This window comes from Canis aureus, chromosome 25 (assembly GCF_053574225.1).
Source record: "Canis aureus isolate CA01 chromosome 25, VMU_Caureus_v.1.0, whole genome shotgun sequence".
In the NCBI taxonomy this organism is placed as follows: domain Eukaryota; kingdom Metazoa; phylum Chordata; class Mammalia; order Carnivora; family Canidae; genus Canis; species Canis aureus.
In genome coordinates, this window is record NC_135635.1 from 2627729 (window position 1) to 2688676 (window position 60948).

At 54.2% G+C, this 60948-nt stretch overlaps 3 protein-coding genes and 1 pseudogene across 4 annotated transcripts; all 4 read left to right on the plus strand.

Annotated features, from left to right (window-relative positions):
• Positions 1–6838: 6838 nt before the first annotated feature.
• Positions 6839–8595, plus strand: LOC144297719 (keratin, type II cytoskeletal 6B-like; annotated as a pseudogene). Its single transcript, XR_013364627.1, has 4 exons — positions 6839–6889; positions 7755–7975; positions 8195–8229; positions 8343–8595. The product of XR_013364627.1 is annotated as a keratin, type II cytoskeletal 6B-like (transcript).
• Positions 8596–20072: 11477 nt separating this feature from the next.
• LOC144296774 (keratin, type II cytoskeletal 75) lies at positions 20073–30487 on the plus strand. The gene is made up of 9 exons (XM_077869952.1): positions 20073–20607; positions 21163–21377; positions 22333–22393; positions 22786–22881; positions 23727–23891; positions 25938–26063; positions 26205–26425; positions 27822–27856; positions 29799–30487. Exons 1-9 carry the CDS (start codon positions 20110–20112, stop codon positions 30035–30037), a joined length of 1656 nt encoding a protein of 551 aa, XP_077726078.1. The 5' UTR covers positions 20073–20109; the 3' UTR covers positions 30038–30487.
• Positions 30488–32215: 1728 nt separating this feature from the next.
• On the plus strand, positions 32216–46353 carry LOC144296772 (keratin, type II cytoskeletal 75-like). Its single transcript, XM_077869949.1, has 9 exons — positions 32216–32695; positions 34531–34739; positions 37802–37862; positions 38653–38748; positions 40946–41110; positions 41904–42029; positions 42510–42730; positions 43345–43379; positions 44477–46353. Exons 1-9 carry the CDS (start codon positions 32216–32218, stop codon positions 44677–44679), a joined length of 1596 nt encoding a protein of 531 aa, XP_077726075.1. The 3' UTR covers positions 44680–46353.
• A 1873-nt stretch (positions 46354–48226) lies between these two features.
• KRT82 (keratin 82) lies at positions 48227–60227 on the plus strand. The gene is made up of 9 exons (XM_077871833.1): positions 48227–48683; positions 50521–50729; positions 53048–53108; positions 53761–53856; positions 54223–54387; positions 56406–56531; positions 58024–58244; positions 58475–58506; positions 59019–60227. Exons 1-9 carry the CDS (start codon positions 48279–48281, stop codon positions 59258–59260), a joined length of 1557 nt encoding a protein of 518 aa, XP_077727959.1. The 5' UTR covers positions 48227–48278; the 3' UTR covers positions 59261–60227.
• Positions 60228–60948: the final 721 nt, after the last annotated feature.

Genomic DNA, 60948 nt, shown 5'->3' on the forward strand with positions numbered 1-60948 from the left:
CCTTTATGTGTAAGGTTAGCTTTTGTATTTGAGTTCTTTCCAGTTTTTGAATGGATGCTTGTATTGCGATGTATTTCCCCCTTAGGACTGCTTTTGCTGCATCCCAAAGATTTTGAACGGTTGTATCTTCATTCTCATTAGTTTCCATGAATCTTTTTAATTCTTCCTTAATTTCCTGGTTGACCCTTTTATCTTTTAGCAGGATGGTCCTTAACCTCCATGTGTTTGAGGTCCTTCCAAACTTCTTGTTGTGATTTAGTTCTAATTTGAAGGCATTATGGTCCGAGAATATGCAGGGGACAATCCCAATCTTTTGGTATCGGTTCAGACCCGATTTGTGACCCAATATGTGGTCTATTCTGGAGAAAGTTCCATGTGCGCTTGAGAAGAATGTGTATTCAGTTGAGTTTGGATGTAAAGTTCTGTAGATATCTGTGAAATCCATCTGGTCCAGTGTATCATTTAAAGCTCTCGTTTCTTTGGAGATGTTTTGCTTAGAAGACCTATCGAGTATAGAAAGAGCTAGATTGAAGTCACCAAGTATAAGTGTATTATTATCTAAGTATTTCTTCACTTTGGTTAATAATTGATTTATATATTTGGCAGCTCCCACATTCGGAGCATATATATTGAGGATTGTTAAGTCCTCTTGTTGAATAGATCCTTTAAGTATGATATAGTGTCCCTCTTCATCTCTCACTACAGTCTTCGGGGTAAATTTTAGTTTATCTGATATAAGGATGGCTACCCCTGCTTTCTTTTGAGGACCATTCGAATGGTAAATGGTTCTCCAACCTTTTATTTTCAGGCTGTAGGTGTCCTTCTGTCTAAAATGAGTCTCTTGTAGACAGCAAATAGATGGGTCCTGCTTTTTTATCCAGTCTGAAACCCTGCGCCTTTTGATGGGGTCATTAAGCCCGTTCACATTCAGAGTTACTACTGAGAGATATGAGTTTAGTGTCATCATGATATCTATTCAGTCTTTGTTTTTGTGGACTGTTCCACTGAACTTCTTCTTAAAGGGGAATTTTAAGAGGCCCCCTTAAAATTTCTTGCAGAGCTGGTTTGGAGGTCACATATTCTTTTAGTTGCTGCCTGTCTTGGAAGCTCTTTATCTCTCCTTCCATTTTGAATGAGAGCTTGCTGGATAAAGTATTCTTGGTTGCATGTTCTTTTCATTTAGGACCCTGAATATATCCTGCCAGCCCTTTCTGGCCTGCCAGGTCTCTGTGGAGAGGTCTGCTGTTACCCTAATACTCCTCCCCATAAAAGTCAGGGATTTCTTGTCTCTTGCTGCTTTAAGGATCTTCTCTTTATCTTTGGAATTTGCAAGCTTCACAATTAAATGTCGAGGTGTTGAACGGTTTTTGTTGATTTTAGGGGGGGATCTCTCTATTTCCTGGATCTGAATGCCTGTTTCCCTTCCCAGATTAGGAAAGTTTTCAGCTAGAATTTGTTCAAATACATATTCTGGCCCTCTGTCCCTTTCGGCGCCCTCGGGAACCCCAATTAAACGTAGGTTTTTCTTCCTCAGGCTGTCGTTTATTTCCCTTAATCTATCCTCATGGTCTTTTAATTGTTTGTCTCTTTTTTCCTCAGTTTCCCTCTTTGCTATCAACTTGTCTTCTAGGTCACTCACTCGTTCTTCCACCTCGTTAACCCTCGTCGTTAGGACTTCTAGTTTGGATTGCATCTCATTCAATTGATTTTTAATTTCTGCCTGATTAGCTCTAAATTCTGCAGTCATAAAGTCTCTTGAGTCCTTTATACTTTTTTCAAGAGCCACCAGTAGCTGTATAATAGTGCTTCTGAATTGGCTTTCTGACATTGAATTGTAATCCAGATTTTGTAACTCTGTGGGAGAGAGGACTGTTTCTGATTCTTTCTTTTGAGGTGAGGTTTTCCTTCTAGTCATTTTGCTCAGTGCAGAGTGGCCAAAAGCAAGTTGTATTGGGAAAAAGAGAAAAAGAGAGGAGAGAAAGAAGGAAAGAAAAGAGAAAGAGAAAAAAAAGGGGAAGAAAAAGAAAAAAAACGAAAAAAAAAAAAAAAGAAGAAGAAAAAGAGAAAGAAAAAGAAAGGAGAAAAAAAGGGGGTGGGGGAAGGAAACAAATCAAAAAGCAAAACAAAACAAAAACAAAAACAAACAAACAAAAAAAGAACCACCGGGGAGTATCTTCTGTTTCTGTGTACTTTAAGTCCCGTGGCTTCTCCTGGAAGTTGTCCGTCTAGCTGGTGTTCTGGGGGAGGGGCCTGTTGTGCTGATTTTCAGGTGTTAGCAGTTGGGGGAGCTGCTGTGCCCCTGCCTGGTGCAGGGCTCGGTGGGGGTTGTTTACCCCGTGAGGCCGCAGGAGGAACAGCCCCAGTGGCGGGGCAGCTCTGCAGCCCTGGATTCAGCTCCGGCAGGAACTCCGTCTGCAGGGCCTGGAGGCTCCGGGGCGGGGCCGCGGATCTGCTCAGCTGGGGCAGGAGCGTCCTCGCTGTCCTGGGCCCTCCCGGCCTCTGCCTGTCCCGGGGGAGGCGGGATCCTGGGCTGTGTCCCGGCGCCCTGTGCTCCGGAGCCTGCGCTGGTGGATTCGCGCTCCCGGGGCCGTGCAGCCCCCTCCGCGGAGCCGCCGCCCGAGCCCCTCCGAGCTGCTCCTGGAACCGCGCAGGCCCCTCCGCACGGAGCCTCTTCCTCTGCCCGAGCCCCTCCGAGCTGCTCCCGGGGCCGCGCAGCCCCCTCCGCGGAGCCGCCGCCCGAGCCCCTCCAGCTGCTCTGGGTCAGTCGTGCGCGCTGCAGCCCTTAGGGAGCTCGGCGCACTCTCCTGGGCACGCAGTTGCTCTGTTACTGTCCCGGGGAACCCGAGGGCATCCCCGCCCTCCTGGGTCCTGCTCCAACTCCCCACGAGCCCCTTTCCCCCGGAAAGGTCGGTGCAGCTCCTGCTCCTCCGGGACGGGGCTCTCCTGTCCTGGGGACACTCGCCCCGGCCTCAGCCCTGCTCCTCGCGGGGCCCCTCCCCCTTGGAGGCCTTTGTTCCTTTATTCCTTTTTCCCCCGTCTTCCTACCTTGATAGATGCGCGAACTCTTCTCACTGTAGCATTCCAGCTGGTCTCTCTTTGAATCTCAGGCCGAATTCATAGATTTTCAGGATAATTTGAAGGTTTTCTAGGTAGTTTGGTGGAGACAGGTGATTTGGGGACCCTACTCTTCCGCCATCTTGCTCCTCCCCCCCTACCTATCCAATATTTTACAAAACAGAAAAAAACAATTCAAACAACATATTTGCAATTATTGGAAAATGGTCATCTTTTGTTAGGACATTAGCAATAGATTGCTTTTAGATTTCTAGCTCTCAGTCATCACTAAAGATCAGGTTAGAGGGAATATTAGGATATTCTGATATACAATCAAAATATTCTGAACCTTTGTTTGAGACAAAGCCTAACTCCTAGCTTCAGTGAATTCAGGATAGTCTTACTGTGTTGATATCAATCATAGATCAGAGATAGGAGAATTTTCCCCTGATTAACGGAAGCCAAAAATGTTATCTGCATATTTCATAACTTTTCTAATAATAAGGATGAGGTTTCACTGTTTTTGTTTCTATTTATTTACTTACTTATTTATAAAAGATTTTTATTTATTTATTCATGAGACACACACACACACACACAGAGGCAGACACAGGCAGAGGGAGAAGCAGGCTCCAGGATCAGGCCCTGGGCTGAAGGCGGCGCTAAACCACTGAGCCCCCTGGGCTGCTGGTTTCACTGTTTTTGAAAGCCAACCCTTCCCAAACTGCAAGGTCAACTTTCAGGATGAGCCCAGCCCAGTCTTCCCTAAACAGTGGCTGCTGGAAGGTATCTCATGTTCCTTCTCCTCCTGTCAGTTCTACCCTCCAACCTCTCACCCTTTCTTCAGCCTTCTCCTCTTCAGGAACCGTGTCTAGCAAATCCACCATAAGGAGCCACCATGGGATTTCAGAGCCCCCAGACTATACAACCAACGAATGTCCTATCAGAGGGAGACTCAGGAGGGAGGGAGACCAGCTCTTCCCTGGGATGCCACTGTGGCTCCATGTTCACAACAGGCAGAAGGTAATAGAAATAATTTAAAACCACTGGGTCGCTTCTTTGGTGAAATTTCTGTTCATGTCTTTCGCCCATTTCAAGATTGGATTTTTTGTTTCTTTGCTGTTGAGTCTAATAAGTTCTTTCTAGATCTTGGATACTAGCCCTTTATCTGATATTTCATTTGCAAATACCTTCTCCCATTCTGTAGGCTGTCTTTTAGTTTTGTTGACTGTTTCTTTTCTGTGCAGAAGCTTTTTATCTTGATGAAGTCCCAATAGTTTATTCTTGCTATTGTTTCCCTTGCCTTCATAGACGTATCTTGCAAGAAATTGCTGTGGCCGAGTTCAAAAAGGGTGTTGCCTGTGTTCTCCTCTAGGATTTTGATGGATTCTTGTCTCACATTTAGATCCTTCATCCATTTTGAGTTTATCTTTGTGTATGGTGTTTCACCAAAGAAGACATAGACATGACCAACAAGTACATGAGAAAATGCTCTGCATCACTGGCCATCAGGGAAATACAAATCAAAACCACAATGAGATCCCACCTCACACCAGTGAGAATGGTGAAGATTAACAAGACAGGAAACCACAAATGTTAGAGAGGATGTGGAGAAGGGGGAACCCTCTTGCACTGTTGGTGGGAATGTGAACTGGTGCAGCCACTCTGGAAAACTGTGTGGAGGTTCCTCAAAGAGTTAAAAATAGACCTGCCCTACGACCCAGCAATTGCACTGCTGATGATTTACTCCAAAGGTACAGATGCAATGAAAGACTGAGACACCTGCATCCCAATGTTCACAGCAGCAATGTTCACAATAGCCAAAATGTGGAAGGAGCCTCCGTGCCCATCAAAAGATGAATAAAGAAGATGTGGTCTATGTATACAATGGAATATTACTCAGCCATCAGAAATGACGAATACCCACCATTTGCTTCAACATGGATGGAACTGGAGTGTATTATGCTGAGTGAAGTAAGTCAGTCGGTGAAGGACAAACATTATATAGTTTCACTCATATGGAGAATATAAGAAATAGTGAAAGGGATTATAAGGGAAAGGTGAGAAAATGAGTGGGAAATATCAGAGAGGGAGACAGAACATGAGAGACTCCTAACTCTGGGAAACGAACAAGGGGAGGTGGAAAGGGAGGTGGGCAGGGGATTGGGGTGACTGGGTGACAGGCACTGAGGGGGGCACTTGACAGGATGAGCACTGGGTGATATGCTATATGTTGGCAAATCGAACTCCAATAAAAAATATACAAAAAAAAAAAACCCACTGGGTCTCTTAAATGTCCCTCATCTCTACCAGGGAAGAATAGTCTATTTTTGATAAGCATGAAGCAAAATAAGGCAGAATGAGTTAGCATTTACCACTGAAGGGTCTATGGTGGGATACAAAGGAAAGGTCAGTCATAACCTGCTTTGAGGCTCTGGGTAGGAAGAAAAAATGAAAAAGAGAAGAAAAGAAAGATAAAATTATTTTCTGCCCATTTGAGAAAAAGAAATATTTGAGATGCATAAGTATGGATAATACATTACAAAATGAATTTATTCTAGAAACAGAGCATGACCATCCATAAAGAAACTTTTCAAAGAGATACTTGCTCTAAATGGAAATTTAGATCAGGGTATGCCTGGTGGCTCACTGGTTGAGCATCTGCCTTTGGCTCAGGGCATGATCCCAGAGTCCCAGGATCAAGTCCCACATCAGGCTCCCTGCATGGAACCTGCTTCTCCCTCTGCCTGTGTCTCTGCCTCTCTCTGTGTCTATGAATAAATAAATAAAATCTTAAAAAAAAAAGTATCTACACACCAAGTGGACCCCCCTTCCAGATCAGAGCACCAACATCATAAAGCCAAACCTGGAGCCTTTGTGTGAGCAGCACCCCAACAACTTCAGGAGTCAACTGGAATGACTCCCTGCCTTTAGTGATTGCCTGGACTCAGGGCTTAAATACATGCAGTCCTGGTGAAGGACTTCAAGAAAAAAATGAGTTAAAGAGGAGAAAGGAGCTTGTTTCTGAAGCCCACACTTCAAGCCTATGAGTGGCCAGGTCCAGTCATGAGCATGATTGCTTAGGGAAAATATCCAGTTGAAATGAAAATGGTAAATTATTGCCCAAGGAAAATAGAATGAATAAAATAGGCAATGGACTTCATCACCAAGTACATGTTAGAGGAGAAAATGACAGAGCAGTCACTTTCTAGGCTCCATGAACTAATAGTTCAATTCAAGAATCATCCATTTAATGTGAAAGTTGGGTTAAGACAGGCTCTTTCAAAATTCTTTACTCACTGATTCAAGCATCTCTCTTCAAAATCTTCTTAGATGCAAAGGAGAAGATGAGCTGATCAAGATTAGGTGTCTCAATCCCTTTGTTGAAGCCTGAAAGAGTAAAAAGCAAGAGACAAAGTATAAAAATATATATATATATATATATTCTAACGACATTGTACTTCCAAGCCTTGCCTTTAACCTCTTCCTGATTGTGAATCCCATAGATATGAAGAACATCATATTTTAATTTACTGCAAAACTAGAGGCTCAATGACCCTCCAGAGCTACTCAGTTGTACAACAGCAAATAATCTTGTACCATCTACTTCTCTTAGAGATATAACATCATTTGGTACAAATTCATTATGATTGGGAATTGAAAGTCATTGTTCATATATGAAAGCCCATACCTGCCTTTCTTTCCTTCTGAACTCCTGCAGGTCAAGGAGGGCAGACTACTTTGCTGCACAGCACAAAGAAGGAGACTACTGAATTCAAATCACATGATCCTGAGAGAGAAAAAGAGATCTGACATTAATGACACCCAAAAGCAGGTAGGTTGGAGCGGAGGGTGGGAGAGAGGAAGCGAAGAACAGCATTATCCCCTTGCTAGACCATCAGCCAGTCATCAACCATCATTTGGACACATCCTTGGGCTCTGGAAAATATAAGGGAGGAAAAAAACATGCTGTCCTTACTAGGTTCCACTGGATCTCTCAGGGGGAGTGGCTCCAATCCCAAGAACATGAAATAAGTGCATAGAAATGTCTCTCCTGGTCACAAGAGTAGAATTTGGCCTAGAAGTGTGGAGATAATATTGGTCTTAGAGGAATGATTGTATTGGGAGCTGCAAAAGAACAAATGGGAAGGAAAGGCAAGCCATAAGAGCTGAGAAAAGGTTTTTGCAAATGTGCTCATGATTCAGAAAAAAAAGGGGGTGGGAAGAGTGAAAGGAGAGAACAGGGTTTCCCAAACATGTAAGTGACTCTGAGGTGGGAGAAGGGCAGGGTTTCAATAGTCTCGTGGAAAATTCACTTCCTCATTGCACCATGTTTGTAATGTTGTGCAAATTTAGTTGTAGTCATGCTGGACACAATTGTCTGTGGTCCAGATTTGACTTTGGAGACTACACTCAAATTAATCCAATTGTCCAATTCTTCTAATGTGTAGACTGTAGGGTGCTCCATCACTGACCACCCATGTCCTATGCAGGCGGTTAATACAAAAGGCATAGGACTTTGATAACCAGCTCGGACACTTGAAAAGACTAGCAGCTAGTCAAACAGCTAGACAGGAAGATTCAGGATTCCCTCTCCACCAATTCTATGCTCTAGGACTCTTCCTCACTAGAAAGCAGCAGCGTGGTTGATCTCTGGAGGACTGAATTGCAAGTCCATTCTGCCTACGTCCCTCCTCTAGTGCTCCAACCTATAGTCATCCCGCGCTGATGCTGAGCAGCGTGGAGAGATGGCCCTCAAGGACGCCAAGAACAAGCTGGCTGAGCTGGAGGACGCCCTGCAGAAGGCCAAGCAGGACATGGCCCGGCTGCTGAAGGAGTACCAGGAGCTCATGAATGTCAAGCTGGCCCTGGACGTGGAGATCGCCACATACAGGGAGCTGCTGGAGGGCGAGGAGTGCAGGTGGGTACCTCACACAGGCCCCTCCAACATCTGGATCCCTGTGCAGGAAGGCTGGCAGGAGCCCGAGTTGAAGGCCCTCTAGTTATGGCCACAGTGGCTGCTCTCAGAGGACCATTTGGAAGGCGGCTTCCCCGTGGGCTAGCCTCACACTGACGCTTCCCACTCTGGTCCCCTGGTGGCTCTGAGGACTCATGCTCCCTGTGTTTTCCCCCTTCCTAGGCTGAGTGGAGAAGGCGTTGGACAAGTCAACATCTGTAAGTACCTTTGCTTGCCTCCCTCCCTTGCCCTTGTGCTCTTCTGGCTGGACTCAGGCTGGCAGGACGAGCTCACCGTGTCTTGTGTGTCCTTGTCTGTCTCCCGTCCACAGCTGTGGTGCAGTCCACCGTCTCTGGCGGCTATGGCGGCGCTGGTGGCTTTGGCGGTGCCAGCGGTATGGGCAGTGGCTCAGGCCTGGGTGGAGGCAGCGGCTACTCCTATGGCAGCGGCCACGCCTTGGAGCTGGCTTCAGTTCCAGCAGTGGCTGAGGCATGGGGGGTGGCTTCAGCTCCTCTGGAGGCAGCAGTTCCACCATCAAATACACCACCACCTCATCCTCCAGCAGGAAGAGCTACAAGCACTAAGTCCTGCCATCAGCTCTGGTCCCACGTTGTCCAAGTCTACAGCTGCACTGCCCTCTCCGAGGCTACTTCTCCCCTGCCTCCAACGTCCCTTGGCCCCTGAGTTACAGCTGAAGTGGCCTCATTCTCATTTCCACTATCTACACCTGCTTTACCTGAGCTCCCATCATTCACCATCAGAAGATTAAAAATCACTGACACTCAGAGAAGTACACGTCCCTTTGGCGTCCCCATCGTATGATCAGCTCTATCAGGTTTCCATGATTCTGGGGTGAAAATGACCTACGCCTCTCTGAAGACTGAAACTCATTGTGGATCATGCTACAGAATGAGTTTTTCTGCTCTCTACTTTCTTTCATTGTGTTAAATAAAGCAGATTTCTAACAAAGATTGTGTTAGATTATGCAACTGATCATGTATTGGTTCCGATCCTTGTCTTTGCAGAACCATTTTTCAGCCCCGCTGACAACTTACCCTGCTTCATACCCATCTCCTGTCAGTCAACATTATGTGATACTTAGTGACCCTGTGGGTGGTTAAGACTACCAACGACTCTTCAGTCCTCCACTGCTCAGGGCTCTTTCTCAAAATGGAGTCTTCTAAAAACCTTTAGGGAAGAAAGGAAGGTCTGGTTCCTGGAAATTGGATTAGCATAATATGATAACTGAGGGGTTTAGGTTTTCCAAATCGGTCTCTCAGTGGCTTGGTCCTCAGACTGCTCTCTCCCAACCCCAGCCCCAGCCACTGCCAAGAAAACACTGCAGTAATCCAACAGAACTGACGCCAATTTCTAGAAAGGCAAATTATCAACTCTCTGATAACCAAGGTTCGCCCCAAAGCTGCTTTTGAGCAACTTCTGAGATGTATCAGTTGAACGAATTGCTGCAGAAAAGGGATATATCCCCAGTCCTGGGTTGGATACATTGGAAGCCCAGGAGCAGAGCAGTAAGTTGAGTTGAAATAGATTTCCTTTGCACCCAAAGACAGTTGGGTCTTGCTGAAGAACTTGACACATGCTGGTTACAATCCATAGAACTGCACCCCTAAAAACCGGGAATTCGACTATCTTTAAATTACGTCATGATATCCTTGAAACAAAGTGAGGCAGTCAAAAAAGTTAATAGAATGAGCCAATAAAAACCTCCAAGCAGTGTTGGTTTGAGACTTTGTTTTGAAGTGCTGTTGGCAAAAGATGGTCCCTGTTGACAGATGCCATTAGATTAGCAAAGGGGCGGCTCTCCCCTGGGAACATTCTCCTTTTGTGATCGGACACCCGAGAGCCATTTTTAGTGTAAACTTTAGGCAAGTTTTGGCAAGCACAAACAGATTTGGAGGTTCCTTCAAATCTTCTCCAATATCAGTGTCATAATGTTGACTTTGACACAGAAATGGACTTTCTATCTTATAGGCTATGTTACACAAGTTTATTCTAGAATCCGGCTAACCAGACACTCCATACCACGAGTTACCAGTATGTAGAGGAATTAAGCAGAGGGGAAAAATTCACAAAATAAAAATAAAAATAAAAATAACAACCACTTCTGTTTAATTTGAAGCCACAGCAGAGACCCGCCCCCCGGGTCATGAATCAAGCTGCCTTGTAACCTTATTCATTGGTTGTCCACAGGTGGGCAGTGGTCTGACTGCTGAACAGATGGCTAAGCAGAAGCTTTGGAGCTGGGGGAGGCTATTATGCAGCTCCAGAGTTTAAGGCCAAGGCATGCAAGAAAAACTCAGGAACTGCCACTCTGCACAAAATCCCAAAAGCTGGCAGCGAAACTTCCCAATGAGCCAGGCTCAGGCTCTGGTTCTCCTTCCCCACGTGAGAAACTCCATGACAGCAGGTTACCTACAGGCCGTACACCCTTGAGTCAAGGCCACATGAGTCCCCAGCCCTGTGGAGGCCAATTACATGCCAGGAGGCTTGATACGTGGGGGAGGATTACTATTCCAGTCACCTATGATTTGGGTCAAAAGAGACATACAGTTAAATTTGAATATCACATAAGCAGCATAAAAAATTTAGTCCGATCACCCAAATATTTCACAGAACACACTTACACTGAAAATTTAAGTGTCATTTATCTGAAATTCAAAGTGAACTGCGTATCTTGTACTTTCATTGGGTAAATCTAGTGATCTGACCTACTAAGTAGATAAATCTACTGTCCTATTGACCTGCAGACACAGACACTGGGGGTCAGGCCACTGCTCTGGATTTCTATTGTAAAGAGGCAGACAGTAGGCAAGGACCAAACTTCAGACTCCTCCCTCCAAACTGTCCCCTCCCTGATACCTTAGTCTTTGGCCTCAGGCTGCTGCTACCCACCTGCCCCTATAATCAGCTCGGACAGCCTTGGACACCCCCTGGGCTTCCTCGGAGTTCTTGTGGTTGTCATTGGTAGCTCCAAGCATCCATACCTTCCACGTGTTTCTAAAATTTCTCAAGATTGATCCTGAAGGAGGGAGACAAACCAGGTCCAACTGGTTGACCATCTTAGCAGGAACTGGAGCCATGAATTGTTTTTAAGGGACATTGTGTTTGCTTCTTATGTATGTGATTTATTAAAAGACATTAACATGGAAAGAAGGGTGAAAACAAATCAGTCAAAATAATCATAGTGATTGATTCTAAAGGGTGGGAATTTGGGTCATCGCTATTTTCCTTTTTGTACCTTTCTGCTACGTCAAGATAAGCATCCTCATCTCCCCAGACACACAGGCTTTTTAAATAAAGTAAAAAAAATAAGTTTTACTTTATTTAAAAGTAAAAAGTATCACTTTCATTACATGCTGAATTCATACATCTTCTCTTCTGCTCCCTTGATCTCTTCGTGTGATCACACCACTGTAATTACTATTGATTTCTGGGACGGCAATTCCTCCTCTTGGTTCCTTTTCAATCTTTTCCGGTTGTTCTTGTGCATTTTGTTTCATTGGTGCTGTCGCTGTCATGCATCCCTAGGTGTCTCAGAGTTTTCGTGGTGAATGAGAACCCCGTCTCTTCATCATATTTTCTAATTACAGGAAGGCAGTGCTTGAGAGTTTTTTTTATCTCTGGACCCACTCATGTCACGACACTTTATCCCAGTTGTAATGATGAGGTTATAAATGACTAAGAGGCAGAAACCAGCATCCAAGGACCCACCTCCCTCCTGTCGGAATCTGTGTCTCCCCCAGTGTTAGGGAGGTCCGTGTGGTCTCGCCCCAACCCCGGACTCTGGCTCCATCAGTTCCCCCTCTGGCCATGGGCAGAGGTGCAGCGGAGGAGGCACTGACCTGGCCTTCCCCCACCACTCTGGTCCCCTTCTTTGCTTTGCTCGCCCTCTGGTGGAGGCGCCACTACCCTGGGCTGCTGCCTGCAGACACCGGAGTGCGCCCCTCGCCTCGTTGGGGCGTCCGCCCACGTCCGCCAGATGATGACATCAGCTGGTGACATACACTCACACGCAGCGGGCAAACACCAAGCAGTGCTGCCCCTGGGCTTGAGAATCGCAGCCCACACTGGAAGGAAGAGGAATGACTGCTTTTGCCCAAGCTGGCAAGCTGACTGCTCTTTCCTCCCCCAGCCCTGGACACTGTCCAAGCTTTATTTTGTCCTGCCTTTCCTTAAAACCCCCACTAGTCCCTGAAGCCTCACCTCCCCTACTCTGACTCCTCGTTCATTCCTCAGTGATGAGGGAGTGATGAGTGGAATGTGACTACCTTTAGCCTGTGTTACCCCCGCCTCACAAAATGCCTGCCCAGCCTTATATAGGTCCTATGTGACTCAGCAGCCCAACAAAGCTACCCAGCAATGCCGCTTAAGATTCCCTGTGCCATAGCTGGGTTGTAGACACTGCAAATAACTTTAAGAAAGGTAGGTACAAAAAAAAGAAAAGAAAAAAAAGAAAAGTAGATACACTTTGGAGAGGCTAAGTGGATGTCAGTTCCTTCGAAGGGAAATTTTTAAAGATGTAGGAAAATCGTAGCTTAAAATTAAATCCTTCAATACCATGATGCCTTAACAACCTTATCAGGGTGCAGAATCATAGGTGCTTATCTCATCGAGACATCAAATGCTCCACAAAACAAAACAAACAAAAAAGAACTCCATTTATTGCAGAATCACGCCCTCTAAATCATTCCAGAAAGAATCTACAGAAGCCTCAGCACTTCTCTGGAGAGAGGACTTCCCCGTTGACCAGTAAAGCCCAGAGGCCCTTGGATTCCGACTTGAATTCTTCTCGCTGGGGTTGAAGTGTATCAGCTGGTGGCTCCGACAGCAACCAAGAGCCTGACTGGTCGACCATAACGCCCTTCCCCGCTCCCCGTACCTCCTATTTCCCAATTCCCTCGTCATATTCATTAGTCTCTGGGTTCACTCCAAGTTGGTCAACTCTTGCTTGATAAACCAGTTCCCAGGGGGGAAGGGAGAAGAAAAGCCCTTAGACACATTCCTTTAAAAGGAGTTAGTGCCTCTCATTGGCCAGATCGGACCATATCCAGAATGCCCACCAGAGGAAATCTCGCAGAGGCCGCTAAGAGACACCTGCCTGCGGGGTCACACATCCTTTCAGCCCTTTTCCAGGAAGGGAGGTGAGAGCAGTGTCCTGGCTGCTCAGATGTAACCCGCATCACACACATGGTGCCGGCCCCTTCAAAACTGCTTCATCGCAATTGATTCCAGAAGCATGCTTGGCTCTGCACCCTACAAGATCCCCTGCAAAGCTGCATATCCATCCATTGTCCTCCGAGTGCACACCAAGAAAGCCAGCTAATTCAAAGAGTCCTCTGCTGAGTGGCTTCTTCTAAGAGACAAATTCTTTTGTAATAATGAGCCGTTAATGGGCCTTAATTTTTTACCCTCTGTCTCTGTGCCTTTGAATGTTTACCCCTCCTAAAGCAGAGCACAGAGAGGTATCTACTCTCTAGTTTACCTTGAGTCAATCACTCCCAGCTTAATGGCTCTCGGTTTCCAGACATCATCATCATCGTCACTGTCCTCATCATCCGTGTGTGCTCACGTGGTGCCCACCGGTCGGCCAGCTGTCAGGTGGCCCAGCATGACACTCATCATGAGGCAGGCACTCCTAGGCCACAGCTGGGTGCCCCATGGGTCCGGCCCTCCAGGGGTTGGTGGAAAACACAGCCCCACATGCAGAAGCTCCTGCCCATGGAAACTCCCAGGTAAATGATGCATCAGAGATGTCTCAGGAGCACAGCTTTACAGACAAGGTGGGTGTGCGCTCAGCAGATAGATGCAGTCCCATCTTAAATATCCATGATGGATTCACTCTGTGATTTATCCATGAGGAATGTTAAACCAAACCAGGGCCCCCAGCCTCTCCTTTTATGCTCAGGCTGCGTCCTCATGTGTGTGCTGGAAACATGGCCTTCGGAGCAAAGGGGAGAGTAGGGCTCACCTGAAGCCCTTAAGGTCCATCATGTGATCGATCATGACACACATTATCTGAACTGCATATTTTAAATTCTGTTATTTGGCCTCTTGTATGTCTCTCATTGTGCCATATGTGTCCATCTTTTCTTCCCCCACAGCCCAGCAGGTCCGTGGGGGTGAGAGTCACGTGCAACAATGACTGCGTGTCTAGCACACGGGGGACCAGTGTGCCATGAGCACAGACACTGTGCAAGAGGATAGGAAACAACAGCCCTACTTCCAGCTTTACTCTCAGCTTCTTGTGGGACTCCAGGCCTCACTCTCCTCATCCAGAAATAGGGAACCTCTTTAAGGTATACTTCGTGAACTTTTCTGGAGCTGAAATGAATGGCAAGGGCCAGGGGCGTCTAGACCCCAGGTCGTGGCCTGGCCTGCAAAGAGGGGGTGTCCCTGCCTGGCATCCCAGAGTTCCCTGTACACATGCTGGGCCTATTCGTATTCATATGATGACATCCTACCACCGTGGTTCTTTTCCTTGAGGCAGTGTGGATGACGGCGCCTCCTCCACCGTCATAGCCCAGGACCCAGCACATTGTAGGTCTCAATGAATATTCCGTTGAAAAAATAAATGAACAAATGAACAGACGCATGTTGAATGAAGGCTCCAGCCAGCAGTGTCTCTCGGGTATAACTGGGGGGTGAGAGATGATGACACTGGAAGGCAAGAAGGAGGGAAGGGCTTCCGTGATGTCCAAGTTTATGAGACAGTGACATGGTGCCAAGCCCTGCATGGCTTCCAGCTGTTACTTCCCAGCTTGTGACACACACCCCAGACCTCGACAGCACCCTGGAGCCCCGGAAGGAGCCAGTGGATGGTGTCAACAGCCTCCCGCAGTGCACCAGTATCACCCAGCCCACCCAGCCTGTTCCCACAGGCTGGGGCTGCACGCCATTCCAGCTGGCCAGGGTTTCTAGGTATTGCGCTCTCTGTTCACAGGCGCCCAGGAAGAGCCACAGGGGCATTCCGTTCATCCCCCACTTTCCTCTCCCAGCAGTGTCCCTGTTTGGCCGCCGCTCCTCAGCAGCAGCTGGAGACTCTTGGTGAAGCACCTTGATCTGGCAAACAAATGAAGCCATTAAGGGGTTAGTGGTGGCTGGCCAAGACACACCTTTGAAGCCTTTCTTGTCTAAATCCCTGCAGGTGCCTTCTTTGGGGTCCCACAGGGAGCCCCTTGAGACTCTGGCATCGCACCACCCCTTCGCTCCAGGAGGGGCCCCAACAGTGCTTCCTGGGCAGCAGGGGCTTTTCTCACTGGCTGTGAAGGGGGGCAGGATCCAGGCAAATGGCAGCAGAAGGAGTCAGGATCCCAGCTCAGCTACCAAACAGGTGCATCACCTTCAGACGGTTCTTGTAATGGGTCTCCTCTTTGCTGACGCTCCTTCAGGCTCCAAAGACCTGATTCTACTCCTTCATGTCACTTCTCTCCCCAGACACACTCAGTCACCACCACGTCACATCTAGACTGTTTCGTGACTGTTCTTAAGACACACCTGTCTGGGACGTCTGGGTGGCTGAGGGCTTGAGCATCTGTCTTCGGCTCAAGGCGTGACCCCGGGGTCCTGAGATCAAATCCCACATCAGGCCTCTACAGGGAGGCTGCTTCTCCCTCTGCCTGCATCTCTGCCTCTCTGTGTCTCTCATGAATAAATAAATAAAATCTTTAAAAAAAAAAAGACATGCATGTCCATGTGTTCATGCTTTGCCATGTGCACATCTGTTGGGTGCGTCTGAAGCACTTGATTGTAGAAGGAAGGGATTGTTCCACCTTCACTTAAACCCAAACTGGAATGAAAAGAGCACCCCCATTTTGTTGCTATAATTGTCTGAAAGGGACTTGAGGGCTGCCTACCCATCAAATCTGGACCCCAGGGAAATGCCTGCTTATGTCGGCAGCAGAAGGGAACAAACTGAGCGAGGTCTGGCCATGAGCCCATAGGTATCCCAAGTCGTGAATCTTGGTGGCTTCTTGAGATTGACTGGCACATACAGTGCCCTTTGGAGAGCAGATATTACCACTAAAAGCAGGAGCAAAGGGGGCTGTGGGGTGGAGGGTCTGACCCCCACAGAGGCCGGGTAGGTGGTAACTCTCAGAGGTACCAAACCTGAAAGAAGCCGGCTGCCCTGGCATGCACCGATAGCCCAGGTAGGAAAGGGTTTCTGGTCGGGATGTCTCAGGCACCACAACAGAGTTATCTTCTGTGAGCTCAGCCCCTGGAAGTTGTAAACCTGCAGAGCCACATGTGGCTGCCCCTCCAGACAGCCTCGGCTCCCCTTTCTCTTACAGCGTCTACTCCAGGAAGAAGGCGTTGTGTCTGCTTTGTTCACTGCTGGATCCCCCATGCCTGCAACAGGGAACATCCAGCACACAGTAGGTGCTGATCAATAGTTCTTAACTAAAGATAGTACGAGACGCCCGTCCCGGTGTAGTGAGGGATTGGAGCTACAGGGTTTGGGGGCTGGGTCCTCTGATACTGGGTGCAGGGACTTGGCTCTGTGCGTCAAAACTGTCTGCTCTAAGGAATCACCTAATCCCCTCCATCTCCATCCAGCCTGCCCTTCTCTGGCCTTGGCCTGGTAGGAAGCCAATGCTCCTTGGTGTGCTCCCCACGGACCCCCTCGGCCTTGGGAGGCGTGACTCCGTGGCCTTTTTCTCCACCTCCCCTGACCTCCACAGTCCTGACTGCCAGCCCAGCCGGACCTCCTCAAAATCTACCACAGCCAAGGACCTCAGTGTCCCTCTGGGGACAGGAGAGCCCACCCTGAGCAGGGCGGACAGGAAACAGGGAAACCAGAGAGTCTGGCCTCCCAACCTGGAGCAGCGGAGCACATGCCACAGCTCTTGATCCACCCTCCCCCAAACCTCAAGAAAATGCCTCCGGACAGACTCAGTGACAGCGAGTTAGAGAAATTCAGAAGTAGAGAGCAGAGGGGAACATGCAGCTCTTCTCTAAGCTGGACAACCCAGCTTGGGTGAACTTCTGCCACAGTTCCATTTAGGGTCCTAGGAGGCAAGTCAGGAGGAAAGGAACCTCCTTAACCCTCACAGGTAAACTAGCTCCCGTACGACCAGAAAACCGAAGCAGTGGAAAAACCCAGGGACTCGCAAGCCAAACACAGGTGGTCTCAGGAAACGGGCAGGAAGGCATCAGTCCCTGCGTGTGGTTTATCGGAGAAGCCTTCTCGGGGGTGAGTTTTAGGCAGAATTATAAAGGGCGTCAACACCGAAACAGAAAACTTCCCAGGGCAGAAAGGAAAGAAGACTGCATTAGTAGTCTCAAGTTTCGAGGCTTTAAAGCGGACAGTGACACAGGCCGTCAGGGGGGCTGGGGTGTCCTAAGCATTCACGTTCATGGGGTGGAGCGGGGGGGCGGGGAAGGTCGTGATGAAGGTCAAAGGTCACAGAAAAGGGGGTAAAGAAAGAAGAGACGTGAAAGACGTTCCCCTTTTCCTTTTTTTTTAAATTTTTTTTTTAATTTTTATTTATTTATGATAGTCACAGAGAGAGAAAGGCACAGAGACACAGGCAGAGGGAGAAGCAGGCTCCATGCACCGGGAGCCCGATGTGGGATTCGATCCCAGGTCTCCAGGATGGCGCCCTGGGCCAAAGGCAGGCGCCAAACCGCTGCACCACCCAGGGATCCCATGTTACCCATTTCCATCTAACATCACCAAGGCCAGTGAGTGGGACAGTCCAGCTCCAGAAACAAGTCTGGGTGGGAAAATTAGAAGAGAAGAGAAGAAATGGGCAGTCCCAGACATGGAGGCAAATGAAAACGGGATGAGAGGTAAAGCCTGGGAATGGGGCTCCCCGGGGACGGCATGGAAAGAAAGGAACGACCTGGGAAGGGAGGCAGATTGGGGTCAGCTGCCTCGTGGAAAGTGTGATGGGAGACAGCAGAGGTGACCCCCATTCCCGCGGGCCTGGGCTAAGGCGCTCCCTGGGCCCTAACTCTCCTTCGGCCTTTGTTCCGTAGAAAGCTCCGAAGGGTTTGCTCAGCACAGGTCAGGAGACAAATGCCTCTTCTCTGAGAAAGAGATTATCATGCGATGACTACAGAAAACAAAGACAATTATTCTTTCCGCCCCAGACGCATGCACCACCCGGCGGGGCCCCGAGCGCCTTAGCAGCAGGCGGGAGAGCTCCTATGCTCCTCTTGCCCTGTATCAACAAAAGCTATGATTCATAGGTTCCCTCTGGAAACTGAGACTCTCAAACGATCTCTCAACAGAGGGAAAGCTCCCCCCACCCCCCACCCCCCCACCGCCCCTGCCTGCCTCAGCCCCAAGGAGGAAATAGCTCAGTGAACAGAGAGCCGCCACTCCAAGTGCCAAGCTGTCATTCCAGGCAGGTGAGCATCTGCTACCCCAGCCTTACACGTGTGTCTCTGAAAGGACACCCGTGTGGGAAGGTCACGGAATCGGGCTCTGCTTCTCCATAGCTAAGGACCACTGTCTGCTTAATTGCCGATTCAGGGACTCTGTTTCCGGAAACTGAACGCATTTGGGTTCCTCTCTCACTCTGCTAGCTCTCGAAACCACTGCGGGTAGTAAGCAGTCAGGAGGACAAAACAAAATCTAACCGTTTCTCTGTCGGGCTCTTCCCCCCACGGTAGAGTCCGGGGGGATGAGATGCAGGAAAAGGCGAGACCAGGAGCTTGCAGGCTTCCTATCAGTTTCCACCGAAGGGGACGTAGGGCACAGGCCACAAGACCAACAAGGAAAGCAAGACAAATGTCTCGGGAGCCCTCCACTCGGTGCAACTACTGGAGCTCTTCTGATGAAGACGGAAAGCCAGGGATCCCCGGCCTTGAATGGGGATGGCCAGCCTGGGAAGCTTCTGGAATAAAGCAGCCTCAGACAAAGCTGGGAGGTAGTGCTTTATGGTATAGCACCTTTTTATAAATTAATGTACTTCAGTGCTATCTTCCTACCAGGACGCCAAGCCTGTTATTAAAGAAAAAGATGGGACTCCCGGGTGGCTCGGGCGGTTTAGCATCTGCCCTCAGCTCAGGTCATGATCCTGGGGTCCTGGGATCGAGCCCCGTGTCGGGCTCCCCGCTCCACGGGAAGCCTGTTTCTCCCTCTCCCTCTTTCTGCTGCTCCCCCTATTTGGGTGCTCGTTCTCTCTCTCTCTCTCATCTATCTCTGTCAAATAAATACATAAAAACTTTTTTTAAAATTATAGAGAAAAAGAACATGTGTGGTGCTCCTTTCAAATCCCCACTGACCCTGCCCCAGGACGGACATGCTGCTGACCCTTCAGTCATACATGCTCACGACTAGTAAGAGACGGGGCCGGGACTCAAACCCACCTTCCCCATACTCACAACTTGTCTCCACAGCAGACAGAGGGTCTGGTCCGGAGAGTCCCCTAGTGGAGCAGACAGGATGTACGGGCGCAGGTGTGTGTGTGTGTGTGTGTGTGTGTGCACGAGCACATGCTCCTGCCGCAGGGAAATCAGGTGTGACCTGCACGACACAGAAGGAAGCATATGAGGAAAACCAAGGGGCGACCAAAACCGGGTGGTTTCCTAAGGAAGATGAGTGCGGAGCAGGATTTTTAGGACCTGGAAGGACAGCGGGAGGGCGGGGGCAGCAGGGGACACGGAGGGTAATTGCTGAGCAAAGGCTCAGGAGCAAGGAGCACGGCGGAGGAGGAACAGGAGGGCCTGGGAAACAGGGCATCACAGACACTTGTTTTGACACCGATGTTTGCACAGGAGGGAGTGGGTCCCAGGCGTAAGAAAGCGGTTTAGAAACCAGGCGGTGTTTTTAGAGCCCATTAGATGCATGATTAGGACATGACTGAAGGCAATTAGCGTGCTTCTCATTCGTCTGCTGATCAAGTTGCGACTGGAAAGGAGTTTCCACGGGGGGGGGGGGGGGGAGAGGGGGGCAGGGAGGCAGCCAGCGGCCCTGACACGGCCCGGAGGGGCGGATGCCTGGGGGATGCCATCAGAGGCCGCCTGGGCAGCGCCCGCCCTCCCGGGGCCCCATAAAAGCCAGGGCGCCCCATGCTCTCCATCCCCTTCACACGCACCCGTGTCGGGAGCTCTCGCCGCCTCGCCCAGCCACCATGTCCAGGCAGCCCAGCGTCACTTTCCAGCCCGGCGGCCGCAGGAGCTTCAGCACGGCCTCGGCCTCCACCCCGGCCGTGGGCCGCTCCCGCTTCAGCTCGCTCTCCGTGGCCCGCTCCACGGGTGGCAGCGCCGGGCCAGGCAGGCTGAGCAGCGCGGGGGCCGCCTTCGGGAGCCGCAGCCTCTACAACGTGGGGGGCACCCGGCGGCTCTCCACTGGGGGCTGTGGCGGCGGCTTCCGAAGTGGCTTTGGTGGCAGGGCCAGCGGCGGGTTTGGGGCCAGCAGTGGATTTGGCTATGGGGGGGCAGCCGGAGGAGGCTACGGGGCCTGGGGCTTCCCCGTGTGCCCCCCCGGAGGCATCCAGGAGGTCACGGTCAACCAGAGCCTCCTGACTCCCCTCAACCTGCAAATCGACCCCGCCATCCAGCGGGTGCGGAAAGAGGAGCGGGAGCAGATCAAGACCCTCAACAACAAGTTCGCCTCCTTCATCGACAAGGTGAGGCCGGGGGCCGCATGCGCGCCCCTTGGGTCGGGGTGGCAGGAACTCCTGGAGAGGCCCTCGCCCCGACAGGGAGCAGTATCACAACGGCCTCCCTGTGGAAAAATGCATCAGCTCCACAGGTACCTCACAAGTGGGGCCAGACTGCCCCAGAGGCCCTTGAAATCTCCCTCATTTCCCTGGAAGCCATGTGGTTGGTTCAGCCAACACCAAGGGAAGCGTTGAGTTCTCCGCAGGAGGAGTTTCCGCTGAGCAAACTAACCTCACCCAGAGCAGGTGTTGTCGAGACACTCAACCCAAGAGGAGAGTCTCCCCATAGAGACCTCCAAGCCCACCCCATCAGTTCTCTGGAAGCCCCGGGTGTATGGGTGGAAGCCCCGGAGACCTGTGGGGTAGCTCCAAGGGCTTTCTCATTCCAATTTGGAGCCGTCAGTTATGTAGCCGACAGTTGGGTATCAGGTGACAAAGCATATTTTTCTTCTCTCCCTTATTAGTTGGAGTGTCTGGCTCTGCCTCCCCAGTTTCTCAAGATTTCCTTCTTGCCCCCTCCAGGTGCGCTTCCTGGAGCAGCAGAACAAGGTCTTGGAGACCAAGTGGGAGCTCCTTCAGGAGCAGGGCTCCAAGACAGTGAGGCAGAACCTGGAGCCCTTCTTCGACACCTACATCAACGACCTCCGCCGGCAGCTGGACAGCGTCACGACGGAGAGGGGCAGGCTAGACGCCGAGCTGAGGAACATGCAGGATGTCGTGGAAGATTTCAAAGTCAGGTAAGGGGAAGACGGGCTTCCGGTCACGCACAGTAGTCCCGGGACTGGTCTCTATAAGGACCAGCGAGGTGCAAAGGGGCAAACGCCAGCGCCAGCAGGGAGCTTGGAACTTGCAGCCGTCATTCTGTGATTTGAAGATAGCATGGTGTAGGGCGACAAAGGGACTCTCATCTCATGCATCACTATTCCCAAGAAGCCTACCCTGACCTGTCCACATGACTGCAAAGTGATGTCTGTATCACTGATACTCTGAAAGGCAAAATACCATTTCACAGCCAAAGTATTCTTTAACCCCCAAAGCACTGCCTACTATGGAGGGGATGCAAGCCCAGGAGACTCGCTAGTGTCTAAGCGAGGCAATCCTCCCGAGGGAGGCAAAATTTGGCTGGCCATCATCCAGGCTACAGTAGGTGAGGTATCCAACAAAAGGGGATGGTCCTCCCAAGGGATGGCCGACCCATGGCTTCGGAGTTAGAGCCACTTCTTTTTACTAAAAAGCCCACTGCTCACGTGGCTGCTCTGAGCTTCAGTAAAAATACAGCAAAATCTACCAGGAACGGTCTCCTTCCTGAACAAGCAAAATTCACTCCATAGTTCCAGAAGCCACTTGAGGCAGCCAAGTGTTTTAAAGGTCACAATTGTGCATCTCTAAGAAGGTAGAGTTTCATAAGACAAATTTCTATTCTTGTAGTTCCGTGCTCACCTTCTAGTCTTACAAAAGGAAGAAGAAGGAAAAAAAAAAAAAAAGAACTTCTGGCAGAAGAAATGATTCCCCTTTTATAGAGGGAGAAATAAAGGTTAAGTGAATCACCCCCAGTCACACATAGGTCAGTAGAAGAGCCGGAAAGGATTTGAGGTCTCTGAACTCTTGCTACACCAGAAACGCTCCTCAGCCCGGGAAGAGTTCACCTGGACACTTGCTCAACCGCACGCCCCCTCTCCTCTGTGCTTACAGGTACGAGGACGAGATTAACAAGCGCACCGCTGCTGAGAACGAGTTTGTGGCCCTGAAGAAGGTGGGTGGAAGTGTCTCTCAAAGGAGAAGATTCTAAACTGAATCTTTGGAGTAGGGGAGACGTGACCCTTGGGACTCCCAAGACCCTGAATCTTTGGAGTATGGGGAGACATGACCCTTGGGACTCATATAACCCTTGAGAGTATCTGGAGAGCTCAAATCTGCCCAAATGCTCCCTCAGTATAGGGCCCCGCTAACTCTACTAGGGTCTCTGTGAGCTCAGGGAACTCAATCACTCCCATTCTCCGCAATCACTCACCCCCACCCCAAAGCCCAGACTCAGAGTTTGCTGAAATCTAACTTGGAAGGGCCAGGGAAGAGTCGGTCCAACTTCTTCTGGGCTCATTGCTTGGGGCTGGGGTCTCAGAGGAGCATCCTGTGCTGTTGTTCTAGGACGTGGACTCAGCCTACATGAACAAGGTGGAACTGGAGGCCAAAGTCAACTCTCTGACCGATGAGATCAACTTCTTGCGGATGCTCTTTGAGGCTGTAAGAGCCTGCAGATGTTTTTGTTCCTCCTAGGTCTGGGGCCTGGAAAGAAAAGGATGGTGCAGAGAATGTCATCTATGTAGGGCCTCCACCCATCAGGCCCCAGATGCTCCAATTTGGGACTTGGGTGGTCATGGGCACCTGGGAGAACTGCTTGGTATCTTGCCACACTAAACCCAGCTCCAGCTCCAGCTCTGAGGCTGCTCCCCCCACCCCACAGCATAGCATGGAGGGAGTGCCGATTCTCGAATCCCAGGTCCCTGGGTAGCATTCCCAAGGAATCAAGATAGATCTCTCCCTCTCCCCTCCCAGAAAAGTTCAAAAAGAAGTTGCCCCTCAACTCATTGGTCAGGGTGCTTCCTGCCCTCTGAAGATGCCTCATTCTGGGTGCTACCACTGTGAAGGCAGAGACCTGGGTCTTTGACGGAGAGAAGTGGGAGTGATGAAGTCATACTGTACAGAGGGAAGCAGGGTCCTAAAACTCTCTCTATCCTAAAGAAATATTTTATGCTGGCATGTGAAGCAACATATGTCATATTCAACTCAATATTATTTGGCCCAGAGAACAGTGACCCAGCCTTCATACTCAGGGAAAACACCCAAGTGGGAGTCTTGAGAAGCCATCCTGGGGGTCACACCCCCATCACATTGATCTGGGACCCTGAAGCTTCTCAGGGATTGGCATGGGGGTTCTTGAATGGCTGCAAGTGCCCAGGGAAGGGCTGGAATAACCCCTGCCAGGGATGCCAAAGAAGGGATTCCTGACCTAGACAGGTAGTCAATAGCGTGATTTCAAGAACCTTTCTTTTTATGCCTTGGTGACGCTGGGTTTACTGGCTCTGCAGGAGCTGTCCCAGATGCAGACCCAGGTCAGTGACACCTCCGTGGTGCTGTCCATGGACAACAACCGCAGCCTGGACCTGGACAGCATCATCGCTGAGGTCAAGGCCCAGTATGAGGACATCGCCAACCGCAGCCGGGCTGAGGCTGAGTCCTGGTACCAGACCAAGGTGAGTGTGGGCATCTCTGTGATAGATTCCAGGATGACTGTTACCTGAAGCCCCAAATAATCATTTACCCATGAGTGTCAGGAAATACCTGAGCATTTCTGTTTCTTTCAATGGGGCAGAAGTGGCCGGTACCATGAAGAGTCAACTTGAAATGGGTGTGGAAACCCAACCATACACACTAACGTGCTCAGGGAATGTAAGGTGCTCAGGACAGCCCTTGTCCCCATATCACTTAGGATCTGGTCGGGGCTGGGTGAGACTCCAACGCAACCCAGAAATAGTCATAGAGCTATTTCTAAATGGCTTATTTATTCAACACATAGGGTTACAGAGTTGTAACTAAACAAATTGCAAACCGTTTATTTTTGGTCTGAGAGACTATGAAGTAAATGGGGGGTGGGTCGTGGAAGGAGAAAGACCATGTTAATAAAAAGCTTCCAAGAAGAGGTGGCTCTTCCTTCCATTTGGAAGCATCCACGGACAATAGATTGCCAAGGACGGGGGAGGTATTTAAGGCTGCACAAGCAGTTCTTTGGGGCTGGAAGGCAGACATGAGCACTTTGCCAAGCAACAGAGTTTATACCAGGAAGAAGGGGGTTTGGGATGACCATGGAGAGCGACTTTCCAAAGTCACAGATGGCCAGAAGAAGGTTCGGCTTTGGAGGGCGGAGTAGACTGAGCAGTCCAATCCATGAGACCAGCTCCCTGCCCAATGCAGACCCTTTCCAGGGCCAGCTGCTCACCTACGTGTGGCTTCCATCCTTTGCCCTGCTGTGTGCCCTGCCTTAGTCCCTACCACTGCAAAGTAGTAGAAAGGAAGAGGGTCTCAAGTGCCAGGGGTGCACAATGCAGAGGCAGAAGCAGAGGCAGAGGCAGATGACGAGTGGAGGTGAGATGTCCCTAAGTTGAAATTTATAGTGGTTGAAATTTGTAGTGAACAATTTCTTTTGTTGGTAGGGCCGACTGCTCCCTTTAACCATGTGTATCTAGAAATGGAGGAGCTGGGCCACTCAGCACTTCCAAAGCCAGACAGATCTTCACTCGGGTAGTGTCTCTCCCTTGGGAAAGGTATGGGCAAGTGACAGGGGCCATTTGTTGCTCCGAAATGACTGCATCCTGGATATGCACCATATCCAGGTTCCCTCAGATGGGAGATTTTGATACAAAGTCTTCAGAACTATGACCCCTCCAGCATGGCTCCATCTAACACCTATTCCCTGCACCTCTCCCCTGCTCCCCCAGCACTGACATCTGGACGGCTACCAAAATTCATGGTCATATGGCTCTGGATGTATGATCTGTGATTGGGATCCCCAAAGGACACTGACCAAGCCACCTTCTCACCCCTAAAGCTCACCATGCTCCTTTTTGCCCCAGAGTCTGCACACAGGTTGTCTCCCCTGTCTGGAATGTTCTCTCCCCAGCCTATCACTTAGGTCACTCCTTCCCATCCTTTATCATGCAACTGGAGCAACTCCATCTCTGGAAGTGCTTCCTTGACCCCCTCCCCTCAACTTCCATGTCTAGGTCAGATTCCTTTGTTACGCTACCTGTTCATTTCCAATGAACGGAGAACTTTTCCGGTGGGTACTATAAATTCAATAATGTGGTGATTTAATTACCATCTATTTCCCCCAATAAAGTGTAAGCAGGGGTCTGAGTATGCTCTCCATGATACTCCCAGAGCCTAGCACGTGCCTAAGAAATAACACCCAGGGATCCCTGGGTGGCACAGTGGTTTAGTGCCTGCCTTTGGCCCAGGGTGCAATCCTGGAGACCCGGGATCGAATCCCACATCGGGCTCCCTGCATGGAGCCTGCTTCTCCCTCTGCCTGTGTCTCTGCCTCTCTCTCTCTCTCAGTGTGTGACTATCATAAATAAATAAAAATTAAAAAAAAAAAAGCACCCTGGTGAGTGAGCGAGAGGGTGCGTGAATGATCAGTGAGTGGGTGGCCTGCCAGTGGCCCCGAGGGCCAGGTTACGCACACAGGGAGTACCCAGTCCAGGCGTTTGATGAGGTGACTGACTCTGCTCTGATTCCGTCAGTACGAAGAGCTGCAGGTCACAGCGGGCCGGCACGGGGATGACCTCCGCAACACCAAGCAAGAGATCTCCGAGATGAACCGGGTGATCCAGAGGCTCAGAGCCGAGATCGACAGCATCAAGAAGCAGGTAGCGTATGGCAGGGCCGAGAGCTCCTTGCCCACCCATGTCTCCAGGGTCCTTCTACCATGTTCCCAGGACTCCTGCCCAAGAAGCGCCACACGCCCCGGGGCTGTCAGTAAGGCTCGTGGCTTCCTCCCCGTCTTGTAGTGTTCCAGCCTGCAAACGGCCATCGCTGACGCCGAACAGCGCGGAGAGCTGGCCCTCAAGGATGCCCGGGCCAAGCTAGTGGACCTGGAGGAGGCCCTGCAGAAGGCCAAGCAGGACATGGCCCGGCTGCTGAGGGAGTACCAGGAGCTCATGAACGTCAAGCTGGCCCTGGACGTGGAGATTGCCACCTACAGGAAGCTGCTGGAGGGCGAGGAGTGCAGGTGAGGCCAGGGGCACTAGTTCCATTCCAGCTGCGGGAGCATTCCTAGGGACGCAGGTGGCTGCGGCCCCCTCCTCTCCTGGAAAAGGGAGCCAAATGCTGATAGAACTGGGCCAGGAAGTGGGGGAAGAAGTGCCATTTCTTTCCAGGCCAGTGAATCATCATCAAATGCCCGTATTCGGAGTACAACTGCTTTTCGCACCCCATAGAAATCTAGGATCTGATCCCGTCCTAAGTAATCAAATTCTATCAAAGGAGCAATTAGGTTCTGTGGCAGGTCTGGATATGTGGTGTGAGAGGCTCTGGGCTGAGAATAGGTTGTCGCAGGATTTGTGCGGACAGGCCGGCCACTAACTAGCTGTGTAATCTCAGGAAAGTCAGTATCCCTTCCCTGGTCCTCAAATTCTTCGGCGATGGAATAAAAAGTCCCAATCATCTGATGCCCAAAGCTCAGTGGGAACTCTGCGCTCTGCCAATCACCAGCTGTGTGACCGAGGGCGAATTGCTTCACCTTTCCATTCCCCACCTGTGAAATGAGGCTAACCATGGTTTCTATCCCCATGTGTTATTAAAAGGGTTAAAAAAAAAAAAAAAAAAGGGACCAGACATGAAGGTCTTAGAACAACGTACACAGCAAGTGTTAAAAAAAAAAAAAAATGCTAGCTGTCTTTTGGTTCAGTGGCTGAAGATTTGGGCTTTGGGACCAAATGAGTCTGGCTTCAAATCTAGCTTTGTGACCGTGAGCAAGTGAATTAACCTCACCGCGCTTCAATTTCCCCATCCACCAAACTGAGGTAGCAATACCTACTTAATGGGGTCATCAGGAGAATTAAGTGGCATGATGCAGGTGGCAGGTAGGTAGTCCTCTTTACCTTTCTGAGTATGTGTGTATGAATGAAGGCCAGTTCTGTCCTCAGCGTGGAAAGCAAAATCACTCCAGTTGCTACAATAACAGGCTGATTATTGTCACTGTTATGTTTATGACTCAGACTGGGCTCCACGCCTCTCATCACCCCAGCACTGCCCTGTGCACGACAACAGTCCATTGTTGGGAGAGAAATCTTGTTCCTTAACGAGCCCTACCTCTCCAACCAGCCCCAGTGTATGATTAGCTTTAATTTTCTCCAGGTGTCTACCCAGTTTGAACCAAAAAATGTGTTTCTGAGATTACAGGCCTTCCTCCTATGAACCTCGACTCCGCCTTGTGTCATGCATTAGATTATTATTTTTAATACTACTAGTATTTAAATAATTCCAACCTCCACTTAGTTCTGCAATAAAAATAATAAAGGGTTTTTTTTTTAATGCACTTAATTGCAAAAACGTTATTTCAAATGCTCACAAGCTGCTGGACATAATAGTAACTAACCTTCCTTCTCCCCCCTGCTCCCAATCAGGCTGAGCGGAGAGGGCATTTCTCCAGTTAACATCTGTGAGTATGACATCCTCCGGTGTCAGTCGGCATGTGTGTGGTTGGGGGCAAGGGACGCGGCGTCGTGCGGGAGGCTGGAGGGCATGCGTGAGCCATTGGAGGGGACCCCACGGAGAAGGTTCATTTTGAGGTGTGAGGTCTTGAATTTATTAAGATGAGAGCCATATTAGGAGTCTTTTTTTTTTTTTTAGGAGAGAGATCTTAATGTCCCAATTTTTACCTCTTTGCCTGTGACACAGCACCACAGAGAGGGTGATAGGAGGTTTGCTGTGACCCTTCTGCAAGGGTTTAGACAATGCACGGGTCCTGCCCCCCCCCACCTCCCGGGGGATCCCACACCTTTCTTGCTGGGGGTGCAAGTCTAATTCAGACATGAGCATTCACTGCAGACAGGATTTACAAAACCCTAGTATGCCCTCGGCCTTAGGAAGATGCCTCCATCCCGGGCCCAAGGGCACGGCCAGGAAGGCAGCCCCTTCCCGGAACGGTGTGGGGAGAAGCCCTGCTGCTCCGGTTAGGTCTGCAGAGCAAACAACCTTTCCAAGGCGGTGAGAGTCCATAAGGCAGGTAGCGGGTGCAGCTGCTCAGGAACAGGAGCGGGGTGAGCAAGCGGCCACAGCCCACGCCGCTAAGAGCAGAAGTCACTCGCAGAGCCCACTGCTGGCCTCGTGGGGCCCACAGGGCTGAGCTTCACGGCTTGCATCCTACGAGTGCGTGTGGCTTTCCTGATGCGGGATTCACAGCACCAGTGACTGTACTGACCGATGATTCTAGAAGGCAGAGCCTTCTGAATGACCCAGCTGTCCTCCTTCGCTGATGTCCTTGTCTGGCAGCCCCGGAGACCCTCCGCCAGTCGTGAGGAAGGCTGCCGTAAGCTCTGAGGTTGCCCTGCTCTTGAAAGCACCTGGAAGTCTGTGATCTAAGTCGGCCGCACCGCGGTTACCGCAGACCCGGGGGCTCCAGACAAGAGAAATGTATTGTCTCACACTTCTGCAGACTAGTGATTCAAAACAGGTGTCAGAGGGACCGTGCCCCCTCTGAAACCTGTAGGGGAGCCCCCTTCCTCACCCGGTCCAGCGCCTAGTGGTACCTGTCAACTCCTGGTGCTACTCGCCTGCATCATTCCCATCTCCGTCTCTGTGTCACACGCCCTTCCCCTATGTGTCTGTCTTCACGTGGATGCCTCTCCTCTTCTTATAAGGACACGAGTCCCATTGGGTAGGGCCCTCCCTCGTGATTTCATCTTAACTGGATTCCATCTGCAAGATCCCGTTGCCAAATAAGGTTGCATTCACAGGCATTGACTCCGATACTTTTTTGGAGGACACAATTCATTCCAGAACAGCCCGTTTTTATTTCAGTTTCCCTTCTGAAGAGCCCAACGTAAGGGTACTAGAGGTTGAAGGTGGTGGTTGGTTATAAAAGTTAAGAGCAGGTCGTGGCGAGAACGGGAGCAGAGTGGGCCAGCCCGTGGGTCGTCTGTCACTTGGCCTAGCAAGATTCCTCCAGCCCCACTTTGAGATTCAGGGGGCGGAGGCTGAGGACACCCACAGAGGTGTGTGCATGCCCGCCCCCCCCCAAGAAGGGAGAGAGACACCAGAGCCAGGCCCACAGAGCAGGGGAGTGCGAAGGGATCAAAGGGAAGGAATCGCTTCCTGGAGGCGAGAAGTCTCCATTAAGTTCTGGAAGGAAAAGCGAGGCATTAAGTAGCAGAGGGGAGGCAGGAGGCCGAACCAGACGGCGAGCGCGGCACTGCCGCCCGGACAACCTGGCCGAGCACGGTCGGAGCTCGCTACCTGGGCCTGGAGGTTAGAAGGAGGCAGAGGCTGCCCGAGAGGCCACCCCATCCCCACCCCACCCCCAGGGGCTTCAGGCCACAGGCCCTGACGCCCGGCCTCCTCTCCCGCCCTCGGTTCTGACCCGGTCCCCTCCCTCCCGGCAGCCGTGGTCACCTCCACCGTTTCCAGCGGCTACAGCGGTGGCAGCGCCATGGGAGGCGGAAGTCTGGGCCTCGGCGGGGGCAGCGGCTACTCCTTCGCCACCAGCGCCGGCCACAACCTGGGTGCGGGCCTGGGCGGCTCCGGCTTCAGCGCCAGTAGCAGCCGGGGCCTCGGCGGCGGTGGCTCCAGTGTCAAGTTTGTCTCCACCACGTCCTCCAGCCGGAAGAGCTACAAGCATTAGGTGCAGCCACTCGGCTCCCCTTCCTCAGCCCTGAGACCCGCCTGCTTGCGGACCTCACCTGTCTACACTCGCAGACAGGATCCCTGGGTCCCTCTCCTTCGGCTCCCCTCGCCCACCTGTGCTGCTGGGAAGGAAGCCTGGCGTCCTGGCTAAACCCCACTCCCCAGAGCAAGCCAGCCCCCCCCCCCAGCCTCCTGACAGTCCCAGAGAGCCCCTGCACCCTCTGTGCCAACGCCCGCCCTCTTTCAAGATCCACATTCAGCATCTTGCGGAGACTCCCCCTTCAGAGCCTCCTCCTTCCTCCCACCTTCCAGAGGCAGAGATGGGGAGTGGGTGTTTCCCAGGCCGGCTCAATGCCGGGTTGGAGCCCACCTGTTTCACGCTGCTTATCAGCTGCCTGCTGGGAGTGAGGGCTCTCTCTCTTTCTCTGCCCCCCCCCGAATATGTCTATTAAATGCATGTGTAATGTGTTTGGTGTCCAGCCCTCTGCATGGCACAGTGAAGCGGCCCAGAACAATCCGCCTCCTCTCCAGGCCACGTAGAGGGCCCAGGGCACATCAGATCCTCCCCGCCTCCCGCAGAACAGAGGATGCTGGGCTGGGGAGATGGGAGGGATGAAGGGGGCTGGGGTGGACCACCAGCCAGACTCCATCCTGGCGTCTCTACCCTCTTCCTCCTGCCTCTTGTTGGGATGCCTTCTTTGAGAGGCCCCAGCCCTGGGCAGCTCCGTCCTTCCTACTGTGTGTGTCATTCAGAGCAATGCCGTCCCCTCCCCAAACCAGACTGCCTCCTGAGGACACTGACGTAGGGTGGGCGGCCCAGCCCTCCTCCAGCAAAGGGGCTGATTGTTCCCTGACAGCTTCAAACTTGCAGACCTGAGCAGAGAAATAACAGGCCAGGAGAGGAGTTAAAAGTCAGCCCTGGGGGCAATGCTTTCGCCCAAGCAGAGGAGCCACTAAGACCCATAATTGCAGGCAGCGGTGAGACATCCAGGAAGCTCCCACATTCCTAAGTTTACAGTCTCCTGAACCCCTCCCGTTAAGGCCTGGGCCTGGCATCACCCCGGGGGGGCGGGGACCACCGCCCATGGGGTCTTAGAAGTGGGCTCAGGGCTCAGGAGCATGCTCGGAACTGGAGGGAGCTCGGAACCGGAAATCTGAACCACAACCAACCGAGATGCTGCGCAGGAAGCCAAGTGGCAGAAGGAGAGAAGCCAGGAACCGGGAGAAAATGAGTGTAGAACCAGGGGCTAAGCTCAGGAAGGGCCGGGAGGGATAGCAGGAAGAGACGTGACGCTGAGGGTAATCGCTAAATGTCCCCGGTCCCCAGGGATGAGAGGAGTAGAGGGGACAGGGGTTTGGAGAGAAATCCTGAGTCTACCGCCCTGAGATAAGCCACCTCTCCCCTACCGGTGTCAGGTGCAAAGATCCTGCGGTCAGACCATTGTGCCCTAACATGAGCCCAGCACCCACATGCTGTGTGACCTCGGCCAAGTTTCACAAGAACGCGACACCCCAACAAAACAAGAATAAATCATGATAGCCTCCCCATGGTGCTCTGTGAAGACTAAAAGGGAAGACAGGTGTAAAGCAGCTACCGATAGTAGCTGCTCAATAAACGTTGGCAACTATTACTATTGCCCTCCACCCTCAGAAAGTTATTATGAGAATTGAATATGACATAAGGCTTGCAGCTGATCACCTGCCAACACGGTCTGGCCCAGACTGAGTCCTCAGTAAATGAGGTGTGTTGTTGTTGCTGTTGTTTTCTTTTCCCTGTGACAGGAAGGGCATAATCCAGTGCTTGGGCTCAGAGTCCAGGACCTGGGAATCCGAGGACAGGAGCAGCGGAGAAACAGTGGGAGTGGCTGCAGAGTGCGCCTGCGAACCTGGGTGGGCGGGGGGCTCAGGATCCAGGCCTGCCCTGGGCCCGAATCCCCAGGCCTGGTCCTGCCCTGGGTAGGGTGTTCCCCATGATGATTAGGGGGCAGGAGGATGGGTGCTGGCCAGACATGCCATTGAGGTGAACTCAACAGAGTGGTCTTTGATCTTCTCCGGCCAAGCCCAGTTCCTGAAAAGGATAAAAGTCAGGGAGAGTCTGGGACAGCTAGACCTGGAAGGCTCCTCATCCCTGTGACACGTTCGCTCCACTGACGACGCTCTGGCACCAGCTCCCACCATGACCCAACGATCTTCTGTCACCATCAAGTCAGGAAGCACCCGGAACTTCAGTGCTTCCTCGGCCAGCCTCCTCCCGGGCTGCCGGCCCAGCTTTAGCTCCGTCTCTGTGTCCCAGGGCGGGAAGAGCTTCGGGGGCAGCTTTGGGGGTGGCTTCGGCACCAGGAGCCTCCACAGCTTCGGGGGGAGCAAGAGAACCTCCATGAGCGGCAGCTACCGCTGCAGCCGGGCCAGCAGCGGGGGTGCCGGCTACGGGCTGGGTCTCGGAGGCATGGGCTACAGGGCCGGGGGAGCCTTCGGAGGGTACGGATTTGGAGGTGGGATGATGTCTGGCTCCGCCGGCATCCAGGAGGTCACTGTCAACCAAAGCCTCCTGACCCCCCTCCACCTGGAGATTGATCCCTCCCTCCAGCGGGTGCGAAAGGAAGAAAAGGAGCAGATCAAGACCCTCAACAACAAGTTTGCCTCCTTCATCGACAAGGTGAGAGGCAAGGGGGGTCCCCACCGGGAAAGCAGCCGGTGCCCGGGGTAGCTCCGCTTTCTATGCTTCTCTGAGGTTCACTGTGACTTGCCCCAGACCTGCGGCCCTGGGGGCTGGGAAGCCTGCTGACCCAGCGGAGGAGGGAGTGGTTTCCCACCTTGTGGAGGTGGAAGCAGGAAAAGTTCATCTCCACCCTCCGGAGCCGTCAGACCTACTCAAGGACCCTGCTCTTTTGATGGACAAGGGAGGTGTCCTGGGCTTAAAGTTAGGCAGCAAAGCGGATCATTTTAAAAGCAAAGCGATGGAGGAATGAAAGGTTATGAGAAGCAGGCTGGGGTCACTTTTTCCTGCACAGCTAAGAGGGGGCAGGTCCTCCTGCAGAGACCTCCCTGGTGAACTGGGTACGTCTGGGAAGCTGAGTGGTTGGCGAGGAGCCGGCTTCCCCACTTTTTCCCTGGTGGGAGCTAAGCTGTGAAATCAGCCCTGAGTGTGCCCTGCGGGGTGGCCGGGACTCCTAGGGATTTCCCCAGTTCCAGGGAAAGCAGCAATCCTATTTTATTCCACCCCCTGTTCATACCTGAGCCGGTTGCTTTGTCTGAGAAGAACCGGTTCCAGGCTCTAGTTTGTTCAGGTTCCATGCATGAGACCTGGAAAGAAGAGGGCTAGACGCTTCCAACCCAGACTCTAGTGCTAGGAGAACATCCCCTAACTTCTTGGGCTTCGGGTGGGTCGGACAGACAGACTCTAAGGTGACCATGCAGGTGTAACAGGCTACGAAATGCCTCATCATAGGGTCCCAGATCTCCGAACATGCAAATCACACCAATTGAACTAGCGGTTCTTCGATTTGATCACCCATGTGACCCCACGTGGCCTGGTATTTGCACCAACAGATGGGAGACTTCCAGGAGACTGGCTCTGAGGGGACCGTGCAGGCCCTCGTTTGCTTGGTTCACCTGGAGGGGATGCAGGGGAAGGGGATGTGGTAGGGAGGGACTTGGGGCCGAGATTTCCCTCCTTCCTCTAACAAGAGGAGGAAGGTGGGAGGGGCGGGGGGGGGGGAGTGTTCAAGCCTCGCCGTAGGCACATGGCCATCTCTTTGTTCCTCGTTCTGAGGCTGTGTGCCGTTCTAGGGACTCCCAAAGGAAGGACTTTGCGTAGGGAGAAATGTTTCGCGCATTCCCAAGGCTGTTCCCAGGCCGGGGAGCCGCCAGACGAGTGCGACTCAAGAAAACCAGAGCCGTAGCACAAGACCACAAGGGATCTGAGAGCAGAGGGGGCTTGCCCAGGCCACCCAGCTGGCCAACGACACGGCTGGGACTGTGCCCAGGTCCCCTCAGCGCGACTTTAGAGTGAGCCGTTTCAGTGTTCCCGGACTATACGGGCGACTGAGTTCAGATTCTAGATCTAGAGAAATCACGTAGGAAAGAAAATGGGCAGATTAGACCTTCTGCCAGGACCTCCTGCCCACTTAATGGGAATCAAAATCCCACCCCGGAAGGCGATGGTGGAGCGTTCTTTTCTTCAGCTAGCGCACATCAGCGTGGCCTGGTGTATGAACACGGTTTGCAGCCCCTCTGGTCCTGGCCCTCCTTCCTTCTCCCACCTCCACACCAACCCAGTTGCCCACCTCCCGGGCCCATTGCACCAGCATTTGGTGGCCCTCTACGTTCCAGGCTCCTTCCAGGACGAGGAGGAGGAGGAGCCTGCCACCTGGACTCTAGGCTCCTGCAGGACCTCCCTGCCCTGTCGGGGCGGGGGGGGGGGCATATCCCAGAGCCCTCCGGGAGGCCGCGAGGGCAGCGCTCACAGTCTCTCCCCTCCGGCCGGGGCAGGTGCGGTTCCTGGAGCAGCAGAACAAGGTGCTGGAGACCAAATGGAGCCTCCTGCAGGAGCATAAAACCACCAGGGCCAACATCGAGCCCATGTTTGAAGCCTACATCAGCAACCTGAGGAGGCAGCTGGAATGCCTCGGCGGTGAGCGGACTCGGCTAGAGTCGGAGCTGAAGAACATGCAGGACGTGGTGGAGGACTTCAAGAACAAGTGAGTGGACACTCAGCCAGGTCCTGGGAGGGCCCGGCCTGAGGGTCCTGGGGAGGCCCCGCTCTCCACAAGTGCCAGTCGAGGGGGGCCATGTGATGCACACTCGGGGCAGCCAGGAGGAATCAAAGAAAGAACTGGGAGCCTGTGAGCAAGAATGTTGAGGCTTTGGGGAGGGGTGGGGCTGGAGATGAGGAGGACTGGCACGGGCACAGAGACTGGGGTTTGCACCACCTCGTTGTAAACTCTGCAGATGGGGACAGTAAGGCTCGGAGACAGCCACTGACTTAGCCAACATGGGATGGGTGGCAACTCACGGGTTAAAGGATGAGACCCAGAGACTCTTGCTCTCACATTTGTTTAACCTGCTCCCATTGCTAACTTACACACATGCACTCACCTCAGCCCTGGCCGGGGCCAGGAACAAAGCAAAAGGGGATGGACTTGCTGCCTTCCCCCCCGGAACCACACACACACACACACACACACACACACACACACAGCACCCCACACCCGATGGCATGCTCGTGCCTATAGATTCAAGCAGCTTCTTATATTTGTTGTTTTAACTTATTTTTTTAAGGTTTATTTATTTATGATAGACATAGAGAGAGGGAGAGGCAGAGACACAGGAGGAGGGAGAAGCAGGCTCCATGCCTGGAGCCCGACGCGGAACTCGATCCCGGGACTACAGGATCGCGCCCTGGGCCAAAGACAGGCGCTAAACCACTGAGCCACCCAGGGATCCCCAGTTTTAACTTATTTCTAATGCTCTTGGTCCAAACAAAATAAGTGACTTGATAAACAGTTTCAGTTAGAGTTTGTATAATGTAGTGAGAATTCAGGACTGAGTTGAGTTTAAAGGGTTGGCCGATACTCAACCATGGCTATTTGCATTTAAATTAATTAAAATTAAATAAAACTTAAACTTCAGCTCCTCCCCCCTCAGTCGCACTACATTTCAAATGCTCAGTTGCCACATGGGGCTGGCTAATGGGCTCCAGAGTGGATGCAGCTATAGAGTATTTCCATCATTACAGAAACTTCTGTTGGGCAGCGCTATAGAATCTACAGTCAGCAGATTTATATTTTTTTAAGATTTTATTCATTTATTCATGAGAGACACACACAGAGAGGCCGAGACACAGGCAGAGGGAGAAGCAGGACCCATGCAGGGAGCCTGATGTGGGACTCGATCCCGGGACCCCGCGGTCATGACCTGAGCCAAAGGCAGAGGCTCAACCACTGAGCCACCCAGGCGTCCCCAAGAGTCAGTGGATTTGACCTCAGACTCTGAACCCCAGTTCTTCTGTCTGTTAAAGGGCATATTAATAGTGCCCACCTCATTGGGGTCGGGGATATTTTATTAAAACTTGTATGTGAAATACTTGGTAGGGTGTCCAACGTCTGACACATGGTAAGTTGTGAATAAGTGTTAGCTATTTTTATTAAATGGATGATTAGGTATGTGGTGATGCAGACACAGGCAAGAAAAGCAAGTGCAGATGGATAATTTGTAACATGGAGTAACAGTGTTTAGTCCAAGAAGGCTTCCTGGAGGAAGAGGCTAAAGGTCAAGGTGGAGAAGAAGGAAGAGGGCACAGTTGAAGAGTGCATTCCCCGCTAACGGGCAGCGATGTTCCTGTGGCAGGCCCCTAAGAGGCCCATGCAGGAGGAGGGACTGTGAGCTAGAAAACACAGACAACGAGGACAGTTGAATGGAGTTAGGTGAGGAAAAGTTGTTCAGATTTAGTTAAAAGGCAGCGGGAGGAGGCAGTAAGGGAACCAGTCAGTTCGCCCAGAGAACTTGGGAGAAGGCGTAGTACCGAAGACGCAATGGTGGGAAAGGGCTTTTCTCAGCTCCTACTGGACAGTGGAAGCAGCATAAAGGCAGGAGGATCCTGCATATACTTGATGCGGGATAGTCCTGGGTGGTTTTTAAAAAAACTAATGGCGGGGATCCCTGGGTGGCTCAGCGGTTTAGCACCTGCCTTTGGCCCGGGGCGTGATCCTGGAGTCCCGGGATCGAGTCCCACGTCGAGCTCCTGGCATGGAGCCTACTTCTCCCTCCTCCGGTGTCTCTGCCTCTCTCTCTCTCTATCATAAATAAATAAATAAATAAATCTATAAATAAATAAATAAATAAATAGAAAAACTGATGGCAAGCCATTCATAGATGAGGAAGAGCTTCTGAGAGGTTAAGTGGCTGCCCCAGGTCACTCGGCTGGACGGTACAAGAGACAAAGCCCAGCTGCCCAGAGTTGCCAAGAGGGTAGGATTCACTGGCGCTTAGGAGAGCTGGGGAGCAAATGGGTCACCTAGAGCAGAAGGGAAGCTTCCTTCCCAGAGCTCAGTGAGCAAGGGGGCAACTCCACATGCCCCAGGTGACCTGGGGTCGCTTGGGGCAACACCAGGGGGCAAAAATGGAAGCCTGCTGGTCCATTTATGGGATGTCAGTGCTCTATGGAGCAGAGCCCTGAGAAACACAACCCCAGAAGGAATGAGGGGTGGTTCTGCTTTACTGTTGTTTGGGGTTTGAGGGGTTTTTTTTTGGGGGGGGTGAGTTTTATTTGGACAGACGTGGTTGTACGATTGAATTGGGCTGGGGGGCAAATGTGTATTGGGAGAGCTGCTCCAGTAGCGCACTTCCCGTGTCTGTTCTGGGGACCCCCACCGCCTACCCACCTAGGGCCCCCAGTGTTTGACCTCACTCCTAGAACCCTGCTCCTAACGCCGATCCACTTTTTTTTAATTGATTTATAATTGGCGTACATTATTATATTAGTTTCAGGTGCACAACATCGTGATTCCATATTTTTATATATTACAAAATGATCACCTCGGGATGCCTGGGTGGCTCAGTAGCTGAGCATCTGCCTTTGGCTCAGGTCATGATCCTGGGGTCCTGGGATCGAGTCCCACATCGGGCTCCATGCAGGGAGCCTGCTTCTCCCTCTGCCTGTGTCTCGGCTTCTCTGTGTGTGTGTCATGAAAAAATAAATGAAATCTTTATAAAAAAAAAAAAATGATTACCCTGACAACTCACTTCTTCAACCTTCCCACAGGTACGAAGAAGAAATCAACAGGCGCACAGTGGCGGAGAATGAGTTTGTGGTGCTCAAGAAGGTGAGGGGACAGGGCTGCTCCCTCGGGGCTCCCAGGCCCGAGGAGCCCTTTCTGCGAGTGATGCCGCTGAAGCCAGTGGCCTTGCAACTTTTGATTCATGCAACTGATCTTTGAAGCCGGTTTTACTTCAGAAGTGAGAACACTTGGGCTCAGGCAGGTTAAGTAATTTGCCTGAGGTTACCCAGATAATCAGAAGTGAGTCAGAATCCAGGACTCAGGAGTCCCAGCTGTAAATCACGACAGCAGCCCCACCCTACGTGGAGTCCCTTTGGGGAGAAACAAGTAAAATGGGCCCTGTGCTGAGCTCAGGTTCCAGGACATGACGTCAGGCTCAGGAGGACAGGGGCAGGGCAGGGATCAGCTCCACGGAGTGGTGGACCTTCTGCTCCACAAGGGCAGGCAGAGGGAGGAAGGACCAGTTAAGGGAGGGGGAACGGAGCAGCGGTGTGTGAAGCACAGGAAGGGGCTGACAGTGCGAGGAGGAGGGCCTGGGGAGAGGCTGGGAGAGCCTAGGGGCAGTGGAGGCCTAAGGGCCCAAGATGGGGTTGACCTCACCACATGCAGGTGACCTAAGAGATCTGTCCATCTGGCACCAGCTGGTGAGCAGGTGAGCATTCCTTGGGAGCCTGGTCCCCACACAGCCTGGGCCCTCCTGCAAGTTCCACTCTAACCTGGAACAAAGAGACACCCTCGTCCCTCGGAGTTGATGCTCTCTAGCCTAACTCTCAGCCAGAGACGCTGGCTGCCTACAATGGATGGGACTCAGAGTAACAGCATGTTCTGTGCCCAGGACGTGGACGCCGCCTACATGAACAAGGTGGAGCTGGAGGCCAAGGTGGATGCCTTGATGGATGAAATCAACTTCCTGAGAGCTTTCTATGATGCGGTAAGCAGTGCCGGGGACTCCCCCTCAGAAGGGTCTGAGGCTGGGAGCCTGGGCTGGGCACCTTCCTCGGTCTCCTCTCTGCTCCCTGCTCCCTACCCCGTCCCTAGGTTGGAATTCATGGAGCGGATGCTGTTTTGCCTACAAAGGAACAAAATGAGGCTCCCTAGGGCCGCTAGGGGCTCAGGCAAGGGATTCAACCTTGACCACTCAGTCCAAGCATGTGCTGTTGGTCAGAAAAAAGACTGCTTGGGTTTGAATCGCATGTGATTTCCAAAGAAGTCGCTGGACAACCTGGCCCACCCAGCGCAGCTCAAACTTACCAGCTCCTCTTCCTAGAGAGGCTGCAGAATGATGCAATTTCACAAACCAAGTGGCAGTTAGTTCTAGAAGCACCCGGCACAACTGCCTGGTTCTCCTGAAGACACTAGACTCGTCCTCAGGGCTGCAGGGGTAGTGCTGAGCAGACACAGCAAAGCCCTTAGGTTCTTGGAAGCTTCTATTACAGCGGAGGAGACAGGCAGCACAGAGAGGATGGAAACTACCCCATTTCAGGCAGAGTAGGGCTGATGAAGAGAAATAAGGAACAGTGGCAGGCAGGAGGTGGGCGATATCGGAAAAGGAACCGCAGAACTGAGGATCCAGGAATGCCGGGAGGAGGCCAAGGTGGTCGGAGGAGAGCGAGTGAGGCAGAGTGGTAGAGAGGGGGTCAGCGCAGTCAAGGCAGGGGTGCAGGGTGCATTGTGCACCTCCAGGTAGGCCTGGTAAGGACAGGTGACATGCCCACGTGTTGCATTTGTTTGGTGGCCCAACAGAAGCTGGTCATGATCTGGGAGCAGGAACATGAGCCCCATGTCTTTGGACAGGTTCAGTGACCGCCCTGCCACCCGCATAGGGCAAAAAAAGGCATCATTTTTCTTTGCTTGTTTACTACAACGCTGACAACTGCAAGCCTGTGGGCTGAGACGCCCACCCAGTGAGGTCAGCTACCAGGGAAAGTATTTGGGAAAAATGTATTTTTTAAAAGATTTTATTTATTTATTCATGAGAGTCACAGAGAGAGAGAGAGAGGCAGAGACACAGGCAGAGGGAGAAGCAGGCTCCCTGCGGGGAACCTGATGCAGGACTTGATCCCAGGACCCCGGGATCATGACCTGAGCCAGAGGCAGACCCTCAACCACTGAGCCACCCAGGGATCCCCAGGAAAAATGTATTTCAAAACAACTCACAATAATAATTTATTGAAGTAGGAGATGCATGAACCAATTATCGATAAACAAAGGAAAGGAATATTATTTTTACTAAGATTTGTGCTTTGGATCGGTGATCCTCAAATTTTAGAGTGCGTCAGAATCTTCCAGACAGTTTGTTAAAACACCGGTTCTGATTCAGGGAGTCTGGGGTAGGAACCAAAATGTTGCATCTCAAGCAAGTTCCCAGGTGCTGCAGCTGCTGCCGCTGCCGGTCTCAGGATCCCATTCTGGGAACCGCCACCTTAGATGATTCTAGAAAGCGATCATTAACAAATTCATTACGGTTTACCGTGTCAAAAACCGTGTTATGTAGACATGGATTGATTTAATCCTCGCAGAAAGCGTACGGAGCACTGTAGGACCAGCCCCCGCGAGACTCGGAGAAGTGCTCTAACCCCCTTGGCAGATCCCAGACTCCAGGGCTTTGTTCCGATGACCTTTCTGCTGTCTCGAGCTTATTTCCATTTCCCATCCCCAAGGAGCAGGGAGGAGCCAAGACGGGAAACGGGGCTGAGACGCAGCAGAGCTTTCTGGCTCCTTCTGACTCAGTTTTCTGTCACATGAGGATTTCTTTATTTGGTGTGAAAGGCTGTTTTCTCAGAACATGAGACATCCCGGCACTGACAGGTCCCAGCAAGGTGTGCTCCCTTGAAAGTGGGAGTGACTTCTGGAGAACGCCAGCTAGAGCTCCCGGGCGGCTGCTCCCTGTGTGCAGATGAGGTGACCATGAAGCCGGGCCGTAAACTCAGCGACCTCCCTAATGTGTCCTTCCCGGCCCTTCCGGCCCATACTAGATGCTGCACCCCAGCAATGCAAGTGAGGTCTTCGATCCCAGGGCCTGCTTCCCAGGCCTGGCCGCTGTCTCCCAACACACACACACACACACTCACACTCACACTCACACTCACACATGCTCCTTCAGCTCTTCCGTTTGGGCCCCGTCACAGGAGCTGGCTCAGCTGCAGGCTCAGATCTCAGAAACCTCCGTGGTGCTGTCCATGGACAACAACCGCAAGCTGGACCTGGACAGCATCATCTCTGAGGTCAAGGCGCAGTACGAGGACATCGCCAACCGCAGCCGGGCCGAGGCCGAGTCCTGGTACCAGACCAAGGTGAGACGTCAAGGTCAGGTGCACGAAACAGTCTTCGAGAACTGGGATTGTAAAAGCAAATTAGGTAAAAACCTTGTCCTCTCAGGTGCCCCAGTCTGATGGGGTCAAAGGGATAGGAGCTCAGCCTAGGGTTTGCCCTCTATTGGGAGCGTCCCTCAGCAGCACCCTCAGGGCCCGGGAGAGCAACCAGACGAAGGCAGGAGCAGTCGGTCCTCTGCAGGGAGGGAGGGGGGAGTGGACCCACCTCCGGTGCCCTGTCGAGGCTGGCAAGGGACAGCCAGGCAGCGCCAGCCTCCAGTGCCAGCAGGAGTGAGGGAGGGAAGGCAGGAGCAAGAGCAAGGCTCAGCCTCCTGCGTCCAGAGAAGAGACGTGCAGCTGGCAGGGGCCAAGGGCCTGGGAGCAGACGCCGAACAGGGGCCACAAAGAGATTTTTCCAGGTGTTCCAGCAAACACTCTGAGCTGGAGAGCCCCAAGCAAGAAAGGGCTTAAGACTCGGAGAGTGACAGGCACCCCTGCATGCTGCTGAGCTCGTGGGGATGAGATCCCTGATGGCGGGTGGCGGGGCTGGATGAAGACCAGACACAGGAAGGGCCCAGCTGTGGGGTGGAGCCTGCAGGCGTGGAGAGTGAGGGGCAGAGCCAAGAGGCGGTGCAGATGGAATTTGATGGAAAGTAGCAGTGGGGTCAAAGGGAGGCACTTCCAGGCAGCATGCTGGAAGCCTCTCGGGCCCCGGGAGGCCACGGCCACCTCGCCTCTGGCCTGACCACCCCCGCCTCGGGCCTGCCGTCCCCAGTACGAGGAGCTGCAGCGGTCTGCCGGCCGGCACGGGGATGACCTCCGCACCACGAAGATGGAGATCTCCGAGCTCAACCGTGTGATGCAGAGGCTGCGCTCTGAGATCGATAACCTGAAGAAGCAGGTAGGGCTGAGCTCCCAGCACACGTCCCATCCATGCCTCTGCCCCCCCCGACAGGCCTGGGCCTGGGCCCAACTCGGCCCGTCCAGAGAGAAGCCTCCCCAGAGGAGTGACCTTGCAGGAATGTGACTGTGGGGCCACCCGCCCCACAGAGGAGGTCCCGACTTTCTTTCTGAGATCTGCCCAGCAGCTGCTCCTCTAGAGGAGGGTCTGTCCTCTGTGCGTACGAGGCAAAACTATCCAGAGAAGCGTGGCATCGGAAAGGACCCCCCCCCCCCGCCGCCAAATCATTTCCTCTGTTATGGCTGAGTCTCAAATTATCCAAGGAGGACAGAGATTAATCTTATTTTTAAAGATGATGAAGCTCCAACCTCCTTTGCATGAAATCCACTTCAGGAAACGCCCCCATATTTTTACCCCAAAACGCACATCTTCCTGCATCCTCTGCGGGCGACCTCACAAACTCCCGTGTGCCCCCGGCAGTGCGCCACGATGCAGTCCGCCATCGCCGACGCCGAGCAGCGCGGGGAGCTGGCCCTCAAGGACGCCAAGCACAAGCTGGCCGAGCTGGAGGACGCCCTGCAGAAGGCCAAGCAGGACATGGCCCGGCAGCTGCGCGAGTACCAGGAGCTCATGAACGTCAAGCTGGCCCTGGACATCGAGATCGCCACCTACCGCAAGCTGCTGGAGGGCGAGGAGTGCAGGTGGGGGCCTTCCCCGACCGCGGCTGCTCAAGTACCATGTCCCCCCACCATGGCTCAAACAGATGCCACTGGAGCACCAATGCCACAGACCCCAAGAGGCCCACAGTGCCAGGCCCCAGATAGAAATTCCAAGGGCGGCGACAGGGTTAAAATGCAGCTGCTCTCCCAGAGGCATCCTGCAGTCCCAGCTTCTCCCATAGTTGTTGTTGGGCCCCGGGGCAGAGGATCAGGGTGACGGTGTCAGGCAGAGGTGGCCCGCGACTACCTGGAAGGCCACAGCAGGGCCTATTCCTGCCCAGCCACCAGGCCACACTGGGGAAGGGCCTTGGGCCCCCCCACCCCGTTTGCCCAGAGATGCCTACGGTCTGACCATCCCTGTCTAGGTAGTAAACACTCATCGCTCTTCCCATTTCTCTATGTACTTTGACTCAGGCTCTCTTCTAGAGTCCCCTGGAAGATTCATATTAGCTAGACGCACGAAAGGCTTGCTAAGCATGGGGCCTGGCATGCAGTAAGCTCTGTGTGCTGATAGCGACAAATACATTGAGCCCAGGGCCCTTCCGCTTCTCAGCAAATGAAATATCTCTTTCTCTCCCCCTCCCTCCCTTCACCAGACTCACCGGGGAAGGCGTCGGACCCGTGAACATCTGTGAGTAAATGTCTCAGGATAATAGAGAAGTGGGAGTCAAAAGAGAAGCGATGGCATCGTAACAAGGCGATGCTGATAGATGTGGGGGGAGTGTCACGAGGACCCCCCCAAAGGCTCTGGGGAGACCCTATCTCCTTGGGCATTTCCATTCTGTGGGCTCAAGAGACTTGTGATGAGATCCCACCCCCAGCGCCAGTCCCGGTGGAGTCACTTGTCCACGGGAAGGAGTTCACCCCGACCCCAGAGGACCCCCAGTTACAGGACAGGACGACTCCAGGAGTGAGGGGTCCGCAGCCTGGCCATGATTCCTTAGCTAGTTCTGGCAGGATTCCAACTCACACAACTAACAAGAGGCTAATAAACTGGTTAAATGAAAAGAGCCATATCTAGAATTAAAGCAAATTACTGGAACGAGTAGAGCAGTGACCGACCTGGCTCGGCCTCAGCTCACGGAGGGGAGAGGTGGGAACAAGCATCTCTCAGAATGACCCAGCAGGGTGAGGGAACGTGCTCAGGGAGCACAGAGTCTTAGGCAAGAGAAGTAGGGTCTCCTTGGGCCCCATGTGGCTCAGACCATGTGAGGGAGGCCAGAAACCCAGGAAGGGGGAGAGCTTGAAACCAGTTGATACAAAGGAACAGGAATGCTTCACCTGGAGAGCTGGACAGAGGGGGGAAGTCAAAGAGGCGTCTTCAAATGTTTGACAGGCTGTGGGGTGATGCGTCCCAGGGTAGTGAGCTCCCCCTCACTAACCTGTCTGGGCAAGTACTATAAACCATTGCCTTTGGGTGATGCATCAGAGGTGATTCCAATGGGGGAAGGTTTACCTGGATGGCCTTGGGGCCTCTCCAGTAAGGGAGCCGTCCGACATGTCCTGCTCAGGACACAAGGCCTCACGCTCCGTCCAACCTGAGAGTCTAAGTAGATGAGGAATGGACATGGCAGGTGTGGCCCTGGGCATGCCAGTTGATGTCTTTGCATCTCCATTTTTCCTCTGGGAAGCCAAGTGGGAGGGAGCCCTCCTGGGCCCAGAGCCAGGGAACGGGAGTCTTGGGGGCCTGGAGGACCTGCCAGCGTGCCCTGTGCCTTCTCTCCACAGCCGTGGTCTCCTCCAGTGGGGGTACGGGCTACAGCTCCGGTGGCGGCAGCCTGTGCATGACCGGCGGTGGCTACAGCAGCAGCCTGGGCTACAGCTCGGGCGGTGGCTTCAGTTCCACCAGTGGCCGCAACATGAGCGGCAGCAGCTCCAGCGTGCGCATCATCTCCAAGACGTCGTCCACCAAGAAGAGTTACAGGAGCTAAAAGGGCCGCACCAGCCCCGGCTGCCCCCTCCAGACCCCCACCCCCTCGTTCCCAGCCCTAAGACCTGCCGCTTTGCTGATGCCCCACATGCAAAATCAACAGCAGGAGGCGTGGGGAGTGGCCCGTGAGTTCTAAGGTCACCTTGTCCATCCCTCTGCCTCCAGATGGGTCCCCACAGAGGTACCTCTCTTGCTCCTTATCCCAGAGCCCTCCAGGGTCCCCAGACATCCGCTCCAACTAATGCCGACTCACCTGCTCTGCGCCAAGACCCAGGCTAGGACTTTGTCCATCAGCAGCTTCCAGTGCAGGGGTGCAGGAGGGTCTTCTCCTCCCCAAGGGAGCCAGATCCACAGCACCCACAGTCCTTTACGGGGGAGGGCAGGTGCTTAGAATTGACCTTGGTGCTCCCAAAGCAGTTGAGTGTAGTCTATCTAGGCCAGAGCCCCGCGTGTGTGCTCTCTCATCACAGACGGGACCCTTCCCTGCAGGCCCTCTCAGACCAGGGCACGCTGCCAACCCAACGGGCCTACTGGACCCTCACTTCCTTCCTTCTTGTCCCCTGCCAGGCCCCCACCCACTTCCCCTGACAACTCCCACCATCTTATTGGAATGAGAAACCAACCCCCTTCAGAATATGACCAACTCGATTATTCATACTAGAACAGAAGGATTTTACCAAGAACCCAAGGGTTCTCCACGTCCCGGGGCTGCATTCCACGATAGCTCGCCGCCAAATTCCTTCCAAATCTGCCTCATTTAAGCCAATGTTAGACTTCCCACCGCGTGCAGAACCGCCCTGCTGCCGAGTGGGGGGGGCGGGCAGGCTCGTGCCAGGCGTGGGAAGGCGGCGGGGCAGCAGACGCGCCAGGAAGAGGAGCCCAGCTAGGCCGTGTCCGAGCGGCCCTGGGACGCTCCTCCCACAGAATAACCCTCCAGGCTCAGGAGTCGTTCTCCTCCCTCTGGTAGCCATGTCCCTTTTCTGGAAAGTTCTCTGTCCTCCTTACCTTGCTCTTCCCCCCCTCCCTCCTCGTTCTCCCCCTCCCCCACCCTGCGCATCTCCTCTCTCTCCACCCCTCCTCTCTGCTCCTTTATTTCTCTCCTTTCTTGCCCTCCCACTCATCTGTTTGGCAATAGATCTCCCGCTCCCTCTCTCCTGACCTTCTTTTTCTACCGTCCCTGTCTCTGAAACGTCTACAGTGTGGATTTGCCTGTGCCCTGGCCTGGCTAGAAATGACACTCTTGAGGGCAGTCCACCAAACCCCCTGCCCCACAGGGGAGACGTAAGAGGGCAGACTCAGAAGAGAGGCTGAGCGTCCTCCGGCGTCTTTCCTCCCCCTCAGAGGATGCTTGCTCCGTCTGTGGAGGAAGCAGAAGTAGAGGAGCCGTGGGAGAGGGAGGAAGACATAGGCAAAGAGATCTCTTTGAGGCTGGCCTTCATGGGTGGTCTCCCTACTTGAGGAGCTGTGAGTCCTCAAAACACCTGCCATGTCCTGGTGCATGCATCCCAAAGGCAAGCAGGGACTGGCTGCCCGCTGTGGACATTTAGACAGTAGAGATACAAGTCAGAAAACAAAGTCCCCCCGCTCCGATCGTCTCAGACCCTCCTGACCTGCCTGCTCCCCATGTGTGCCCCTTTCCTGAAATTGCTTCAATAAAGCGTCACTGAGCTCTCTAGGTCTTGGTAGAGTCCACATCTTATCTCACATTCGGAGGGGGGGGGTTAGAACTGGTGTTCTCTGGGAACAGGAGCCTTCCACCCACAACAGATCCAGCGAACCACCCTACTCTCTGATCCCCAGCTCTGGCGCCAGGGTCCTGGGCACCCAACGTGTCACTGCACCTTGCTCTGGCCTGGGAGCGGTGGGGGATGCTCTCCAGTCTGGTTTCCTGGTGTCACCATCACCTCTGATGCGTCTCCTGAACCCACCTCTTGGGACACTTCCCCCAGGGTGGAATGGGAATCCCCCTGTCCTGCCGTCAAGTACCAAGACCCACCCCAACCCACCTCAGCCTCCCACCATTGCCCGTGGCCTCCTGTGACGTCCCTGACCTCCCCAAGCCCCAATTTCCCTCCCCAGCCTTCTGGGACCTAAAGTCAAGACTACAGAAAATGGGACAGTGACACATCACAGTTAGTCCAAAACTGGACCTCCAAGCTCCTAATCTTCAGGTGGGACAGAGAATACATAATGCACATGGGCAGGAGACCCTTCTCCCCCTTTATAACTACCCTCTTAACCGCCCAACGTCAACCAGGCCTCTCTCCACCAGAGCAGCAGGGCACGGTGACGTCAGAAAGAATAGGATGGAATCCCAGCCTACCACAGAGGAGCTGCGTGGTTTGGGGTACTTAATTTTAATCACTCTGCTCCTTACTTTCCTCATCTTTATGTAAAGCAGAAATGACACCATGGTGTTGCCATACAATTAAATGAGATCGTGGGTGTAGAGCTCACGGTGGTCCCAGGACTCAGTAAACGCCCCATAAATGTTACTATTATTATTACTGGCTTAATTGTGACCTGGAAAAGAAGAAAAAAAAAAAAAAGAAGAAGAAGCCAGTGTGGCGGGGTAAGACAGTCGGCCACAGTAGATGCCTCACGGATAGAACTGATGGAAACGAGGCGGGAAGAGGATTAGAGGATTAGGGGGCATTTCAAGCATCTCCAAAGGGCTGTGACCCGGGTGATGGGGACGAAGCCTGCATCCTGCATCCATCTGAGCAATCCCTGAGGTCAGCAACGGTCTCTGGGAATGTCCTCAGGCCAGGACAGGCTCTGTCTACCTCGAGATAGCCTAGAGATGAGGTGGGGACAAGAGGCAAGAGGCTGATGACACAATAGTGTCAACATAAAGCTGATACCATCTTGGAGGATCCAAAGAGTCTTGGGGGGAGCGTCCCTCTTCCTCTCCCCTCCCCGGGGAGCAAAGCAGCTCCTCTTGAGTCCCCTGCAGGCTCTTTTGGACTAAATGGGCCCCACGGACAAGAGTCAACGTCGGGAGCCCTAGTGACACTAAGCCACAGCCAGCACCCGCCTGACCTGAGGGGCAGGGCCCAGCTGGCTTGGGGAGGCTTCGCCCACTCCAAAATCCTCTCTCCCAGGGAGCTTCTAGGGCACCTAGGAACCCGTGGAGGGTCTGGCACGTTGGCAGAAAAGCAGCCTTGGGGAAATAGAGCATCCCCAAGCGTAGTTAATTTGCCTCTAGTCTTGGGCAACAGGGGCATATAATTCATGCCTCTCCCTGCCATGAAATGTCATGAAGTCCTAACTCTCCCTTTCCTCGATGCTGAGCCACCCAGCATGCCAAACGCCTGTCTGGCAGGCCGCTTTCGTCACCCCCATAAACAAGGAAAGAGGACACCAGCACTGTCCACTGGCTCCTTCCCTTTGCTCTCTGCTACCCTAATTATCCACCTTGGTACTTAGCAGCTGCCAATATCCCAAGCTTATAAACTTGTTAATGGTGATTTGGGGTTTGACCCTGCCCAGCCCTCCGTCCACCACCAGATAAAAGGGTGGAAGCTGGGCTGGCCTGATAACTGGGCCCTCGAGCTCTCCCCGCCGGCCGCCTCTGTGCCTCTCTGCCTCTGTCCCACCATGTCGTGCCGCTCCTTCCAGCTGGGCTCCAGGTGCGGCGGTCAGAGCTTCAGCTCGTGCTCGGCGGTGCTGCCCCGGATGGTCGCCCACCATGCAGTGAGCAAGGGGCCGTGCCGGCCCGGGGGCGGGGGGGGCCTCCGAGCCCTGGGCTGCCTGGGCTCCCGGAGCCTGTGCAACGTGGGCTTCGGGAGGCCCCGGGTGGCCTCCAGGTGCGGCCTGCCTAGCTTCGGGTACCGAGTGGGGGCCGTCTCCGGACCCTCGGCCTGCATCGCCCCCGTCACCATCAACGAGAGCCTGCTGGTCCCGCTCGAGCTGGAGATCGACCCGGCCGTGCAGAGGGTGAAAAGGGACGAGAAGGAGCAGATCAAGTGCCTGAATAACCGCTTTGCATCCTTCATCAACAAGGTAACAGGGAGGCGCCATGCTCCGGGGCTGTGGGGGCAGAGAGCGCCTCGCGTCTGGTCCAGGGAGGCAGGGAGAGGCAACTGGGAAGCCGAGGTGATTGGCCTCTGCCGCACGGCATGACCACGAACCCTTGAAAGCCGCTTCAGTCGGGCTCAGCACTAGACATTTCTACCTGCTGGTTCTTGTCTTACTCTCTTGTCATCTCTCTCTGAACAACATCTGATGAAATCACCAGGGCTGCCTGAGGTCAGACTATAAGAGGAACTTCCAAAGCAATGATAGAGCCAAAAAGAAAAACCAATGAGGCAGAGGAGGCTCTAACGATAGGGCCGCCTTCTGAGTGCCTGAGCGGGGGCGAGACCCTTGGGTCTGGAGGCAGGGATGGGCCCCCTGACCCCACGCTTGCCTCCGGTGTAGGCCTGGTAGGAGGAGAAGATGGAGCACTCAGAGCTGGGAACACAGGGTCGCTGTCACCCAAGCCTTGAAAGGCACAGAAGTGACCAAGCAGACTTCAAGCAGGTGCCTTTGCACCTGTCCCGACAACCGGGGAGGCTCTTGGGATCAGGGGCTGAGCCGGTGTTTCTGCCGCCCCCGGCCCCGGGCGGAGGGCAAAGAATCCTGGGTCAGAAGTCAGGCGGCCTGAGCCCTGGCGTTGGCCCCACTCGTGCCGGCTCCCCGAGGCCCTGTGCCAACGCTGTCACTTCTCAGCCTCAGGGCGCTGGCCGCCCGCGGGGAAGGGCCGTGGCAATGGGGGAATCAAACGAGGTCATATACCTAAAAGTGCTCCAGAAAGAAACTTATTTTAGTAAATGAGAACTGTCCCACTTGCAGTTTTATCTTTTTTTTTAATATTTTATTTATTTATGCATGAGAGACACAGAGAGAGGGGCAGAGACACAGGGAAAGGGAGAAGCAGGCTCCATGCAGGGAGCCCCACGTGGGACTCGATCCCAGGTCCCCAGGATCAGGCCCTAAGCCGAAGGCGGCGCCAAACCGCTGAGCCACCAGGGCTGCCCACAGTTTTACCTTTAAAGCTCATTAGGTTCTGGGCCCTGATCGTCAGCAACATCGCAGCACCTCGGGGGCGGCTCCGGACGTAGGGCCACATCGCTGGCCCCGCAGATTCCTCTCAAGGATCGGGCGCCGTGCTCCCTCCGCCAGCAGCCGATGGTGTGGCCGTGATGGGCTCACTCGGCTTCTCCCAATCTCGGGTTCTAAACCCACAAAGGGAGAAGCCCGGCTGGCGGGAGCTCTCCCCGTTGCCGTGACAGGGACACATTTTGGACGCAGCCACACAGAGCGCAGCAGAGTCAGGGGAAAGGGCTTGGAGTCCTGGGACAAAGTCTTCGACCTGACCTCCCCTGAGTGTCCCTGGGCTGCGACCAAAGCAAGCCTGAACTCCCAGGCGTAGTGTCACCGGCTGACACCAGTATGAGGACTCACGAAGTGCTTCCCATACCCGATACCACGCAGGAGCCTTAGGAAGCCAAGCGAGGCTCCAAGGGACAGGATGTGTTGGCCAAGGTCGCAAGGCTCGTGGGAGGTCGGCAGGCAGCGCTGGAAGGTGGCCTCTGGGGCCAGTACTCCTTCCATGACAATGCGCGACCCCTGGGTGGAAAGTGGGGGTCTTAGGAAAGCTCGCCTGGGCCAGGGGAGCTGTGGAGACACATCCTCAGGGGCCAGTCTATGCGGACAGCCTCATCTGAAAATTGCAGCTCGCTGGCGGCAGCGTGCCGGGAGCAAGAGCGCGCTGCCCACCCACCCGCCACCTCTTAGAGGCTCCCAGCCGTGGTCCCCAGCTCCCTGCTCTCCGGTGACATCCTGTGCTTGGCTGCAGGTCCGGTTCCTGGAGCAGAAGAACAAGCTGCTGGAGACCAAGTGGAACTTCATGCAGCAGCAGAGATGCTGCCAGAGTAACATAGAGCCCATCTTCGAGGCCTACATCTGCGCCCTTCGGAGGCAGCTGGACTGCGTGGCGGGCGATCGGGCCAGGCTGGAGTCGGAGCTCTGCAGCCTCCAGGACGCACTGGAAAGCTACAAGAAAAAGTGAGTGTGGCCCACTTTCACCCCTCCAAGGCACGTGCAACAGCCTGGGCCTCAGTTTCCCCACCTATGCAACGGGAGGCCTAAAACTTGGTTGATTAGGTGAGGCGTCAGTGCAGCGGGATGACACAGGCACAGCGCCGGGGACACCGCCCGTGGGGCAGAGCTCGCGGTAGAAGCTCTGAGGTTGTGTGTTTGTCTGCACCTCCCTTGCCCCACGCTCGCTCAGTCATCCCAACGTGGTACCCGCTCTTGCTCCCGCCTTTTCCAGCAGCCGGGGCTCCGCTCCACCACCCGCCCTGCTGTATCTTCCAACCATCCCCGTCCAGGTGCGGAACTATGTCTCATTCCCCAAACTCGCCCCCCAAACCCTCTTCCGTTCAAGCTTTTGCTCCCGCTGTCCCTTCCCCCGATAAGCCCTTCTCGGCTCCTCTCGGGACGGCACCCAAGCTGTCACCACAGCCCATGTTTCCTCTCACTCCCCAACATCCAGCTTCCAGACCCGGTGTCCACAGCTGGAAGCCATCACCCCTCCTCACCTTCAGGGCTCTACGTCCCCAGTTCTTGTGGTTAAGGTTCGGCTCCCGGCCTGACTCGCAGGAGAAGGTAGCCGGGAAATAGATGTCAACTAAGAGCAGGCTTCTAGGTCCAGTGCCTGCAAGAGGCTTGAGGCCCAGACACACTGTCTCATGGGTCCTAGGAGGGTGTCTCTGGGCCCAGGGTCCCCTGGGAGCACAGGTTGCTGGGGGAAGGTAGAGAGAGACACATTTCCATTGACAAGAAGCAGGGCAAGTATGCTCAGAGCAATGGTTCCCAGGGGACGTGCATCAGCAGCATGGAGCCACGTGGCAGGCGCTTGAGCTGCAGGTGTCGGTCACATGCCTACTTGGTGCCAGACCCTGTGCTGAGCTGGCTCCTGCCCTCAAGATGCCCCCGTCGGGCACAGACCTCCACACACACGATCCAACAGTGATGACGGGAGACAGGACGGAGGCGGAGAAGAAAGCCCAGACATTGAGAGTGCACACGGGGCCCAGGAGAGCTCCCCGGAGGAGGTGCCATTTGCTCGGGGCCATGATGAAATTTCCTTCCAGTTGGGCCTTACAAAAAGGGAGTCCAGAGTAGATCCCAGTAAAGCGGAAGGGATGGGAGCAGGTGATAAGAGGGGCCAGAGTGCGCCAGGTGAGACCACTCAAGCGGAGCCCGACAGGAGAGGCACGGCGAGGCCGGCCCTCGCGGCAGGGGCGATGCCCTTCTCGGCGGGAGATGTGGTTTGCAGCTCACAAGGAGGACTTTGGGCTGGGAAGTGGCGGTGGGGGTAGAGGGATGAGACGAAGCGCCGTTTTGCCGGTCACGGCCAGCACTGGTGGCGTCCGCGTGCCGGACAGACACTAACCCGTGGCCCGTGTTGGCTCGCGGCAGCTCCGTGAGGCCGGACCGGGGTTATTCTCGTTCTGTACATGATGAAGCTGAGGCTCCCACAGGTCCCCGACCCGAGTCCCTTACCCAGAGTCACGTGGCTAGCACCTGACCAAGCTGGGATTCACACCCGGACAGAAGGCTCCGGCTGCCGGGCCCACGCTGAGGCCGGAATAAGGAAGGACGGGCGTCGGGAAGCTCAGTGAGGCGTTTAATGGCTCCACATCCCTCGGCAGACTGAGTCATCCTGGCCACAGGGAACCCCTGGCCCTGGTTCCGCTGCCCAGGGCGACAGTGAGTGGGCGAGGAGCTCCCTCGGAGCCTGGAGGAGGTGGTCGGGCTGTCTCCACGGCTCGGTAAAGTGGGTAATTGCTACCTCTGCAAGTGAGCTGCAAGTGGAGGCCCGGCTCAGACCTCTCCTGGCGGGGAAGGACCGGGCGGGCTGGGACTCCAGGGTCTGCAGCCCGATCTGAGAACCACCCCGAGGAGAGACAGAGGTGCCAGCTGCAGGCAGCCAACTCCTCAACACCTTCCCAGAGCAAACAGCTGGATGAGATGGGCTTCCTGGGCAGCAAGGTGGAATGAAGGGGGCCTTAAGAAGGACTTCCCTGAAGATGACTAATCACAGGAACAGGCTACTGGGTGGCGGGGAGGGAGATAAGCACGCAAGGAGGGAGATAAGCACACAAGGTGGCTACAGAGAGGCCATGGCGACAGTGCTCTGTCCTGAGCGGCTGGAGGGCCTGGAGGTGTCCAGTGACGACGGGGTCCTTAGGGCGTTAAGGCAGTGAGAGGCAGGATTCCCCGCCTCCCTCCCCCGCCGGCCCTCCCTCAGGCTGGATACCAAGGCTGCTTCCAAACCCCAAGCCAGACTAGGATATTTCTTCCCGCCCATCCACCAGGTATGAAGAGGAGCTCTCCCTGCGGCCCTGCGCCGAGAATGAGTTTGTCGCCTTGAAGAAGGTGAGGGGGTCGGTCCCAGGGAGACAGAAGCCCCCCCAGCCGGCCCAGGTGGCCTCGCCACACTCAGCCCCTGACAGGGTCCACACGTGTCCGCAGCCCACCCCCCACCCCCCGACGGGGCCTCTCACCCCTCGGGGCCTAGGGCCAACCCCACTGACCCTGGGAAAGAGGAAAGCCAGCCTTCCCCCACTTCTTGCAGAAAGGCAGTGATTGACCCGCCTCCACTCCCGGCTCACGTGGTCCCGACCCGTTAGGGTCGTACGTACACCTGCCCTAGCGGTTGGAGATACAGCCCAGGCCAAATCAAAAATCAAACAGAAACTGGCTCGGACCACAAAAGAGGAAAACGATAGCACCGAGGTGCTCTATGGCCCGTGCTTCACAAAGCGGACTCAGAGAAGCCGCAGTCAAGGCCCCTTCAAAACCAGCTCCATCAGAGCCTTCCCCATCAGGGTGCCAGGTTCAGGCACGGGGTCCTGGGCTGGGACCCCTCCCTCCATCCTTGGCTTTGTCGCCTTTCCACTTCCACGCAGGCCTGCACGTGGTCTCACACCCGCCACCGGCCTGCCTGGGAGGTGGCCCAGTGGGAAGAGGGGGTGGCCGTGTCGTGGTCCCCCGGCCCCAGGTTATGGTTGTCTCTGCTTGGCTGCAGGAGGTGGACACGGCCTTCCTGATAAAGGCTGACCTGGAGACCAACGCTGAGGCTCTGGTCCAGGAGATTGACTTCCTGAAAGGCCTGTACGAAGAGGTACCTGCAGCCCCACCGCCCACAGATGCTCAGTCAGGGGCCGGCTGGGTGGGCACGGTGGGGAGGGAGCGCTCCTGCCAGCGGGTGCTGTCCAGGGCAGGCGGCCCCAAAGGTGAGCCCCGGAAGAAATCGGCTCAAACAGCTGGTTCTCAGGCGGGGAGGCTCCCAGGATTCACAGGGGCCAAGCCTCGGCTCTTGGGTCTGCATAACTAGAGGGGGGACGAGGAGTAGGTTGGTGACGGGAGGCTCGAGACAGCTACGCAAGGTGCCGTGCAAATCTGCTCTGGGAAGGCGAGAGCTGTCCCCTCCCGTCTCCATCCTCAAAATACTCCCGCCTTCCCACCTGCCGCCCCCCCATCACCCCAGGAGATGTGCCTGCTCCAGTCTCAGATCTCCGAGACCTCCGTCATTGTGAAGATGGACAACAGCCGGGAGCTGGACGTGGATGGCATCATCGCCGAGATCAAGGCCCAGTATGACGACATCGCCAGCCGCAGCAAAGCCGAAGCTGAGGCCTGGTACCAGAGCCGGGTGAGGCCCGGGCAGGACGGGGTGGGGACCCCAGCCTCCTGTCCCCCAGGGAGCGAGTGAGAGGGTGACGAGGGCTGCATTGCACCACAGCCATAGGGAACCCCATGAGCCTTGGGTCCTGTTGTTTCTGCCAGGCCCCAGGCCAGGTCCCCGCAGAGGGTGTGGGAGGGGACCCCACCGACAGCCCAGGCCTGTCATCAGGGCGCCGGGGCGTCCCAGCGCTCCCCACGCACAGACGCCCTGGAGGCCTTCCTCTAAGCAGCACTCAGGAGGCACTAATTGGCAATGGCTGCAAAGAGGGCCCTGGGCTTCGGGGCGTCGGGGAGGCTGTGGCGCAACGGTCGCTAATGGCAGGGCACGAGCGGTCGTTAAGGCGGCCCCAGACTTAGGGAATCAGGTGCTTGCTGGGAGGGAGCTTGATACCCCCGAGGGCAACTTGATTTCACGACTAGTATCACCTCCGTGTCTCCCGCCCTGTCTGTGAAAGGCACCACGCATTCATTTGCTCCGTCATTTATTCATCCAACAACCGTTTGTCGAGCATCCGTCATATGCCACGCACCGTCCTAGGGGCTGGATCCCAGCAGGTTACAGAACGGACGGCAAACCCTGCCTTCGGGTCACTTTCCTTTTAGAGGCAGGGGCAGCAGGGGAGGGCCCGGCGATAAACGGGGTGACTCAGTACCGTGGATGTGTGTGAGGCGGTGGCGTGTGCTTTGAAGAAAACCAATCAGCATGAAGTGAAGGGAGTGGTGCGGGAATGAGGTTTTAAATAGGGCGGCCAGGGAAGGACGGCCTTACTGGGGTGGCATGGATGGACCATGAGGATACTGAGAGTCACACCGTCCCTGCCCGCAAAGAGGCCACGGAAATAGACTGCCCACAGATGACACAGGGGTTTTCTGTTGCCGTCAGGGACACGGCTCCTTCCAGCTTTCTGCTCCGCCGTCCTTAACGTTGCCATAGTCCCCACGGTCGCCTCATGTCCCAATGAGGCTGCCATATTGCTAATCTCGCATGCTTGTTCCGGGTAGGAAGAAGAACACGGGGCAAAAGACACAGGCCAGCTGGGTTCTCCCCCACTCGAAACAGCTTTCCTGGAAGCCTTACCCACAGACCTCATTAATGCAAAAGCCAGGCCTCCCTTCTGAGGCTCGCTGCCACCCCAAACAGAAACAGAGCTCTTTGGAAGAAGAGGAGGGTGCACATTGGTTGGGCAGCTGTAGGCTTTGTCGCAGCAGCCGAATAACAAAAGAGCCCAAGGGAGTGATTTGTGCTTAATCACTTATTTTGCCTTCTCTGTGCAAAGGGCTCCCATCCATCATGGGCAGAAAACCTAAAGTCGGCTAATTTCTCGCATCTATAGGTGTGATTGATAAAACATGATTCAGAGATTGATTTTGGAGCTGCAATGGTTTATTTATTTATTTTATTTTATTTTATTTTTATTTTATTTATTATTTATTTATTTATTTTTTGCTGCAATGGTTTAAAAAAAAAAGTTAAGCCAGAGTAGGAAGTAACGTTGCATTCTGTTTTCAATGGTTTTGGAGGAGAATATCCGAAGGTTCTCACCCTGGTGAGGCCGATGCGGTTTGTCCTCACTCCCAGATCCGTTAGGCCTTGCAGGCCGAGCACAGAAACCCCTCCTAGGATCCAAGAGGGAAGTCTAAAGGGGAAGGAGCGCTCAGGAGACCCTGGGGCTCTGGGCGAGGGGGACGAAGAAGAGCCACAGAACAGCTAAACAGAGAGAAGGAGAGCTAGGAGCGGCGTTTAGTAAGTTTGAAGGTTCGGAGCTGGGGAAGGAAATAAGCAGCCGCCCAGGAAAGGACCCCCAAACTGACCAGAAATGCAAAGGGGCCGGGGAGCAGCCCAAGCGTGAGAATCCCGAGAGCCTGGGCAAGGCAGCCACGGGAGGAGAGACTCCCGACTGTGAGAAGGGGCGCTGCGCTGCGGGGGCCGGGGCGGGTGCGGGTGCGGGGCTGGGCTCTGACCGCCGGCTCCCGGGGTCTCTGCAGTATGAGGAGCTGCGGCTGACAGCCGGGAACCACTGTGACAACCTCCGCAACCGCAAGAACGAGATCCTGGAGATGAACAAGCTGATCCAGCGGCTTCAGCAAGAGATTGAGGCCGTGAAAGCCCAGGTGAGGCCAGGAAGCCTGGTGGGAGGCCCCACCGCGCTGTCCCGGGGCGGCTCCGTTCTCCCTGGGAGCGCGGGGAGGAGGGGATGGACGTCTGGCCCTCACTCCGGGGGGCGCAGGCCGTCGGTACAGAAGCTGGCCCACCGCAGGCAGGAGCGGCCTTGGGAGACAGCGAGGTCCGGACGGACCCTAAGCAACCTTTGGTCACAGGGGAAATAGCAAGGATGCTCCCCTAGGTGCGGGCACAGAAAAAGTGGTCGCCACGGCCCCTTCTAACCCAAAGACTCCAGTCCTGTGATCCTGAAAAATTCCAGGTGACTCCCAGGTGTCCATAAACACAGACCCACTCTGTTCTCCTAGGCTGGTGAAACCCAGCCAGACACTTGAAGTCTTAGCCCCAAGATCTCCTTGAAGTGTCACAGGTAGAGCTGGACCCACGTCCCTGGAGAAACCAGATGTCACGGCCCCAGGACGAGATGCACAGCAGCTTTGAAGCTGGCATGTCACCACGACTGGGAAGGAAATCCCCTTCCTCCTCCTATGTGTTCCCTTTACTGTCGCCTCACTCCCACACTCACAAATCTGCCCACGCGGCCGGTTATGCCACCCAGCGGGTGTCCTACGCCTCAACTCAGCTCCGACACTATCTAACCGGAGAGAGGGTCAGATCCCACAGGGTCAGGGTCCCACACGACCGCCCCCACTTCAGATGCCCATGGCAGGTCCAGGTTGTCACCCGTGCTTCTGACCCATCAGAGGTTCCCACGACCCCCTCTTCCAGTCGATTAATTTGCTGGAGTGGCTCACGGAACTCAGGGAAACAGTTCAGCCACTATTTAGCCATTTGTTATAAAAGGATATGATCAAGAATCCGGGTGGACGTCCGGATGGAAGAGAGGCATAGGGCGGGCTAGACGGGAAGGACGCGGAACCTCGATGCCCCTCTCTGGGCACACGACCGTCCCAGCACCCCCACTTGTTCACCAACCTGGAAGCTCTGTGAATCCCATACTTTGGGGAATTTTGTAGAGGCCTCCTCTCTTGGGCATGACCAGTTATTAAGTCCATCTCCAGCTCCTTCCCTCTCTCTGGTCATGGGGCTGGGGGGCTGAAAATTCCAAGCTTCTGGGCATGGCTTGGTTGTTCTGGTGACCAGCCGCCCCCCAGGAGCCATGCGGGACTCACCCAGACTCACCTCATTGGAACAAAAGACACTGCTATCATCCACGAATCCCAAGGGATTTGAGAACTTTGTGTCAGAACCCAAGGTCCGAGACCAAATATCAAAACAAAAGATGCTCCTAATGCTCTTACCACTTGGGAGATTTGCAAGACTTTTAGGGTTCTGTGCCAGGAACTGGAGGCAGAGACCTATATATATATATATTTTTTTTTTTAATTATCTCCTAATGACCATGTTCTCCCCGTTTTTCTGAGAGTCAGCTTTGGGCTCCAGGGAGCCCCCAGTAATGCCCTTCTGTGCCCTCGCCCCCAGCGCTGCAAGCTGGAGGCCGCCGTGACTCAGGCGGAGCAGCAGGGCGAGGCGGCCCTCGGCGACGCCAAGTGCAAGCTGGCGGGGCTGGAGGCCGCCCTGCAGAAGGCCAAGCAGGACATGGCCTGCCTGCTCAAGGAGTACCAGGAGGTGATGAACTCCAAGCTGGGCCTGGACATCGAGATCGCCACCTACAGGCGGCTGCTGGAGGGCGAGGAGCACAGGTGAGGCCCGGCTGCCCATCACGGCCAGGTCCTCCCGCCCTCTGCTTCCTGGGGCTCCGCTTGCCCACCCCACGGTCAGGGGGAAGCCCCAAAGGGCACAGAATCCCCAGCGCCACCCCTTCACGCAGTGCAGGGCCGCAGCGGGGGCAGGAGGATGGGTGCCCCCACCCCCTTCATCAGCCTTGCTCTCTCTGACGCGGTCTCCTTGTGTCTTCTTCCCCTCACTCCAGGCTGTGCGAGGGCATCGGGCCCGTGAATATCTGTGAGTAGATGAGCATTCCTGCGGGGGCTCTGGGGTCGTGGGGGCCGATCAACCCAACAAGGACAGGCCACACTGCCCCCTGCCCAGGCTGCGGGCAAGCCCCCCCCCTCCCAAGGAGGAGCTCTATCTGCCGGGAGCTCCTGGCCAGACGGAGAGGCTGTACTTCACTTTGGGGGGCAGAATCAGGAGCAGATATGCAGCAGGGCCTCAGTGCTTTGGGGTCTAGAAGCTGCTGGGAACCATCATGACGAGGGGATGCCTCTCTGGAGAAAGCAGTTGGGAAGCAGGCTCAGACAAGTAGAAACAAGCGTGAAGCGGAAGCCGAGGCTTTGGGAGGAAGAGGACAGCTTCTAAGCACTTTTTGTGGCTAGAGTAGAAAGTCGGTGGCTGGCGTGGGGGTGTCCGTTGGCGAGTGGCAGCAGGCGGGGGGATGGCCTGGCTGAGACACCTCAGGGCAATGCCCTTAGAGCCACAGGCCGCAGGACCCTAAGCAGCCCTCCCTGTTCCCACAGCTGTGAGCAGCTCCAAAGGCGCAGTCCTCTACGAGCCATGCACGGTCAGCACACCCGTCCTGAGGACCGAATACTGCCCAGGGGCCCCTGGGGTCCTCAAGAGCAGCGGGGGCTGCAGCGTAGTGGGCTCCGGCGAAGTCTACATCCCCTGCGAGCCCCAAGGGGTACTGGGCTGCGTGAGCGGCCGGAGCCCCAGCACGAAGGTGGGCGCTGGGGGCAGCGCCTCCCCCCACAAGTGTTAGCACGGCCCCAGAGGCTGGAAGCCCAAGGACAGGCTTCCAGCCCGCAGCCTGGATGCCGTCCCCCAACCAGGGCTGAAGACAAGGATGTTTCCAAACCCCGCCTTCCTGTACCGACCGCAGGTTTCTCTGGGGTTTTCTGAGAGGCGCCCCTCGGGCATCTTCAGGAGTTACCTTTCACTTAGCTGTGCGCCACCCGGAGCCAGCCCCTGGGGGTGAAGGCATCAAAGCTCCGCTTTGTGGACCGTCCCCTGCAAGTTTCCCCACAGAGCCAGTCTCCCGGCCCCACACCCCTGCAGGCTCCCCGCCCCCTTACACTCTCATGCCCCCGAGAAAAGCGAACTCCTTTTAGCACCCAGCTAACACACGCGCCGCGGCGATCACCCGAATCCCACTCTGAGTTCCGGAGCCAGGTGCCCGCGTTTCAGGATCGCTCTAGACCTGTTAACGGCCCTCTCGGGTGGCACACGGAATCAAGAGGCGGTCTTTGGGCACTAGATTTCCCTGCTCAGGGCTGCGGAACTCACACTGAAAATACATCTTTTTCCTGAGTCCCGTTGGCAGCTGACGGCCGGGAAATGCCAAAACAAAGGCAAGGGGATGTGGGGAACTTACTGGACGGAGAGACGGTCGAGAGCTGACACCCTTGGCCCAGCGGAATCAAGCCCCCGCCCCACCCTCTGTACATAGCCCGCCCCGGCCCCAGGCCAACCCCCCACCTCCTGCTCTGTCTCCTTTTAGAACCTCTTGCTTTTGGGCTGATGTGAACGGGTTTTCCTGGCTACAGTGATATGGGGCTGCCCAGAAACTGGGAGGCTTTGGCTCAGGGGCTGCACAGAAAGAGGTGTCGCCCTGACCCCGTCTCCCCAGAGGCCCCTAGTGTTGCATCCTGCCACCCACCCAGGGAGCCACCATCTCTGCCATGAGCCTCTGGGCTTCTCTGTTCCCAATAAACTGACTGTTCACAGACTGCAGGCATCAGGATTATTTCTTGCACCCCCACCTGATCTGTGGGGTGCAAGGAGGCTGAAGGGGAACCAATGAGCAGATTTGGGACCTGGGAGCTGGGATGGGGGGGCTTGGGAGTGGAAATGAAGGTTATCATACAGATGGAAAAGCTACATATGGATGATTGGTAAGCAGCCTGTGGAATAAATGCGGATCCATACGATTTGCATTTAAAATCCACATATCACACCCCAATAGATTGCAAGACACTTGCCATGTTAAAAACCATGGCCTTGTGCGTATAGGCCTCCTCACCTCATGGTCCCCTGCACAGGCCCCAGAGAAAGCCTGTTGCGGGGAGGGGGCTATCATGTCTATATTTAGCAGCCGCCAAGCCCTGGGTTCTGCTTCCCCATCCTGGACCAGTCTCCGGGCAGGTCAGGGACAGGCCTGGGGAAAGCTGTGCAGATGGGTAGAAGCCCAGCCAAAAAGGAGGACCCTCAGACCCCTCTCCCTCTTTGGGAACCCCAAGACTTGGAGATGAGAGTTGGTAGGAGCATTTCTATCTACCCTCTGTGGGGCCCCCACATCCTTCCTGTGGCCTCACTGATCCCCTGTAACCAGCTGCCCACTGCAACCTCCCCATGGGGGCTCCCCTCTCCTGAGTGTCAGGGTGCAGCTCCCCTTCCCCCACGGCCCCATCCAGAGCATCTATTCTGTGCCAACCCCTGCATGAGAAGCGG

What these genes read in the sequence shown, in the direction of transcription:
- LOC144296774 (XM_077869952.1), top strand. Translation starts at nt 20,110, where the DNA reads ATGTCCAGGCAGCCCAGCGTCACTTTCCAGCCCGGCGGCCGCAGGAGC. An exon ending in AGTCCTGGTACCAGACCAAG is followed by an intron (nt 23,892 to 25,937) that starts GTGAGTGTGGGC and finishes TGATTCCGTCAG; the next exon opens with TACGAAGAGCTGCAGGTCAC. An exon ending in TCGACAGCATCAAGAAGCAG is followed by an intron (nt 26,064 to 26,204) that starts GTAGCGTATGGC and finishes CCCGTCTTGTAG; the next exon opens with TGTTCCAGCCTGCAAACGGC.
- LOC144296772 (XM_077869949.1), top strand. Translation starts at nt 32,216, where the DNA reads ATGACCCAACGATCTTCTGTCACCATCAAGTCAGGAAGCACCCGGAAC. An exon ending in GTGGAGGACTTCAAGAACAA is followed by an intron (nt 34,740 to 37,801) that starts GTGAGTGGACAC and finishes ACCTTCCCACAG; the next exon opens with GTACGAAGAAGAAATCAACA. An exon ending in CTGGAGGGCGAGGAGTGCAG is followed by an intron (nt 42,731 to 43,344) that starts GTGGGGGCCTTC and finishes TCCCTTCACCAG; the next exon opens with ACTCACCGGGGAAGGCGTCG.
- KRT82 (XM_077871833.1), top strand. Translation starts at nt 48,279, where the DNA reads ATGTCGTGCCGCTCCTTCCAGCTGGGCTCCAGGTGCGGCGGTCAGAGC. An exon ending in CTGGAAAGCTACAAGAAAAA is followed by an intron (nt 50,730 to 53,047) that starts GTGAGTGTGGCC and finishes CCCATCCACCAG; the next exon opens with GTATGAAGAGGAGCTCTCCC. An exon ending in AGGCCTGGTACCAGAGCCGG is followed by an intron (nt 54,388 to 56,405) that starts GTGAGGCCCGGG and finishes GGGTCTCTGCAG; the next exon opens with TATGAGGAGCTGCGGCTGAC.